At 44.1% G+C, this 72089-nt stretch overlaps 1 protein-coding gene across 1 annotated transcript; it reads left to right on the forward strand.

The window, feature by feature from the left end:
- Positions 1–25152: 25152 nt before the first annotated feature.
- On the forward strand, positions 25153–38350 carry LOC125551525 (villin-2-like). The gene is made up of 24 exons (XM_048714781.1): positions 25153–25414; positions 26115–26222; positions 26320–26419; positions 26517–26585; positions 26683–26919; positions 26998–27175; positions 27260–27392; positions 28069–28228; positions 28305–28458; positions 28540–28640; positions 28735–28893; positions 29202–29270; positions 29348–29416; positions 29682–29819; positions 30575–30703; positions 31871–32018; positions 32148–32158; positions 32249–32389; positions 32470–32595; positions 36902–36958; positions 37070–37168; positions 37257–37455; positions 37545–37729; positions 37835–38350. The coding sequence occupies exons 2-24, from the start codon at positions 26167–26169 to the stop codon at positions 37946–37948; spliced, it is 2832 nt and encodes a 943-aa protein (XP_048570738.1). The 5' UTR covers positions 25153–25414; positions 26115–26166; the 3' UTR covers positions 37949–38350.
- The last annotated feature ends 33739 nt before the right edge of the window (positions 38351–72089 follow it).

A 72089-nucleotide genomic window follows, 5' to 3' on the forward strand; every position in this document is an offset into this window, starting at 1 on the left:
GCTAATTTCTTTATCCTAACAATCTTTCTGAGTTTCTTGATTTGATTGATATTCATGGACAACTCATTCCCCCATATGCAAAAGGGTCGAACAGTGAGTCAAAACCTCTGACAGCAAGACCTACATGTGCAAGACCAAATTGTTAAAAACCAAAATATTAGAATGGTTCCTGCAATTGCACAATAATGTGCTATTAGACAATGGACCATGCACGTGCTAACCTCTATTGTAAACCTCAGTGCTTCGCATTGTTTCCCTGCAAGACATATAAGGTAGTTAGTCATCAGGTTAAGTAAGGGTTAGCATGCTATCAGTAAAATATGTTGATGAAAAATAAGCACATTGTAGATTCACCAGATTAATTCAAGCCACATGGAAAACCCATTTACCCAAACCAAGCATGCTTAAGAACTAGGAAATATAGCACTTGTATATGTTTCTCATGTATTAAGTGCAGCCAAATTCGATTTATTCCTCACATGCACAACAATACAAAATTCTACCCACGACAATTGGACATCGCATTGCAGAATTGAACCAAGCAGCTAACTGAACACCACAACAAATGAACCAAACATTAACTGAGCACCACATTGCACAATATAACATACTCCTAATAGAAGATCAGACAGTTAACTAAACAGTTAACTACAGCCAATTGTAGCAATTGTATTTGTTTCCCATGTATTTACTACAGCCAAATTCAATTTATTCCTCACATGGTATACAATAACAGAATGCACCCATAACTATTGAACATCACATTGCAGAATTGAACCAAACAGTTAACTAAACACCACAACACAAATGAACCAAACATTAACTAGGCACCACATTGCATAATGTATAACCAAACCAAGCATGCTTGACAACTTGGAAATATAGCAATTGCATTCATTTCTCATGTATTTCGTAAAGATAAATTCGATTTATTTCTCACATGGAAGACAATACAAAATTGCAGCCTGAAGAATTGAACATCACATTTGTAGAATTGAACCAAATAGTTAACTGACGATGAAAACTAATTAACAAAACAGTTAATAAGTGAGCACCACACTGCACGACATATATAACATATACACTAGAGCAACAGATTGCATGGTAAAATTAGATAGCACAATTCACTAGAATTTGTGAAGGAAAGGCAGGAGCAGCACACACAACGGGTAAACCGAGCATGCTTAACCGGCGTAGCTAGCAAATGGCAAGGTGCTCCTCCAAGATCTAGGGGTCAGCACGAATGGCAGCCATCACGACCTCATCCGCGCGTGCGGCCGCGATTTGCTTCTCCGCTACCAAATGCTCCTTGAGATCCTGGCTATACTACGTGCACCATGGCTTAGGGCGGTGCTTATTTGGTGGAGGGGTCGGTGATTTGGGTGGAAAGTGTCGCGCTCGTGTCGGTGATCGGGGCCTGTGGGATGTGGAAGGAGGAGGAGGATGGGGGTCGGGTGTGGATTACCTGCCTGGATAGACGAGGCCGAGCAGCGTGAAGGAGGGTCGCCGACGAGGAGGCGGCGCTGCAAGCAAGGAGTGAAGGTTTCAACTTGGAAAGGTAGGCAGAAAGAGGGGAAATGTGGCTTTTGGTAAGGGGTAGGGGTGGGAAGGTAGATATTTCCGCGTAAGCCGAAAATTTGGAATTGCTTCAGCCAAAAAACTGGCGTGCAAAGTGTCATCAGACACGGTCCCTTATTCAGAACTATGTACGATATGTGGACATCACAAACGATTCAGATAGCTTCACCCGTGTGTGGTGAATTTGGACGTCAAAAGTTTTGGTTCGAATTTCCATGGTTACAGTGGTCATCCACGTCATTGCATAATTTGGGTACACAAAGGAGACTACAGCACACCTACACTTCTTAATCGAGCAATTTCAGCAATTAAACAGAGCTAGCTAACCTAAACATTACTCTAACAAATTAAAGACTGGCGCTCTTAATTAAACAAAACAAAGAGTACTACTACGGCTGGTGCTCGTCGATCTCCGTCGCCGCCTCCATGTCTAGCTCGCGCCCGACGGTCTCCTAGGGAAGGGGCTCCATGGCAACCATCACACCATACTTGGCAAGAATCTCGCCATCCGCGTCCGCCATCTCTTTGGAAAAGGCCGCCGCGAGCTGGGCGTGGGCGGACGCGATCTGGGCTTGGACGGGCTACGTCGTCGCAAGGTATGCGGCAGAGGAACGAATGGCTGCTCGAACGCTCTCGGCGATTGCCAGCTCTTCGGCCGTGGGTTGCCAACCATTGTCGGAGAAGCTTCGTTCGATTTGTGCGGTGACCGCCAGGAGCTGGGCGTGGGCGGCCTCCATCAGGGCTAAGGCCGCCGCTGCGGAACGGACAGCTGCTATGCCGCTCTCGCCAGTTGCTATCCCCGAGGAAGATGTTGTTGCCGCCACCTGAGAAGCAACAACGGCCATTTGGGCTGCCTTTTCTGCCCGGTCGCAGATTGCGGCCGCGCTCATGCACCTTGTTAGCACGTGGATGGCGGTTGCGGCCACGCTCTCGCCGGAGTGGGCCACCGAAGTTGCCATCACGACGTGGGTCCACGTGCCCATCTTTCACCGGCGATGATTGAACAGTGAAATGATATTTGGGGAGCGAGCTAGTGTGCTTGAGACGCGGGCTGTGGACTGTAGCCGACGCACCTTCTCGCGTAAGCCATAGGCGTACTATACACCGACGGTGCTCCAGGATAATTTGTGCTGCATCTCACACGGTTGCTGATAATAAACTGTGTGCGATCTACTTGATTTTTCATCTTGATTTGAATTACATAATGGGCTCACAGCGGCAATGGACGGTGTTTAAATTGCTAGACCTTTTATCTGGAGTGAACATGCAGCTATATGTGTGTCGGAAAAGAATTGGAATTATCCAGGGTTCGTTTGAACATTTTATACATTAAATTGGTTTTCTAGCCATTTCAGGTGCATAATTCAAATTTGAACTACATGCACATGCTCCAGTGCATATAAATTGGTTGAAAATCAAATATGTGTCCTTGGGTGCATGCTTAGGTCCCATGCAAGAAATGGGAATGAATTTCAAACACCAGGCACCGTTGATTGCTGGCAAAACATTGAGATGCCTGGTTTTTAAATTCTAGTAAATCCAAAACCCGTCTGAAATTCATGAAACTTGGCATGCTATCATGGAGCGGCATCAACATGCCATGGTAAAAAATTTGTCCCATTTGGGGCAGGTTTGGGTATATGCTTCTCACAAACTGGAGCTTCTCACAACAAGCATGATGGTTTTCGGTAGGGAACGTCCCACCTTTGGGGACGAAACGATATCCATTGCCTCTTATTGCTTTCAAAAAATTTCTCATGTCAACATAGAACAACATGAGTGTTGTGTGAATTTTTGTGATTTTTCGGGGTTCGTTTGGACATTTTTATGCATTAACTGAGTTTTCAATGCATTTATGTGCATAATTCAAATTTGAACTACATGCACATGCTCCAGTGCATATAAATTGGTTGAAAAATCAAATATGTGTCCTTGGGTGCATGCTTAGGTCCCATGCAAGAAATGAGAATGAATTTCAAACACCAGGGCAAGGCATTTTGAAAAATTAGTTGCCACTTTAATATCTCAAACGGTTGTATAATTCAAACCGTGTGCGTTCTATTAACCATTCACGTGACGCCACGTGTCTTGGTTTTAATGGCTATAGGAGGTGCCGTGCGGAAAGCTGCTTGACCTCGATTGAATGTGAGGCGTGCGAGCGCCGTCCGGTGTGCAGGCTGACCGAGAGGCGTGCAAGTTGTCCTCGAATGCGCAGGCTCACCGGGAGGCGTGCGAGCTGTATGCTGCACAGGCTCACTAGGAAGCGAGCCCTTTGACTTCCATGGCCGCCCGCCTTGCTCGCATCCTCTCCATCAATGGCGCCCAATCCGTAGTATAATTCGCTTTTTAAACATAAAACAATCATCGCAAACATTTTAGTTAGAACACCCGTATGCAAACCGACAACTTCCCTAGGAAGCAAAGTGAAAATGTGCCGAGCAAGATTTATGCTGCTCTTGATCGCAAACATTTTAGATAGAACACCCATGTGCAAAGTGAGAGCAGCGTAGGATTTGTACATCCCTTCAATGCAAACGGTTATTTTGGATGACCCGTATGCAACCACGTACAAACATTTTGGTAAGATTTGTCAATCCTTGTAACACTGCGATTTGTCAAAATATGAAGCTAAAAATCACTAGCAGTATCTAATTTTTGCAACTAAAATTCAGTAATTAAGCATAGATTTCATTCATAGATTAAGCAGTCGTTCTTAATTTATACAAATAGTTCAACTCGAGAGCTGAACCGACCAAAATTTTCCCCAATTGTTGCCAACCACGTACTGAAATAGCTAGTTCAATTATATATATAGTAGCTAATTTTTAAGTACGTTGTACAGTTCCAGCACATCCATAGTCAGATGAACTGAACAAAATAGCCCCTAAATACTACTACTACTACTACTACTACTACTACTGTCGAGGGACTTTGTACTACTTCCGGCCGCCTCTCCTCTGCCGAGCGTGCTCAGTAAGAGGCAGAGGAGGAGGAGCCTACCGACGAGCTGGGCAACCGCAATACGGTGCGTACCGCTGTTGCAGCTTCAACGACGCTCACCTCGAACGCCCTCTGCTGCTCCAGACGACCCCTCTCAAAGTGGTGGTTCTCCTCGTAGATCTCCCAATTCCTCGCCTCTAAGGCGGTGTGTGCCACGGCCACGGCGGCGATAAGGCTCTTTGCGTGCTCGACGAGGCGCTCCTCCTCCCTCTGCAGGAACTCGGTGTAGCGCGCAAGGTCGCTGACGCACATGCGGGCATCCACCTCCGCCTCCCGCCTTCGGGTGATGGTGGCGGAGCGGGTGATGACCCCGGCGGTCGACGGTGGGCTGGCGGCCACGGCAGCCGACGACGGGGTGGCAGCCACGACCACCACCTCCCGCCTTCGGGCCTCGGTGGCGGAGCGGGTGATGGCCATAGTGGCCGACAGTGGGGTGGCGGCCACGATGGCCACCTCCCGCCTTCGGGCCGCGGTGGCGGAGCGCGCGATGGCCCTGGCTTTCGACGGTGGTGTGGCGGCAACGGCGGCCGGCAACAGCTGCCGACGGGCACCGGCGGCGGAGCGTGTGGTGGGTGTTCCGCGCACACCCAATAGGGACGCCACGCGCACTACACTACGCCAGGGACTGCGCCGCTGCCGCGGTGTAGCCTCCCAGCTGGAGCTGTCCTCTAATGACGGCGGAGTGGCTGAGCGACGACGATGGACCGGTGCCATTGGAGATTGTGGGAGAAGCAGACGAGATAAGCTACAGGAAGGGAGGGGAAAAATGCGATGCAGGACTCGCCGGCCGTGAGGGTTTTTATAGCAGGCCGGTAAGCATTGGGATTTTGGGGGATTTCACCGAGTCGGGCGGGAAGCTTGCGCGGAAACCTGCGAGGTTGCGCGGGAACGGGCTCACCGGCGATTCATTGGCGCCACGGTTTGGCCAAAAGAACGCCCCCGCACGCTGCGCAAGCTTGCGCTGTAAGCCGTATGCGGCAGCGGGGTGACAAGAGTGTGAGAGGAGGACGAAAGGCCACGTACACATACGATTAATAAAAAAACATTTGCAATTTAATTACCTACTATACCACCATCCTGGTTTATAAGTATGATTTAACTAATAGAATACGAATGCATGTCACCAAAGATTATATAGTTGGATTTGTATTTGAACATAGTTTCCGATTATATAATTTTTAAAACATTCATTAACATTTTGTTGGTTAAATTTGAGGGCAAAGTATGGCACAGAATATAAAGGAGACTATAGACTAGATGGAGGTGGTAGCACACGGCCGCTCTCTACGCAGCGACGCAACTGTCGACCGGCTTGTAGGCGACCATGTCATGCCTGCTCAACTGCTCTATGCGTGTGGTTGCTTGCGGTTCAGGCAGCCGTGGCACGCTCTGCTCGCGTCCCGCCACGCGCGCTCTACTCTCGCGTCCCTCCGGGTGCTCTGCCCTCGTCCCTCCACGTGCGCTGCCAGTGTTTGGGGCTGGGCGCGGTGCGGCGATGCAGTTACCCGCTGCAAAAACTGCCATGCGGACGCGCCAAGAATCCACACCGCCCGGCCCCCTTTTATTCCTGTGTCCATTTACCTTCATCTCTCGTCCCACACGACAAAATAAGCACACCCAAGAGGACACATATAGAGAGGACATCCAGCGGTTCCAATGGCGCTCCCCGTGGCTCCAATGGCGCTCCCAGCGGCCGACGATGACAACGGCGGGCAATTCATCACGCATCACGTAGTGTACACCCACATGAGGCTGAAGGCCCTCTCGGTGGTGTACATGAACGATCCGGTCTCGATGGAGAGCTCCATCCAAACTATGGAGCAGTTCCTTGCTGAGGACAAGTACCGAGTGGTCGGCTTCGACCTTGAGTACACCATCGATCGTGCCGGGCACAATCAGAAGGTTGCCGTCGCCCAATTGTGCATGCGACATGATGTCCTTGTCTACCACTACCACCTTGCCACAAGGACTTGCGAGCATTTCTCCAGGTTTATCAACAGCTCCAACTACAGTTTCGCTACGGTGGACACCACCAACGATCTAAAAGCGCTCAAGGTTTCAGACTTGAAATGCCCGAATCTTGTCAACATCCAGCACCACTACAAGGTCTGGGGCAGCGACAAAAACAAATTGAACTCCCTGGTTGACCTCGCCTCGGCCATCATCGACCCCTACTACGCGAAGATGAAAGAAGAGAGCAATAAGGACAAGAACGCCTGGCACAGTGTGTGGCATGAGAGACTGGATGAACAACATGTCAAGTACGCGGCCATGGACGCGTACACAATCTACGAGATGTACATGCAGATCATTGACATGAGGAACTGTCTTCTTCCTAACCCAGACGAGGGATCGAGCCACATAGCAGTGGCGGGACCGTCACAAGAAGTAGATGACTAGACGATCGTTTCTCCTACTTTAGAATGCATGCAATTGTTTATTGAGGTGTGTGCGAATGATCTATATAGTCACTTATGTAATTGGATGTTTATTTCAGTTATATATATATATGCATGTTATTCTACTGTAGACAGAGCAATTCACACGGCTTATTAGCAGCAATTGTCTGTGTTATTATTGGTCTTCGCACACATTTCTGATAACGGACCTGTTTGCCGCGTATCACACACACCTTGATCTGGCTGACCGTTTCTTTTGTGTTGCCTAATCACAAACAGTTCATCCGAGTGAACCGTATGCTCTATATCGCACACGCCTTCATCGGGCTGCTTGTTTTTTTGTTCCGCCTCGTCGCAAACAGTTCATTGAGCTGAATTGTATGCCCTGCATCGCACACGCAACTAAATTCTAAACCGTGTTTGATAGCTCCGCCATCTCAAACATTCTGCACCTTTTGACGGTTCTTTTACACCACCGTTTGCGATTATGTCATCGCACACAGTTTCGTCGAAGGGTCTCTGATCTTAGTGTCGCGTTTGGACCATCCTGCAGTAGTGCATGTCTATGGTCAGGAAACTTAAGCATCTTTGATTAACGAGCTAGTCCAGTAGAGGCATACTAGGGACACTCTGTTTGTCTATGTATTCACACATGTACTAAGTTTCCGGTTAATACAATTCTAGCATGAATAATAAACATTTATCATGATATAAGGAAATATAAATAACAACTTTATTATTGCCTCTAGGGCATATTTCCTTCAGGATGTCCGGTGGTCGGACGTTCAGAAATGGTCAGAAGTCCGTGATTTCAGCTCGGGATCGGGGTGTCGGATTTTCGGTGGAGTTCGGACATCCGGTGGTTCCTGGGGCTCCGGATGTCCGATAAAGTGTCGGTCGTCCGATGGGTCTGGGTCAACGCGAGATGCGAGTTTCGGGATGCGATTTTGGGCAGAAATTGGGGATTTTAGGGTCAAAATTGATGAGATTTCGTGGATGGAAGATGAGGAAACTTGGGGAGATGCTAGATCCACTCGAAACCAAGAAAATCCATGGATGAGAATCAACAAAACATCATCAAACCAACAAATCACAAAAATTGGGGCTATTTTTGGTGGGAATTTTTGAAATTTATGACAAAATCAAGCAAAAGAAGGCTAGAAAACGGTGGGAGGGACTCCAAATACGTGATCAACGTGGCTCATGATACCATATGATATGGGGCTAACCTGGTGTAGGCCGATCTTTCAAGATTGCAGTGGATTCCCTCGAAGAACACGGGGAAGAATGGAGAGAAATCACATGGGGAAACACTCAAGAACAAGTCCAATCACACATCCACTAGACAATCAAACACACAAGATCCACAAGGTACATGAACAACAAAAGGAAAGATAAAAGGTAAAGTTCATCTCCAAGAGGAGGTCTTGATGGTATCCTAGACGGATCTTCCTGTTAGGGGTCTTGAGGATATATCCCGCAGAATCTTCTCACATGGAGGTCTTGAACTCCATGGGAGTGGTGGTCTCTCTCTCTCTCTCAAGAGTAGAGGTAGGTAGGATCAAAGCTCACATACAAATGAGCTATCACTTTGCTAACCCTAGCTAGGAGGAGGTAGGGGGTATTTATAGTCTAAGTGGGTGAAATGGTAAGTGGGAAGGGATACAAGGCCAAAGGCCCGCGGCTACGCACAGGCAGTTACCGGACGACCGGTGGGGGTTGGACGTCCGGTGGCTCGTTGCGGTCCAGACGTCCGGCGTGCATCGAAAGTCCGCTGATTCTTCTTGGGTGTAGCGGCACCGGATTTCCGGAGGTTGTCGGACGTCCGGGCGCTGGGACTTGTCGGACGTCCGGGCGCTGGGACTTGTCAGACGTCCGGTGGGCGTCGGTCGCCCGGCCGCTGTAGCACGCGTCAGCTGTAGTTCTTCTGGCCGTCTGGGATGCGTCAGGTACCGGATGTCTGATGGCGTCCGGACGTCCGGTGGCTGTAGCTTGTAGCAGCTCCGTTTCTTCTGTCTTCTCTTCCATGCTTCCCTCGCGGATGGTGTAGGTGTTCCTTGGCGCTTGCACTCCTCATCGTCATCCGTGAAGCTCCGGTAATACCTATGCATGCACACGAGAGGAATGTCAAGTAGTATACCATCCTCGAAGGGGTCAAATGAACACGTATAAAGGAGATGATTCATCTTTATGTGTGTGAAGTAGATGTCACACGTGTCACTTGCCAAACGGACTCTTGACATGGTGATGTTCGTAGGATGCTCCACATCAGGACACCATGTTGGAGATAGAACTACACACAAGGTATTGCAATTCGGTTTTTATTGGCCTACTCTCTTCAAGGATGCTCGTAAGTTTGTATTATCTTGTGATGAATGCCAGAGAATTGGCAATATTAGTAGACGTCAGGAAATGCCTATGAATTATTCACTTGTTATTGAACCATTTGATGTTTGGGGCTTTGATTATATGGGACCTTTTCCTTCCTCTAATGGGTACACACATATTTTAGTTGTTGTTGATAAAGTTACTAAGTGGGTAGAAGCTATTCCAACTACTAGTGCTGATCATAACAGTTCTATTAAGATGCTTAAAGAAGTTATTTTTCCGAGATTTGGAGTCCCGAGATATTTAATGACTGATGGTGGTTCGCATTTTATTCATGGCGCTTTCCATAAAATGCTTGCTAAATATGATGTTAACCATAGAATTGCATCTCCATATCATCCTCAGTCTAGTGGTCAAGTAGAATTGAGCAATAGAAAGATTAAATTGATTTTGCAAAATATTGTTAATAGATCTAGAAAGAATTGGTCTAAGAAACTTGACGATGCATTATGTGCTTATAGAACTGCTTATAAGAATCCTATGGGTATGTCTCCATATAAAATGGTTTATGGAAAAGCTTGTCACTTACCTCTCGAACTAGAACATAAAGCTTATTGGGCTATTAAAGAGCTCAATTATGATTTCAAACTTGCCGGTGAGAAGAGGTTATTTGACATTAGCTCACTTGATGAATGGAGAACCCAAGCCTATGAAAATGCCAAGTTGTTTAAAGAAAAGGTTAAAAGATGGCATGACAAAAGGATACAAAAGCATGAGTTTAATGTAGGTGATCATGTTTTGCTATACAACTCTCGTTTAAGATTTTTTGCAGGAAAACTTCTCTCTAAATGGGAAGGTCCTTACATTATCGAGGAGGTCTATGATTCCGGTGCCATCAAGATCAACAACGCCGAAGGCACAAATCCGAAGGTGGTAAATGGTCAAAGAATCAAACATTATATCTCAGGTACTCCCATAAATGTTGAGACCAATATAATTAATACCATAACACCAGAGGAGTACATAAGGGATACTTTCCAGAACATTTCATACTCCGAAAAGGAATAGGTATGTGGTACGGTAAGTAAACGACTCCTAAACGTTTCCAATGGCAATTTTCTCTATTTTGGAATATTTAAAAATTAAGAAAATTCAAAGTAGCCCGAAGAGCGCACGAGGCATCCACAAGGGTGGAGAGCGCGCCCTACCCCCTGGGTGTGCCCCCCTGCCTTGTGGCCACCTCATGTACCCTCCGGACTCCGTTTTCTTGCACAATACTTGTTTTGGTCGGTAAAAATTCATTTTATATTCTCCCGAAGGTTTTGACCACTGTACCACGACAATATTTCCTGTTTTCGTTTTGAGCTGTTTTCTGCCAGATTTTTCAAGGCCAGGCATCATGTCTTCCCCCTCCTCCGACAATGGGGACGACTATGCTTGGCTGATGAAGATAGAGATGAAGATAGAGATGAAGAGAGAAGAACTCAGGGAAACTAATGAGGATGATAAGATCAAGAAGGCCGCGGGAGATCAAGCTCCGGCAGCAGAAAAAGAAGACATCCTTCAACCATACTACAATCATCTTACCCCTACTAAAATTGAAGCTTTCAAGATCATTGAAATAGTTCGTGTGCAAAAAATATATATCTCACTCGTGAAAATATTCTATTGCAAGAGCATATCACCGCCCTCCAGAGCATTATTCATAGATTGGAGCATCTCCTACGCTCGAAGTGTGGCATTACTTCATAATCAACTCCATCATCACCACCTTCGAAGAAGGAGCTAAATACATGGGTATGGGCACTCCCCTTGGCAATTGCCAAGCTTGGGGGAGGTGTGCTACCTCTTGAGCACTGCGTTGGTTTTCCCCGAAGAGGAAGGGATGATGCAGCAAAGTAGCGTAAGTATTTCCCTCAGTTTTTGAGAACCAAGGTATCAATCCAGTAGGAGGCTACGCGCCAGTCCCTCGTACCTGCACAAAACAAATAAATCCTCGCAACCAACGCGATAAGGGGTTGTCAATCCCTACACGGCCACTTATGAGAGTGAGATCTGATAGATATGATAAGATAATATTTTTGGTATTTTTATGATAAATATGCAAAGTAAAATAAAAGCAAAGTAAAAGCAAAGGAAATAACTAAGTATTGGGAGATTAATATGATGAAGATAGACCCGGGGGCCATAGGTTTCACTAGTGGCTTCTCTCGAGAGCATAAGTATTCTACGGTGGGTGAACAAATTACTGTTGAGCAATTGACAGAATTGAGCAGAGTTATGAGAATATCTAGGTATGATCATGTATATAGGCATCACGTCCGAGACAAGTAGACCGACTCCTGTCTGCATCTACTACTATTACTCCACTCATCGACCGCTATCCAGCATGCATCTAGACTATTAAGTTAATGAAAACAGAGTAACGCCTTAAGCAAGATGACATGATGTAGAGGGATAAACTCATGCAATATGATGAAAACCCCATCTTGTTATCCTCGATGGCAACAATACAATACGTGCCTTGCTGCCCCTACTGTCACTGGGAAAGGACACCGCAAGATTGAACCCAAAGCTAAGCACTTCTCCCATTGCAAGAAAGATCAATCTAGTAGGCCAAACCAAACTGATAATTCGAAGAGACTTGCAAAGATAACCAATCATACATAAAAGAATTCAGAGAAGATTCAAATATTGTTCATAGATAGACTTGATCATAAACCCACAATTCATCGGTCTCAACAAACACACCGCAAAAAGAAGATTACATCGAATAGATCTACACAAGAGAGGGGGAGAACATTGTATTGAGATCCAAAAAGAGAGAAGAAGCCATCTAGCTACTAACTATGGACCCATAGGTCTGGGTGAACTACTCACACTTCATCGGAGGGGCTATGGTGTTGATGTAGAAGCCCTCCGTGATCGATGCCCCCTCCGACAGAGCTCCGGAACAGGCCCCAAGATGGGATCTCGTGGATACAGAAAGTTACGGCGGTGGAATTAGGGTTTTGGCTCCATATCTGATCGTTTGGGGGTACGTAGGTATATATAGGAGGAAGGAGTACGTCGCTGGAGCAACATGGGGCCCACGAGGGTGGAGAGCGCGCCTGGGGGGGTAGGCATGCCCCCTACCTCGTGGCCTCCTATTTTTTGTCTTGACGTAGGGTCCAAGTCTCCTGGGTCTTGTTCTTTGAGAAAATCACGTTCCCGAAGGTTTCATTCTGTTTGGACTCCGTTTGATATTCCTTTTCTTCGAAACCCTAAAACAGGCAAAAAAACAACAATTCTGGGCTGGGCCTCCGGTTAATAGGTTAGTCCCAAAAATAATATAAAAGTGGATAATAAAGCCCAATAATGTCCAAAACAGTAGATAATATAGCATGGAGCAATCAAAAAATATAGATACGTTGGAGACGTATCAAGGTGCCCCGGTATCATATCACCATGACATCTTTACCTTTATCGTTTTTCTTAGTTCCATCCTTTTGGTTATATCTTGATCTAGTAGAATAAAGTTTTTAGTATGATCTAGCTTTCAGTTTCGTTTTGATCTCTATCTATGTAATCGAGTCTGTGAGTTATATATATATATATATATATATATATATAATAAAAGGTAGTTTTGAGTTGAGGGTTTTGTTGTCTTGCTATGATCTTGAGGGTATAAGAAGAAAAGAAAGGAATAAAAAGATCATATATTGATCTTATGGAGAGTAATGACTTCACATATAAAGAGTATGCTGAATAAAAGTTATTGAGAGTTGACAAACATAGTTTTGGTCATTGTTGCAATTAATAGGAAGTAATAAAGAAAGAGAAGCTTCACATATAAATATACTATCTTGGACATCTTTTGTAATTGTGAGCACTCATTAAAATATGACATGCTAAAAGGTTGACGTTGGACAAGGAAGACAACATAATCAGATATGTTTGCTTATATCTGAATAGAAGTTATATTGTCATGGATCCTCCAACATGTTGAGCTTGCCTTTCCCTCTCATGCTAGCCAAATTCTTTGCACCAAGTAGAGACAGTACTTGTGCTTCCAAACATCCCTTAAACCAGTTTTGCCATGAGAGTCCACCATACCTACCTATGGATTGAGTAAGATCCTTCAAGTAAGTTGTCATCGGTGCAAGCAATAAAATTGCTCTCTAAATATGTATGATATATTAATGTGAAGAAAATAAGCTTTATACGAACTTGTGATATGGAAGAAATAAAAGCCACGGGCTGCATAATAAAGTTCTTTATCACAAGCGGCAATATAAAGTGACGTTCTTTTGCATTAAGATTTTGTGCATCCAACCACAAAAGCGCATGACAACATCTGCTTCCCTCTGTGGAGGGCCTGTCTTTTACTTTTATCTTCTACCCTTATACAAGAGTCATGGTGATCATCACCTTTCATTTTTACATTTTTTCCTTTTGGCAAGCACTATGTGTTGGAGATACACACACACACACACTCGGATGTAGGTTATCATAAAGTATTATTGTTGACATTACCCTTGAGGTAAAAGGTTGGGAGGCGAAACTATAAGCCCCTATCTTTCTCTGTGTCCGATTGAAACTTTGAACCCATAAGTATCGCGTGAGTGTTAGCAATTGTGAAAGACTAAATGATAGTTGAGTACGTGGACTTGCTGAGAAGTTCTTATATCGACTCTTTCTGATGTTATGATAAATTGCAATTGTTTCAATGACAGAGATCATAGTTTGTTAGTTTTCAATGAAGTTTCTGATTCATACTTTACCTTGTGAATGAATTGTTACTTTAGCATAAGAAATTATATGACAATATATGTTGTTTTTCTAAAAGATGATCATGATGCCCTCATATCAGTATTTTATTTATCTACACCTCTATCTCTAAACATGTGGACATATTTTTCGATATCGGCTTTCGCTTGAGGACAACCGAGGTCTAAGCTTGGGGGAGTTGATGCATCCATTTTGCATTATGCTTTTATATTGATATTTATTGCATTATGGGTTGTTATTACACATTATATCACAATACTTATGCCTTTTCTCTGTTATTTTATAAGGTTTGCATGAAGAGGGAGAATGCCGGCAGTTGGAATTCTGGACTGGAAAAGGAGCAAATATTAGAGACCTATTCTGCACAACTCCAAAAGTCCTGAAACTTCACGGAGAATTGTTTTGGAATATATAAAAATATTGGGCGAAGAAAGCACTAGAGGGGGCCACCTTGATGAGGACATCAATACCATTGTTACACCCACAGCCCCTGCTGCTATACATACTGGACCAATTACTAGAGCTCGTGCACGCCAATTAAATTATCAGGTACTTCTGTTTCTTGGTAATGATTCTAATGTTCATGAGAATATGATGCTTCCTAAATTGGATACATTTGTTTTTCTTACAAATGAAGGGCTTGGCATGGATAAGAGGGATGAACACTGGAGCAAGACCAAGCATGGAGATGATGGCATGTGCAAGGGGATCCAGAACGGAGTTACAAGTGATGATTTCAAGACTTTGAAGCCACCATAAAGAGTGCATGAAGCCTTGGACGAAATATACAAGATGCCACTTCATAAATTTCGTCCAGAGGCTATTCTAGGTGCTGCGTCACCTTATTATTGGGCCAGGCCCATGTATTTTCAAAATACTAAGTATAGGCTATTTTTAGAGTCTGTATGTGTGGGGAAACAAGAGTTAGGGTTGGTTTCGGACCCCTCCTCCAACGGCCACGAAATTCCCCCTTTTCCTCCATATATACAACCCTTATGGTGTCGTTTAGAATTTGGGTTTTGTTTAGATAAAAGTTCGCCATAGCTGCAACTTCGCGTACTTCGTTTGTGTTCAACGACCAGACAAAGGCGTCATAGAACCCCACCTTGATCAATAAAGCTTTCCTCTTATATTCGCAATATCTAGATTGCAATCTTAGTTTCTTGCTTGTTCTTCGTTTGCCTGCAGGAAACAGACCTTCGTGGTCAGGTTGATCGTGCTCCGGCGTGGTCAATAACCTCTCGGAGTTGGTTTAGCGATTGCTAAGGCGCGACGTCCTTGCACGTTCGTAGTCGGATCATCAAAGTCGACTTCCTCCAAAACGATAGCCACCATCTCATCAAAATACGAGACACCTTTGCCTCTATCAAGTGGTATCAGATTTCTAGGTTGCTCGGTGAGATTTTACAGTTTTTCGTAGTTTAGATCAAGTCTGTTCTTCATACCTATAGTCCACGAAAAAGCCAAAAAAATTAAGGTTAGTTCATCCTATCCGAACCAATCTGAGCCTTTGCATAATCTTTTCTGTATTTGCTTTGTTGAATTTGCAGTTGCATTGTTGTGTCAAGTTGCCGGTCTTAGCGTCTAATCCTTTAGAGTTTCGAGTTCTGTTCACAGGTTGTCACATCACAGTTGCCATATATCACCACCGCATCATCATCATCGCTGCTGCCATACACCACCACCGCACCAACTTCATCGCCGCTGCCATATACCACCACCACATATTCACCGCCAATCCGAGTCCATATACGCCACCAAATATCAGTCGCCATCACGCCAATCCGAGTCCACCTGCAACATATATCCGCCACCAGTCTGAGTTCCACCAGACTCATCTCCGCCAGCAGTCCGAGATTCCACCAGATTCATCTTCGGCACCAGTCCGAGTCCAGTAATTGTTGCTTTGTTTTGGATTCCAGATCACGCGATACTCCGAGTCGTGACAGAGTAGGACTCCCCAACTTTTGAGCCATCCGCAGAAGAAAAATAGTTCCAAACTAAAAAAAACTAAGTCTGGAAAATTCTGGCTAGGCAGTTTTTAGGACATTTGTAGACTTTTTCGGAAAAAAATTTGTTGCGGAGCAAAAAAAGTGCAAAAAAGTGAAAAAAGGAAAGAAAAAAATCAGAGTGTGCTCCTCCCTTGTTTACGTGCAGCGCCGTGATTTTGTTAGTGTTCTAGGCTCGCGTCTCTAGCATGGTCTAGCCTAGGACCAACACAGTACCATCATTGAGTGTTTATTCAACTTTGCATCTCTGAATTGATTATTGCTGACCCTTTTTGCTACCATATTATAAGCCTTCCTAGCTCCACATACATTATGTCGTGCTTTTGACTCTCCTTGGTAACCGCTCTATCCAAGCTTTGAGAGTTTTGACTACGACGGATGCCGATCACCGCTTGCTGCTGGGTAAGAGCTGGTAAGAATTTGAGATTTGCTTGACGGATTTGTGACACCCACCACCACCTCTTGTTAGTAGTCTGTAGGATCATATTCTTGTGTGTTTCTATTGCTGCTAACCATGGCAGGATCACAAGCCGACGAGACTGACTGGGAGAACATGACGAATAAGGAGTTGCATGATAAATTTCAGCAAATGATGAGTGGACAGGTGCAAGATGTGATAAACATATTTGAAGAGGCCATGGAGAAGATAGATGGCATGGAGAAGACATTCAAAACAAAGCCCGATAACAAGTTTAATGAATTGCTCACACATCTTCCAGCACCACCACCGGCTGCACCTAACGCACCTCTACAACAACAACAACAACAACAACGTCGCCTTCCAAATCAAGTGGGACGAGCACAGCACGTTCCCATTGACCCTGGGCAAAATTCTGGTGCCGCTGTTGATGCTTCTGTAGCTCCTGCTGCTACTGCAGAGGTGGAGGACCATTACGAGGATGAGGTTGATCAAAATCAGAACTACGTGCAACCACCAGCACCACCACCATCAGGTCGTCCTCAGGTATATCATCGCAATAGTAGGGTTGCACTACCATATGAGGTACGAGATCATGACCATCTTCCTAAACTGAAATTGAATATTCCACCATTTGAGGGTAGATATGTTCCTGATATATATCTTACTTGGGAGTTAGAAACTGAACAACGTTTTACATGTTTACAATATCCTGAGGAGAGACGTGTTCTTGCTGCTGTTTGTGCTTTCACTAGCTTCGCATGTGTTTGGTGGTCTGAACATTGTAGATTATATCCTATTCCAACTACTTGGGCTGCTTTGAAAACTGCTATGCGTACTCATTGGGTTCCACCATATTATCAACATGAATTACTTCAAAAATTACAGCGTTTAAGAGAAGGAAAAAATTATGTAGAAGAATATTATCAGGAATTACAAATTGGCATGACTAGATGTGGTATTGTTGAGGAGAATGAAGCTATGCTTGCACGTTTTATGGGTGGATTAAATAGAGAGATTCTGACCATTCTAGAGTATAAGGAGTATACTAATATCACTCGTTTATTTCATCTTGCTTGTAAAGCTGAACGTGAAGTGCAGGATCGACAGGCATTAGCGCGAACTAACTTTTCTGCATGTCGATCATCATCATGGACACCACGTGCATCCTCTACTTCAACTGAACCAGCACCTCCATCAGGTGCCACCTCCAGCCGTGATACAAGAAAGCAGGCACAACCACCACTATCTACCAAGAGCACACCTGTTGGGCCTGCGCAGAGCTCTTCTTCTTCCATGGCATCAACAGGGCACACAAGTGATATTATTTGTCGACGTTGTAAGGGAAGAGGACATTTTGCGAGAGAATGCAAATCTCAGCATGTGATGATTGCTACTGAGGATGGTGGGTATGAGTCCGCTAGTGACTATGACAAGGAAACTTTGGCTCTTATTACACATGAAGAACATGGTGGAGATGATTCTGATCATGAGACGCAATACATGGCTGCTGAAGATGCTGACATGTATGAATGTTTAGTTGCTCAACGTGCTTTGAGTGTGCAGGTTACACAAGCTGAGCAAAATCAGAGGCATAATTTGTTCCATACAAAGGGAGTTGTGAAGGAACATTCTATTCGCGTCATCATAGATGGAGGGAGCTGCAACAACTTGGCTAGAATGGAGATGGTGGAGAAGCTCTCTCTCACCATAAGACCGCATCCACATCCTTACTGCATCTAATGGTTCAACAACAGCGGCAAGGTTAAGGTAACACATACTGTTCGTGTGCATTTTAGTATCTCTACATATGCTGATTATGTTGATTGTGATGTGGTACCCATGCAAGCATGTTCCTTATTTCTTGGTAGACCATGGCAATTTGATAAAAATTCTGTACACCATGGTAGAAATAATCAGTATAATCTTGTTCATAAGGATAGCCATATTACTTTGCTTCCTATGACTCCTAAATCCATTTTGAAAGATGATATTAATAGAGCTAATAAAGCAAAACATGAGAAAAACAAAGAGTGAAAATCAGATTGTGGCAAAAGAATTTGAGCAACAAATGAAACCTAATAAGAAACCATCTAGTGTTGCCTCTGAAATTAAATTGAAAAGTGCATGTTTACTTGCCACAAAATCTGATATTGATGAGCTAGATTTCAGCAAATCTGTTTGCTATGCTTTTGTGTGCAAAGAGGCATTATTTTCATTTGAGGACGTGCCTTCCTCTTTGCCTCCTGCTGTCACTAACATTTTGCAAGAGTTCGCTGACGTCTTTCCACAAGATGTGCCACCGGGATTACCACCTATTCGAGGGATTGAGCATCAAATTGACTTAATTCCCGGTGCATCATTACCCAACCGTGCGCCATACCGTACCAATCCAAAGGAGACGAAGGAGATTATGCGTCAAGTACAGGAGCTGCTCAACAAAGGTTATATACGCGAATCCCTTAGTCCTTGTGCTGTTCCTATTATTTTAGTGCCGAAAAAGGATGGTACGTCGCGTATGTGTGTTGATTTTAGAGGCATTAATAATATTACTATTCGTTATCGTCATCCTATTCCTAGGCTAGACGACATGCTTGATGAATTGAGTGGCTCTACAATATTCTCCAAAGTTGATTTGCGTAGTGGATACCATCAAATTCTTATGAAATTGGGAGATGAATGGAAAACAACATTTAAAACTAAGTTTGGATTATATGAGTGGTTAGTCATGCCTTTTGGGTTAACTAATGCACCTAGTACTTTCATGAGGTTAATGAACGAAGTTTTACGTGCTTTCATTGGACGATTTGTGGTAGTCTATTTTGATGATATACTGATTTATAGTAAATCTTTGGAGGAACATTTGGAACATTTACGTGTTGTTTTTATTGCTCTACGTGATGCACGTTTGTTTGGTAACCTTGGAAAGTGCACCTTTTGCACCGACCGAGTATCTTTTCTTGGCTATGTTGTTACTCCACAGGGAATTGAAGTTGATAAAGCCAAGATTAAAGCTATTGAGAGTTGGCCGCAGCCCAAAACGGTCACACAAGTGAGGAGTTTCCTTGGCCTCGCTGGTTTCTATAGGCGTTTTGTGAGAGATTTCAGCACCATTGCTGCACCTCTCAACGAGCTTACAAAGAAGGATGTGCCTTTCGTTTGGGGTACCACACAGGAAGAAGCCTTCACGGTATTGAAAGATAAGTTGACACATGCTCCTTTACTCCAACTTCCTAATTTTAATAAGACTTTTGAGCTTGAATGTGATGCTAGTGGAATTGGATTAGGAGGTGTGTTATTACAAGATGGCAAACCTGTTGCATACTTTTCTGAAAAATTGAGTGGGCCTAGTCTGAACTGTTCTACTTATGATAAAGAATTATATGCTCTTGCTCGAACCTTAGAAACATGGCAACACTATTTATGGCCCAAGGAATTTGTTATACATTCTGATCATGAATCTTTGAAACACATTAAAAGTCAAGCAAAACTGAACCGTAGACATGCTAAATGGGTTGAATTCATTGAGACTTTCCCTGATGTCATTAAACACAAGAAGGGTAAAGAAAATGTTATTGCTGATGCATTGTCTCGTCGTTATACCATGCTTTCACAACTTGACTTTAAAATATTTGGTTTGGAGACCATCAAAGATCAATATGTGCATGATGCTCAATTTAAAGATGTATTGCATAATTGTAAGGAAGGGAGAACTTGGAACAAGTTCATTCTTAATGATGGATTTGTGTTTCGTGCTAACAAGCTATGCATTCCAGCTAGCTCCGTTCGTCTTTTGTTGTTGCAGGAGGCGCATGGAGGAGGATTAATGGGACACTTTGGCGTCAAGAAGATGGAGGATATACTTGCTACACATTTCTTTTGGCCAAAGATGAGACGGGATGTTGAGCGTTTTGTTGCTCGCTACACTACATGTCAAAAAGCTAAGTCACGACTCAATCCTCATGGTTTATATATGCCTTTTCCTATACCTAGTGTTCCTTGGGAGGATATATCTATGAACTTTGTTTTAGGTTTACCTCGAACAAAGAAGGGTAGGGATAGCATATTTGTTGTCGTGGATAGGTTCTCAAAAATGGCACACTTTATACCATGTCATAAAAGCGATGATGCTGTTAATGTTGCTGATTTGTTCTTTCGTGAAATTATTCGCTTGCATGGTGTGCCAAATACTATTGTTTCAGATCATGATACTAAATTTCTTAGCCACTTTCGGAGATGTTTATGGGCTAAGTTGGGGACTAAACTGCTTTTTAGTACTACTTGTCACCCGACCCCCAAACTAATGGACAAACTGAAGTAGTCAATAGAACATTGTCTACTATGCTTAGGGTTGTTTTGAAGAATAATAAGAAAATGTGGGAAGAATGCTTGACTCATATTGAATTTGCTTATAATCGTTCTTTGCATTCTACTACTAAGATGTGCCCTTTTGAAATTGTGTATGGTTTCCTACCTCGTGCACCTATTGATTTGTTGCCTCTTCCATCTTCGGAGAAGGTTAATTTTGATGCAAAAGAACGTGCTGAATTGATTTTAAAAATGCATGAGTTAACTAAGGAAAACATTGAGCGTATGAATGCTAAATATAAACTTGCTGGAGATAAGGGTAGAAAACATGTTGTGTTTGCACCTGGAGATCCTGTTTGGTTACATTTGCGTAAGGATAGATTTCCTAATTTGTGCAAATCAAAGCTAATGCCACGTGCTGATGGGCCTTTTAAGGTGTTGGAGAAAATAAATGATAATGCATATAAACTTGAGCTGCCTGCAGATTTTGGGGTTAGTCCCACTTTTAACATTGCAGATTTGAAGCCTTATTTGGGTGAGGAAGATGAGCTTCCGTCGAGGAAGACTTCATTTCAAGAAGGGGAGGATGATGAGGATATCAATACCATTGTTACACCCACAGCCCCTGCTGCTATACATACTGGACCAATTACTAGAGCTCGCGCACGTCAATTAAATTATCAGGTACTTTCATTTCTTGGTAATGATTCTAATGTTCATGAGAATATGATGCTGCCTAAATTGGATAGATTTGTTTTGCTTACAAATGAAGGGGCTGGCATGGATAAGAGGGATGAACACTGGAGCAAGACCAAGCATGGAGATGATGGCATGCGCAAGGGGATCCAGAACAGAGTTACAAGTGATGATTTCAAGACTTTGAAGCCACCATAAGGAGTGCATGAAGCCTTGGACGAAATATACAAGATGCCACTTTATAAATTTTGTCCAGAGGCTATTCAAGGTGCTGCATCACCTTATTATTGGGCCAGGCCCATGTATTTTTGAAATACTTAAGAATAGGCTGTTTTTAGAGTCCGTATGTGTGGGGAAACAAGAGTTAGGCTTGGTTTCGGACCCCTCCTCCAAGGGCCACGAAATTCCCCTTTTCCTCCATATATACAACCCTTAGGGCGCCGTTTAGACTTTAGGTTTTGTTTAGATAAAGGTTCGCCATAACTGCAACATCGCAAACTTCATTTGTGTTCAACGACCAGACAAAGGCGTCACCGAACCCCACCTTGATCAATAAAGCTTTCCTCTTATATTCGCAATATCCAGATTGCAATCTCAGTTTCTTGCTTGTTCTTCGTTTGCCTGCAGGAAACAGACCTTCATGGTCAGGTTGATCGTGCTCCGGCGTGGTCAATAACCTCTCGGAGTTGGTTTAGTGATTGCTAAGGCGCGATGTCCTCGCATGTTCGTAGTCGGATCGTCAAAGTCGACTTCCTCCAAAACGATAGCCACCATCTCATCGAAAGACGGGACACCTTTGCCTCTATCACACCTGCCATCCACAAGGGTGGAGGGGCGCCCTACCCCCTGGGCGCGCCCCCTGTCTTGTGGGCCACCTGGCAGGCCCCTGATGCCCATATTCTGCTATATGGTGTGTTTTGACCTGGAAAAAAAATCAGAAGAAAGCTTTCGGGACGAAGCGCCGCCGTCTCGAGGCGGAACTTGGGCAGAATCAATCTAGGGCTCCAGCGGAGCTGTTCTGCCGGGGAAACTTCCCTCCCGGAGGGGGAAATCGAAGCCATCATCATCACCAACGATCCTCTCATCGAGAGGGGGTCAATCTCCATCAACATCTCCACCAGCACCATCTCCTCTCAAACCCTATTTCATCTCTTGTATCTGATCTTTGTTTCAAAACATCAGATTCGTACCTGTGGGTTGCTAGTAGTGTTGATTACTCCTTGTAGTTGATGCCAGTTGGTTTATTTGGTGAAAGATCATATGTTCAGATCCTTAATGATAATTAATACTCCTCTGATTATGAACATGCACATGCTTTGTGAGTAGTTACGTTTGTTTCTGAGAACATGGGAGAAGTTTTGTTATAAGTAATCATGTGAATTTGGTATTGTTCGATATTTTGATGAGATGTATGTTGTCTTTCCTCTAGTTGTGTTATGTGAACGTCGACTACATGATGCTTCACCATGATTTAGGCCTAGGGAAAGGCATTGGGAAGTAATAAGTAGATGATGGGTTGCTAGAGTGTCAGAAGCTTAAACCTAGTTTATGCGTTGCTTCGTAAGGGGCTGATTTGGATACATATGTTTCATGATATGGTTAGATTTATATTAATTCTTCTTTCATAGTTGCGGATTCTTGCGAGAGGGGTTAATCATAAGTAGGAGGCTTGTTCAAGGAAGGGCAGCACCCATGCACTGGTCCACCCATATATCAAATTATCAAAGTAACGAATGCGAATCATATGAGCATGATGAAAACTAACTTGACAACAATTCCCATGTGTCCTCGGGAGCACTTTGCTTTATATAAGAGTTTGTCCAGGCTTGCCATTTGCTAAAAAAGGATTGGTCCACCTTGCTGCACCTTGTTTACTTTTGTTACTTGTTACTCGTTACGAATTATCTTATCACACAACTATCTGTTACCGATAATTTCAGTGCTTGCAAAGAATACCTTGCTGAAAACCGCTTGTCATTTCCTTCTGCTCCTCGCTGGGTTCGACACTCTTACTTATCGAAAGGACTACGATAGATCACCTATACTTGTGGGTCATCAATGACGATATAGTATTATATGAGTTATTTGATTTGGTGACCGAATGTTGTTAGGAGTCCTGGATGAGATCACAGACATAACGAGGAGTCTCGAAATGATCGAGAGGTAAATATTAATATATAGGACGATAGTATTCGGACACCGAAAGTGTTTCAGGGGTTGCCGGGTACTTATCGGGTCACCGAAAGGGGTTTCGGGCAGGGAAAATTTTGTTTTTGCCACTCTAGATTTTGCCAATTTTCCTTATGACACTCTAGATTTTGACATTTCACTTTTGCCACTCTTAGCTTTTGACAATTATCACAATTGACATTTCATGGCAAAAGCAAAATAATTTCATTTCATTTTTGTCACTCTTAGCTTTTGAAATGTATCACAATTGCCACTCTGAAAATTTTGCTTTTGCCATGGAAATAGCAATTGTGATAATTGTCAAAAACTAAGAGTGGCAAAAGTGAAATGTCAAAATCTAAAGTGGTATAAGAAAAATTGGCAAAACCTAGAGTGGCAAAAACAAAATTTTCCCTTTCAGGCACCCCTAGCAAAAAAATATGAGCCTTATGGGCCAAGAGGGGAAACGCACCAGCCCCCTACGGGCCGGCCTATGAGAAGAAGGAAAGAGGGGAAAGGGAAAGAAAAGAGAGAAATAGGATCCCCCTTCCTTCCCTCTCCCCCCTCTTTCCTTCCCCCTCAGTTATATATGGAAAGGGGGGGGGGGCAGGGCAAGGCAAGAGCCCTAGGGCTGCCGCCAGGTCTCTTGGGGCGCCCTAGGGGCTGCCTCCTCCCCTCCTACCTATATATACATGGGAGGGGACGCCACACAAGGACAACAGAACATTGTCTTAGTCGTGTGCGGCGCCCCCCGTTCACCGTTTGCTCCATCGGTCATATTTTTGTAGTGCTTAGGCAAAGCCCTACGGAGAACACATCACCATCACCGTCATCACACCGTCGTGCTGCCGAAACTCATCTATTACCTCGCCGTCTTGCTGGATCAAGAAGACAGAGGATGTCACCGAGCTGAACGTGTGCAGAACGCGAAGGTGTCGTGCGTTCGGTACTAGATCGGTTGGAGCGTGAAGAAAAAGTTCGACTACATCAACCGCGTTGTGAAACGCTTTCGCTTACGGTCTACGAGGGTATGTAGACACACTCTCCCCCTCGTTGCTATGCATCTTCATGGATAGATCATTGATTGTGCGTAATTTTTTTTGTTTTCATGCAACGTTTCCCAACATAAACGTGTTTAAAATATGGTAGCAGATCGACTGGTGTCGTACAATCTCATAGAATACCATACTGTTATATGGTTACATAAAGGACCATAATGTATCAAGGAGTTTCTGTCTCTCGATTGTAACCCTAACATCTTGCAAAAATTTCTTTCAACCCGCAAACAAAATATAAAATAATAAAATAAAGCTCTGAGTGAGAAGAAAAGTGTTTATCATCACACACCGTGTGTGTGTGTGGGTAGCAGCGTTTCAACCGCAGGGCCGCACGGGCGGATCTATTTGCCGGTTTAAGAGTTCCGCATCCATCTCCCTTCCCTCGCTCCTCCGTCTCTGCCGCTGCCGTATAAATAGGCAGGGGGCGTTTTCTTAAAAAAGCCAGGCCCGAAACGCCGCTGCGTTGTATTTCTTAGATCTCCGTTCCATCCCACACACGCCCGCCCACGACACAAGAGAGTGGTGGTGAGGAGGAGGAGGAGGACGGGAGCAAATCATAGCTAGCGCCACCCCGCTTCCTTCCTTTATTTAGCCAGCCTCGCCTCCGCATTTTCCTGCCACCTCCATCCATCCCCCCATCTATCCATCCCTCGCGCCCCGTCCCACCGGGATCGTTCCAAGGTATGCATCTCTCGTCGATTCTCGGGCTGCCAAGGTTTAGTTTCCTTGTGATTTGATCCCACTAGTGTGTGTGGCTCCGGCCGGCGTGTCGTATTTCGGGTGGGATTAAAGGTCCCCACTACGTTTCGAGGTTGGGATTGTGGTTTGTTTCATCCACCGATCGTCAGGAATAGGGGTTAAATGCAATTGGTTAAATGTGAGCGGTCGGCCAACGTCTGATATAGGTCAGTTGTCGTCAATGATCCGGTTGGCCGAGCTCATCGGACATTGATCACTGCGTCTCCGATCGCCTACATATTTCAATGCGATTCCCACACATGGTCGTTGGTTCTGCGCATGCATGCCTAGGTTCAGGTCTTCTCATCAGACTTGCAGTTTTTGGTCCGAGCAAGAAATACTGCAGTCCATGCCTCGTGATTTGTCACGGCTGCTCTTCTCTTATTTACTACTCCCTCCGTTCCGAATTACTTGTCGCGGGTATGGATGTATCTAGATGTATTTTAGTTCTAGATAAATCCATTTCTGCGACGAGTAATTTGGAACGGAGTGAGTACATTATTGATTCCTTTCTCCCAGCTGCTAATATCGTTCGTATCTTATTAATTTTATTCAAATCCATGTCTATCTAGGATATAGAGTAACTATAGTTCTCCTTTTTCTATATGAGCTAACTATAGTGTTTCTCTGGTTCCTTTCTCAGTATACAAGTTCCAGGTGTTGTGTGGTGGAGTCCCCTTTAAGGTTGCTTCTAAATGTCAAGTGCAAAACAGGTGCTTGATCCTGCATTTCAAGGAGCTGGCCAAAAACCGTATCCTTTTCATTTCTTCAAATAGGCCCTGTTGCTTTGCTTTCGCCCAATACTTCCCTTGTCTCTTTATGTTGCATGCCCCTTCACAACACTACAGTGGGACAGAAATATGGCGGATTGAAGATTTTAAGCCAGTTCCTTTGCCAAAGTCAGATTATGGTAAATTCTACTGTGGAGATTCATATATTGTTCTGCAGGTGATTGTTTCTTCTTTCAGAGGAATCTTTCTGAATTCCTATTTCTTCTCACCAAGAATACCCTTTTTAATACTACTGGTTTTCATATTTCTGCTAGACGACTTGTAACAGGGGCGGTGCTTACCTCTCTGACATTCACTTCTGGATTGGGAAAGATTCTAGTCAGGTACATCTTCTATAATACCAAAACCTTTTCTGTACCGAGCACAATGGCATTTCCCTCTAGCTCAGTCCTCATCCTCACTTGATATCTTGTCATACAGGATGAAGCTGGCACTTCAGCAATCAAGACAGTTGAACTTGATTCCATGCTTGGGGGTCGTGCAGTCCAGCACAGGGAACCCCAAGGCTATGAATCTGATAAGTTCCTATCATACTTCAAGCCATGCATTATACCCATGGAGGGAGGTTTTGCTTCTGGGTTTAGAAAGCCAGAGGAGGACAAATTTGAAACACGGCTGTATATTTGCAAAGGAAAGAGAGCTATCAGAGTTAAAGAGGTGTAATACATTTCCTTTCTTCCGGTGCTTCCAGAAATACATATCAAGAACTAATCATACAGTGTCTTGTTTATTCAGGTTCCATTTGCTCGTTCCTCACTAAACCACGATGATGTCTTTATCTTAGATACTGAAAAGAAAATATATCAATTCAATGGTGCTAACTCCAATATTCAAGAAAGAGCCAAAGCACTGGAAGTGATCCAACATTTAAAGGACAAGTACCATGAAGGAGTTTGTGATGTTGCAATTGTTGGTGAGATGGCCAACATTTTAACTAAATACTTGTGACATAGTGAAGCAAGTAAACGTATTTACTTATAGTTGCTTTTTATAATAGATGATGGAAAATTGCAAGCAGAATCAGATTCCGGTGAATTCTGGGTGGTTTTTGGTGGTTTTGCACCAATAGGGAAGAAAGCTATAAGTGATGATGATGTTATTCTTGAAACTACACCAACAAAGCTTTACAGGTACCTCTACAAGGATAATTTTTTTTTTGAAATAATTGTAAAAGGATTGCAACATCAAACTAACCAACAATTAGGTACTCATCAATTTTGAACTTATGCATTGTTATAGTGAATTACATATTTGTACCTACAAAAGGCAGTTACACCTATTGGAGAGTCAGAAGTGAGGGCTGTGAGATGTGAGTCAGTAGGTTGAGAAGTTGGAGACTTCGTACCTCTCTTCGTAAAACAGAAACTTCACATATAGAAGTTTATGGTTAAAGAGCGTAGCCATTGAAATAGCTCGACTCTATGCTGAAACTAAAATCCTTTGGACGGTGTTCGGATATCTTTCATTACCATTTCTTAGATTAGCCTGCTCTTTATATAGGTTTCTGCAGTTTCCTGTTAGTCAAGTAATATCTACTGAATGGGCAGCAGACTTCTAGTTGACCTGTAAAGTTTATCACTCCCTCCATCCCATTATATAAGATGTTATTACAACCAATATGCGAGGGAGTACTATATATGGAGTATATCGGTTGTAATAGCATCTTATATTATGGGATGGAGGGAGTACTATATATGTAGGTCTGCTTGCCCCATTGTACGCTAGATTTATTTTACAAGTTTTCAGTCTCAACTTTGTATTCATTCCTTGAACTGTCTTCACACATGTCAACTGTTATGTTTGCAGTGTCAATAATGGTAAACTGACGTTAGAAGATACCGTTTTGACAAAATCAATTCTTGAGAACACTAAATGCTTTTTACTTGACTGCGGGTCCGAGTTATATGTATGGGTTGGTCGAGTAACACAAGTGGATGATAGGAAAGCTGCAAGTGTGGCGGTTGAGGTAAACGCACAGGACATCATTTTGAGCTTGTTATCTTGTTCAAATAAGTCATCCTATCTATATATTTGATTTGCAGGAATTCATTGTTAAGCAAAATAGGCCAAAGACAACAAGAGTAACTCAAGTAATTCAAGGTTATGAGGACCATACGTTCAAGTCCAAATTTGATTCGTGGCCTGTAACTAACACGGCAGGAGCCAGCGGGGAGGATGGCCGAGGAAAAGTTGCAGGTAGTTTATTTTTTATTGTACATTGGGATATTAAAAAGTTCCTCTTTTGATTGGTGTTGATAATACTTCGTTCTCCTCTAGCGCTGTTGAAGAAAAAAGGTGATGTCAAGGGAGCCTCAAAAAACAGCCCTGCAGTAAATGAGGAAATTCCTCCTTTGCTAGAAGGCGGTGGAAAGCTTGAGGTTTTGCTTATCATGCATCATAATTTACATGTTATTTTAATAACCACAACTGGAAACAGGAAAGTGCCATAAAAACATTATGCACATATTTCAGGTATGGTGTGTTGATGGCAGTGCTAAGACTGCTCTTCCGAAGGAAGATCTTGGAAAATTTCATAGCGGGGATTGTTATATTGTTCTCTACACATATCATTCGGGTGACAAAAGAGAAGAATTCTATCTAACTTACTGGATTGGGAAGAATAGTATACTGGTAATTGGGTTTTCACCGTTCTCAAATGTTTTATACACAGCACCTTACTATTGGTTATATTTGCTTTCTCGTCTTTTTTTCGAGATTGCCCCATATTTTTGTGCCTTTTCTTACTTTGCGTGTGATCACCACATCATTGTGATGATAAATTTGATTGATTGTATTGCACGTTTTCTTCTTGACCTTTCTGTTATTTTTAATGAATTCTTATTCTTCTCAGCACAATTAGTTATTTCTATGCTAGGTTTGTTATTAATCCCCACCCCACCACAAAACTGTGAACTTACTCTGTGATTTATTTCTAACAGGAAGATCAGCATACGGCTCTTCAAATAACTAATACAATTTGGAATTCAATGAAAGGAAGACCTATTCTGGTACTGTATTTATGTCGTGACAATTTGCACAAAATATCCAGAAAGGAGTTTGACATGTCTTGTATTTGGTATTGCAGGGTCGTATTTATGAAGGGAAGGAGCCTCCACAGTTTATTGCTCTTTTCCAGCCCATGGTTATTCTTAAGGTATGGTCTCTACTTCCTACCTTACTCAAGTAATGTATACTGATTGGGTTCATAATAAGTGCTATCCTGTGAGGAGCAAACTATGGACTGATAGTTCTAAAAAAAACTATGGATTGATCTGTATAGCTGAAGATATTTACATTGTCAAGTACTCCCTCTGTAAACTTTTGTAAGGCTTTTTAGATCACTAAAGTATGATCTAAAAAGTCCTATAAAAGTTTACAGAGGAAGTATCAACTAAGTTTATATTACTAAAATCATGCAGGGTGGAATCAGCTGTGGGTACAAGAATTCTGTACAAGAGAAGGGCTTGCCAGATGAAACATATCCTGGCACTGGTGTCGCTCTTGTTAGAATTAATGGAACATCAATTCATAACAATAAAACACTTCAAGTCGATGAGGTATGGTCTACCTCTACCTGTGCTTATTTGATTCAAAATGATAATATTTCTTGGAATTATGAAACTGTATTTAATGCTTATTTTTATGTTGTTAAGATGACATATCATAATAATGACTAAGAATTTAGTTAGCTTCTGAGATTCTTTTTGCTCAAATGTAGTTTCATGATTTGGCATAAATGATTCATAATAGAGTACCGTAATGGTGAACAGTGAAAAATTCATAGTATTGTGGTTTACCCGTGCTGTTAGGAAGCAATGCTGTGAAGTAAATATAGTAGGTTAACCTGTGATTGCGCATCCATCATTTGTGCATCTGCGCGTTAAAATTTTGGTGAGTTTTTGTACACAATCATCGTGACTTACATGCCATTTTATAGTTAATGTGATTGCTTATGAAAAAATGGATTTTATTTCGTAATCATTTGAAATGGGTACTAGGGAAAACCAGTGGAAAAACCAGAGATGGGAGTGGGAAAAAAATCAAAATTGGGAGGAGGGAGGGCTGACCATACGTGGGGGTTTGGACGAAGGAAAGAAGAGCAAACGTCAACCTTATGTTCTTTCTAAATAGTGGAGATAGAGATTGGACTGATTTTCCGATAATAAAACTCTGTCGCCCACATTCTTGTTCTTCAGAATGACCTTTTAGCTTACTTTGCTCATTAAAAACTTTACATATTTACCACTAACCTTAGGTAGTACGAATCAAACGTTTGCTACCTTTAATTAACTTGTCAGTAACAATTTTATAGGTGTCAACATCCTTGAGTTCCACGAATTGTTTTGTCTTGCAATCTGGAAATTCAATGTTTATATGGATTGGCAACACAAGTTCTTATGAACAACAACAGTGGGCTGCAAAAATTGCTGAGTTCTTGAAGGTATGAAAAAAGATACCACCTTGTTATTTCCCTTCTGTCTTTTCTAGTTAGTGCAATTTCGTGTTTACAAAAAAAAAGATAAGCTGTGCTCCTATTGAGAACTTGATAAATCTGTGAAAGTGAAGCTCATGTTACATTTTCTCATTCTCATAAAATATCTTTCTAGGCCTTAGATCAAATGAGATGACATCTGTTGAGTTGTATCTAGTTGTGTTTGTGTGTGGCCATGAGTCCCATATACTCTTTTAAGGGCGGTATGTACGTGACTTGTACTATGATCCTTATGATATAAATGAGACATGTTCACCTGGAATGAAAAACTTCTGCAGAACTTACGGTGAACCTGGAGAGGAAAAAAATCATCCCGAATTTTTATTTGGACTAATCTACTAGAAGAATTAATTTCAAGATAAAATTTAACAGTGTATCAATACCAGTCTTATTTTGACCAAGTTTATCTAAAGGTAGTTCATGTTAACAACTTTACCATATTCGAGTTGTAAGTGGCCAAATATGAGCAAATTTGTATAGAAATACCAAAGTGCTCTTAGCTACATTTTTCTTCATTTTATTTTAAGTGCCTTTTCATGCAATTTTCTGATATTAAAACCAAACCACTATGCATAACAGATGCACCAGTTGCACATGTGACACTGAAGTTACAAACAACTGGAAAGGCTACACAAAATCTGTCTGTTTGATTGAAGGGTACTTGTTTCTACCTAATAAATTGCATGAAAGCAATGCAATATTTGAATTAAGATGGTTGTTTACAGTTTCTGTCGTAAATTTTGTACTCCCTCCGATCCATATTACTTGTCGCTCAAACGGATGTATCTAGAAATATTTCAGTACTAGATACATCCATCGGAGTGAGTAGCACTTAAAAAAACACTGACCTTCATGAGTAAAACATTAGAGAATATGAAATAATATGAACATGATTGCTGTCACAGATAAGGCCTGTTTGGAACGCGGGCATTTTGTAGGAAACAGTTGCATCCTACAGAAGGAAACAGGGCAAATCCCTGCTTCCAAACGAGGCTGACTTGGTTGTCAAGCCCCTCGAATATCCTGTTCTTACTACAGAACGTTTGATATTTCCATCAATTTCCAGCTACTTATTGCTAACTATAATTATGCGATGTGATGTGTTCCAAACCACAGCCTGGCGTTGCTGTCAAACATTGCAAGGAGGGAACTGAAAGCTCTTCTTTCTGGTCTGCTCTTGGTGGAAAACAGGATTACTCAAATAAAAATGCCACACAGGATGTTGTTAGAGAACCCCATCTCTACACATTCTCATTTAGGAATGGTCAGTTCTATCCTGAACTTAAATCCATATTTTTTTTTATTGCTACTACTTTGGGAGTTTATGTTCTTTAAGTACCCTAATCATCTTCTGTTGTGTTGTTTTCATTGTTCATGTCGCGCCACTTATCAGGCAAGCTGGAGGTTTGTCATCTTATTCTATGAAGCCTAAATTTCGTATGCTCCAGCACTTCTTCAGGATTGCAAATTTTGAAAAAGCTTCTGTATCTGTAGGTAACTGAAGTTTACAATTTTTCACAAGATGATCTGTTGACCGAAGATGTGATGGTACTTGACACACATGCCGAAGTCTTTGTCTGGATGGGTCAGTGTGTGGACACAAAAGAGAAACAAATGGCATTTGAAATTGGCGAGGTATAATATGAAGTATTATATTTGTTGTTTTCATCTGTATTAGTACCGTTCAACGTAGATAAATAACCACTTCTCCGCAGAAATACATAGAACATGCGGTGACCTTCGAAGGTCTTGCTCCTGACGTGCCTCTCTATAAAGTCAGTGAAGGGAATGAACCTTGCTTCTTTAGGACATACTTCTCCTGGGATAACACAAGATCTCTGGTATGCCATTCTTATTTACCAATTGCATCTTACTTTTTTTTTTCTCTCACTTCTAACTCTGTTCTATTTATCACCATTTATATGGGGTAGCAGATATTTTGAACGGTTTACTTGAGGGGCATTGCTGGCTTCGTATATGAAAATCTTTCCTGTCTTTTAGTTTCTTTCGCCCCGCTTTATATACATAGCAACGATCAACAACAACCCGGTACAACGCATGCCACCACAACACACGCACGCACCCAAGGCAGGATACATAGCTGCTGATCGCAGCAACACCACCCCTAGCACTACAAGAGCAACCGGGGGCTCAACCGGGAACACGCCACCGCAAAGAAATGAAGCCGCATACGATGAACCGTGGGCTTCAAGGCGGCACCTTCAGGAAGGATACGACACCGGAGCGCTGTCACCGCCCGATCTGAGGATCAGAGTTTCCCCTGGAGCAGCATGACGGACAGTGAGAGCCGCGACGACGCCTTCACGAAGGGAACGAGCTTCGCCACTGTCGGTCCTTCCGAAGATAGAACAGGTTTTCAGCCCGGCCAACACTCACCACCACCGAACGCCACACCCCGGCTACCATGCCGCCCACACGGCCATGGCCACCGGGCAGCACCAAGCCACGTGCTCTGCCCAAAAGCACCGCGCTACCACCTCCAAGGCCGCCGCCCTGGCATCCAAGACCTTGACACCACCTCACCCGAGATCCGCAACTACCACAGCGAAAGAGACGAGTGGAAAGGACCCGCCTTTCACACCCCTGGGCAGCCCCCAGCGCTGAGACTCAATAGGCCGGCCAAAGCTGGCCTCCATCGACCCGTCGTGCAGCACTGGGTGCGAGGCGAGCTCGGTCATATGGCACCGTGTGCGAGACGAGGTCGGTCCTGCTGCACCGTGCGCGAGACGAGCTCGGTCTTGCCGCACCGGGCTCAAGACGACTATCGACCGCAGCTGGGAGAAGGACAGCCCTTCGATGAAAGTAGCGTCCGTATGATGAGGAGAGGGGTCGAAGGCCGACACATGCCGCCTACGAGCGAGCCGCCGCCAGAACAAGCCAGCCGCCGCCGCAACCAACCTGCCACCTCACGAGCCGCTGACCGACAGGACGATGCCGGAGAAGACCAGCCGCCGCCGTGGAACGGCCCGGACCACCGCCATGAGCCACCACCATGCCGTGGCAGCCCACATTCACACCTGGACCTTGAGGGCCAGCCCCGAGCCGCCCGCCGGCGGCCATGGTCCAGATCCGAGCTGATCTGGCCGGCCACCACCGCCGCCAGCAGCAGCAGGCGTGCCGCCTTGGTCCACGGCCATCGCCACGACCCCACCAGGTCGCAGCCCACCCCTGCACCGCCTGACGCCCACACGCCTGCCAGACCAGATCTGATCTGGACAGGGCCGCCATCGCCGCCACGCGCGCCGCCGCCGCCGCCAAGTGCGCGCCGGCCCGCCCCCACCCGATCTGGCCCGAGCGAATCCGCCGCAGCCGCCGCACCGCAAATGCCAGCCTAGCCGCCTCCGCGACGCCACCAGGCGCCCTCACCGCTGATCCGGATCAACGCCGCTGGCCCCCTTCCCCGGACGAGCGGCCGACCCACGCCAGCCATGGATCTCGCACGGAGGGGAGACGAAGGCTTTGCCCGGTGGCACTGTTGTGCGGCGGCAGGGGAGGAACAGAGGGAGGAGGTGAGGGGCAGCGGCGATTAGGGTTCCCCCGGGTGCTCGTGGGAGCACGGCGGGAGGGAGAGGGGAGAGAGTCCTGGCGTTCCTTTCTAACCAAAGATTGTGGAATCCCACTATTATGATAGAAGTCAATTCTCTGACCTTAGTCCGAACCTGTTGCTTATCGAGCACCACCGTTCTCTCGCGTTGATGTTCATATTTGGAGTTAAGCTCCCAAGTCTGAAGCCACGGAGGAAAAAAACCCGGAAATGTCTGGCAAACGAGCACTGCACCATGAGATGGTCGATGAACTCCGCAGCCTGATTGCAAAGCAGGCAGCAGGGTGGGTGTTGCATTCCACTTCAGGCGAGCCGATCTGCTGTCTAACGTGGATCTCTAATCACAAGGCATGTGAAGAACTGTTCCTTGGGAGGGGCAGCATTCTTCAATAGCACACTAGCATAGTCCGCTTCCTCTGTACCGAAGAAAAAAGCTTGGTAGGCCGAGCTGGTTGTGTATTTCACGGATGCCATCAGTCTCCAAGTGAAACTGTCCTCCACATCTCTCAGCGGCGGTGTCATCTGGATAAGCCTCCATAGCTCCATGAATTCAACGATCACATCTAAGGTGAGGGTCCCTCTGATATCATTAATCAACTTGCCCTCTGCTAGAGCGTCCGCCACTGATCTCCGTTTACCACCTTAGCCTTCACCAATGGTTATAAATTTGGTGCGATGTCGTGAGCACTGCATCCCTCAGTCTACCTATCATGCCAAAAGCTCACCGTATCATCTCTGCTAATCGTGCACTTGGTCGCCACAAGAAAGAGTTGTGTGGCCTCCTCGGAGATAGAGGGTGATAGCCTGGGCCAAACCCTGATTGGCCCAGTTCTCTGAAGCCAGAGCCAGCGAATCTGCAAAGCCTTATTGAGATAATTAAGTCGATGAATGCCAATGGTTTGCAAATCAGCTCTCAAGCAACCAGGCAATGACCTCCCTTTGCCTCCTTGGTGCCCCTCCAGAAAAAAATATGGCAGAGCTCGGTGATGGTCTTGAAAATCCATGGAGGGAGCTCAAGGGAAAGCATATGGTAAATCGTGATCGCAGTGAGCACAAATTTGGTCCACAGGAGGTGCAGTACCTTATTCAAAGTGAGCGACGTGAAGAATCTAGAAAACTAATCCACAGGAACTTATGAATCTTGGGAAGTAACTGCAGTTGGTGTACACACTTTGTTTTCACTAATTTGGCCCAATATTGGTTAATACAAGCCACTAAGGGACTTGGGAGGTTAGACATAATTCTGCTCAGATATCAAAATCTAAAATAATTGGACGAACTGTAAACATGGATATCTTCGTCCATATAAAGAAATTGTGCAAAGTGGTGACAATATGATAGCTGGTGGAAGAAAACAGAAACGTTTGGGAATACAAATTTGAATTTGATGTAAAATAAGATGATTTTTTTCCGCGGTTGATGAGCTGCTCCCACAGCCATAGTCTCAAAAAAAAAAGTGCCATGAGCATTACATGTATGTAAAGTGTTTTTTTCCTGTAAGTTGTCAGTGCTTGTATTCTTTAATTCAAAACCTTAATATTTATTTTAGAGCAAAGGCTGTTATGGCTGAGCTTTGTATTGAAAACCGTAAAGTCATAAGTTTTTGCTGGGGCTGCAAGCTTGCAGGTAAAGTATATTACTCCGCTATTTGACTATAACTATCCCTAGCCCACCACATACACATCAAAGAAATAATTTAATGTAAGAAAAAGTTTGTAAAAAATTACTATGAACGGCATACGTAAATTGCAGAAGCTTACTACACCCTGGTTATCTCAATGGACATTTATTTGAAATGGAGAATCCCAAGGTTGTGGACAATCTAGTGAAATGAAGGAAATATGAGAAACATTGCCTACTAGCTCTACCAGACCACCTACTCTAGCAGTTACTACATGAGCTTAAAAGAATCAAGCAAAACCATCACCATTACCAAAGATTGCTTGGGAGAATAGTTAACAAGGTTAAGAACCAATTGATAAGTTCCTAAAGAAGTCAAATATGTGTTTTTAACCGACACTACTTGAGATCATCCTACAGCCGGTGTCGTATTTGTTCGGAGCGGCCAAATAGACTATCTCGAGAAGTCGCTTTGGAGGTACCAGAATTATCCAGACTTTATCATGGTTCCATGGAATATCTGCTCCTCTTATCAAGTCCGCTGGCATTCCTGTTCTGGTACTGTCCAAAAAATATATATCTGGGAGCTGGATTATTTAGATTTTAGGGGTTTACGTTCACAACTTTCTAAACTAACCCAATCAATTCTATACCTGTAAGTTTGAGTTAACCCTGAAAATTCAGTAGGAGGATTGTTGAAGTGATTCTATACCTGTAAGTTAAGTTAACCCTGAAAACTCAGTAGGAGGATTGTTGAAGTGATAGAACTACCCTATACCCTTTTCACTGTTCTTTTTCTTTCTTCTATCTCGCCTCCATAATTATATCGCTGTGGTAAATGCCAGCATTGCTATTTCTCCTTGATTTCTTACACTGGCCTGTGTTATCACATTTGGTCGTACCACTTTCCTTTCTCACACTTGTTTTAGGATGTTTTATAATAAACTTCGCCCTTGAAACAGATTCACGGGAATTCATTTCAGAAGAAACTTTCACTTATGTTTGGAATGCGTTCAGAGGCAAGTTACATTTTTTTTCTCTTGAAGTATTTGCTCTATTGTTTATGGAAAAGGTACTTGGAAATGTAAAGCCAATTTCAGTTTTGTAAAGTAGTTAATAATTGCTTGCAGAGCGGGCCTAAGGGCTCAGGTGATGGTGGACCAACTCAAAGGGCATCAGCACTGGCTGCACTTTCATCCGCTTTTAATCCATCTTCCCAGGATAAACAGGTAAGTTAAGCATTTCTTAGCCAACTATTATTAACTAATTAATAAAATGCATATCTGACAAGTCAACTAATGTTGTGATCTTCTTTAGTCTACTGATAGGCCTCAAAGCTCTGGTGATGGTGGACCTACTCAGCGTGCTTCGGCATTGGCTGCATTATCATCTGCACTCAATACGTCAGGGAAACCCAAAAGCCCACAATCACAATCTCGTGCAGGTCAAGGGTCTCAGAGAGCAGCTGCTGTTTCAGCATTGTCTAATGTTTTAGCTGCCGAAAGCCCCCGCATTGGTAAGCGGAGATTTGTGTTTACGTTCTTGTTTCTTCATCTTGATTGATACCAAATACTGTACGTATTAACAACTTGAGCTGATTAACAGATGCAGAGGGTGAAGCAGCGGGGTCCTCAGAATTTGATATGGTGGATGAGGGGGAGCGAACTGAGCCTGACGTATCACGGGAAGAGACTGCCAACGAAAATGGTGGTGAAACAGTCTTCAGCTATGACCGTCTGATATCAAAGTCTACCGACCCTGTCCGTGGAATAGATTACAAGCGCAGAGAGGTTTGTCATTTTCATAGCCTTTTTTTTAATGATAATAAAGTCGGCCATAGAAATCTATAACCTGCCGGATTTCAAAGGCTTATTCCACTATATATGCTTTTGCAGACATATTTGTCGGACAGTGAATTCCAGACTGTATTTGGTATGAGCAAGGAGGAGTTCTACAAGCAGCCAAGGTGGAAGCAAGAACAGCAGAAAAGAAAAGCGGATCTTTTCTGAAGCATAGCCTTCTCCGGCCGGTGCATCCTAGTTTTCTCTTCCATGAACAAGCCCATGCATGCCCAGCAGTCTTTTCATGTTCCAGACGCGAGACTACCTGCTGCTGGTTTATCTGCTGATTTGATTTCCCCAAGTTTTATAGGGTACAGTATTATTTATATTATTCCTACATGATCTGCGTTACGCAAGTCCAAGGGTCGTTCCTACATCAATTACTCTGAGCTTCTCGTGGTTATTCTTCGTCGATGCACATTGTGTACACTATTTCCATGCTCAAATTTGTAACAAGGGCCGCTCTTGGCGTCGTTTCGTTTCTGATGGTCATGCTATGTTGGCACTGAGATGTATGACACAAATTCATATCCAGATTTCTGCTTTTACTTTTGTTTTCTTTTGACAAAATATACTTCTGCCTTTTAGACTTGTATTTTTTGTGTGTCACTACTTGGAAATTGGTCGTTGTCGAGTGTTGTTATCTTTGCCGAGAGTCAAACTGCGGGAGCTCGAAAAAAAACAACGTAAGCCGAGTACGGTTCTTGGTAATGACTTGGCAGAGGCATTCCGTTGCTGAGAGCTAGGTAAAGGGAACTCGGTAAGCAAAATAAACTCGGCTTATACTAACTATGCTGAGTTTCTTGCAGGCCAAACTCGGCAAAGTTTACCACATGAAACATGTGGTAAGCAATCCAAACAATTCAAAAAAAAAAAACTCGGCAAAGTTTGTGCCATGTGGCGACAACATCGGTTGTTGTGTACTCTGTCATGGCAGGCCGAGTTTGTCAAGCTCCCACATTACCGCCGAGTTTGTCAAGCTCCCACATTACCATACTTGGCATAGTTTTTGTAAGATATTTTTTTTCTTTTCACCACGTGGACTGTTTTGCCAAGTTGCCGGCCGTAAGCACTCGTTAGCTGATCTGACCTGAATTATTTCTTATACATACTGATCCCCTGCCGCCTCCTCCTCACTGTCATTGTGCTGCCCACACCTACCCACACCCCGACAGCTTCTCCTCCGGCCGTCTCCCCAGGCCGCTCCTCCCCTCCCGGCGGCGCACTCCACCATTTTGGACTCTAGCCAATGAAACCAAAAGTCTGAAATGATGAAAAGGGCTAGACAATCCACATATACACTTCAACACGTTCTCTCACATGTGACGCGGGAAGTCAACATGTGGCTAGTACATGAAGCTTAACATGGTATCAGGGGCTAAGATATTGAGTTCAAGTTCTGACTTTTGCAATTTATCAAAAAAATCTTGCCCTCGCCCCCTCTGTGCCCATGTATAGTCCTCTGGAGTCATATCTATGAGTCTATTCACGTGTCGTCTTTCCGCGTCACACGTGAGAGGGGGTGTTGAAGTGTATGGATTGTCTAATCTGTTCCATTAGTTCAGACTTTTATTGTGTTAACTAGTGCATGAAACTTAACAATGAATAGTTGTAATCAGACCTTCTTTTGACATATCTATCCTATTCTTATTTGGGTACCATATGCACCTCTACACATATGAATAATGAAATTAATTTATATATGCATGCATGTATATATGGAAATGGATATGGAAATTTCATATGAATATTGTTATGGATAAGTTTTGTGTGTGTGAGAGGAGGGGAGGGGGATAGGATGAGGTTAGGAGAATAGGGTGGGTCTACTGTACAAACATCTTTTCTTTCTTTCCCTAATAATAAAGCGATTATCGCTTTTGCCCGTCAGCTCATTGTCGTCGCGCTTTTGCTAAACCCCCATGTGTTTTTAATACAACCCGCAGTCCTTCTTCTAATAAAAACGGTTCGTTGAAAAAGGTGAGGTGCGGGCGGAGCTGGGCGGAGCAGCAGCAGAAGGGGCGGCGCGGCGGAGCGGGAGAAGCTGGTTGAGCCCTTGTCACCGGACGGCTACAACCGTCTCCTGCTTCCTTTCCAGCCGCAGCGAAGCAGGAGAGGTTGAGGGGCAGGCGGAGTGGGAGAGGTTCAGGCACGACGCGGAGGAGCATGAGAGGTTCAGGGACGGTGCCAGCGGAGCAGGAGAGGTTCATGGGCGGTGCCCTTGTTGCCGGACAGCCATCCTTGCTGCGCTTGATGGAGGACAGAAGGGGGAACATTTTCTGGTGGGTACGCCGGCCGCGGGTGCGCTTCAATGTGACATGTCTGCCGCCGCCAATCCTCTCCGGCCTCCTCCGTCGTATCCTTCTCAATCTCCAACGAGCTGCTCCCGTGTCGTGATTTGGATGGACGATCGGAGTCCGTGTCCTTGTCCAACACCTAGCAATGGAGTGCCCGACCTGGATTTGAGTTGCTTGCTATAAGAAGGAGCGGTCCTCGGATGGAATCTCCATCAGATTGCGTCCTTGGACCATAAGCTCCATCAAAGCCTATCCAAATTGCTTTTTTGACACAACGTACAATGTCGCCGTCGAGTTCGCTGGAGGAAGAAGTGTCGACTTAAGATGTACTAGCCACATGTTGACTTCCATCCATCCATCTGTCCAACCATCCAGACAATCCACATATACACTTCAACATGTGGCTAATCGAAGACCATCTGTCCAACCGTCCAATTTCGCCTGCCTCGGCTACACCAGAGGTATGTATCCCCTTCATATTCACTGGATGGAATCCCCTGTTTGTCCCCTGCCTCTTGTCTTCGATTCTGTTCTGTAGCCTGACTGAAATAAGGGACAATGCTTAAATTATAAAGCATGAGAAAACTGATGGAGCGAGGTTAGTACAACAGCAAAGTTTTGTAAGCTCATGTGAGTCATGTTATTCTCTCTACAATATTGCATGAATGTGTACAATCAAATTTATAGACTGATTTAGTAGTCTTTGTGATTGCTACATGCAAGTCAGTTTATAGTTTCTGAGGGGAACGACCTGATCCATCTTTTCTTGTGATCTGAATTATGATGTAGGATATAGCCACAAGGGTTATTTCTTCTGTTGGCAAGTAATCTTAAGACTTTTTTCCCGGGTGATTCGTAAGATAGATTACCCTACACATTTCACAATTTTAGTATCTCTTATGCACCTAAATCTATAGAGATACTAAGTTTCCATGATTTGAAGCCTTCTGGTGATTCGGGGATTATGGGGTCACTGAGTGCCCTGCTTGTAAGGTTGTCTGATGTAAAGTTTATTTCTCTTTTTTATTTTTTATTCTTTCCCATTTAATTCATGAGCGCTTATTAAATTTTGTAAACATTAAAAAACAAACATTTGTTTAAATTCACTTTTACTCGGATTCATTAATATTAAACACAGATATTTTTAAATTTCAAGACCATTTTTTAAGTTTGAACTTTTAAAAAGTTTGAAAACCTATTTTATTGTGACCATTTTTTAAAAAAAAATCATGATTTTTTTTTCTAAAATTCATGATTTTAAAATTTACCATATTTTTAAAAATCCTTGGACATTTGTTAATTAAGCTAAAATATTTGATTAAAAAAGTTAGCCTATTTTTTGAGCTAGACATGGGGTGAGCGGGAAAACAACTAAGCACACGAGAGGAGCAGGGAGCTAAACTTAGCGAACGAGAGCTTTCGTGGGGCAGCCCATGTGAGCGCTATATCAGCAATTCCACAGTTTGAATGTGAAATAGGAGCTCCCGAAAGGCTCAAACAACCACCACGGGCTGACACCAAAAACGGAACGTATAAAGACACCACAACTATGCACCAAACAACTTTACTCTCCTTTTGGAACAAACAGTGTCTCTAATAGTAACTTGACACGGTATACGAACACTAAACACAGCTAGAACATAAATTAAACACAAGCCAACACAGATAAAATCTAAACAAGACAACTGATTACCATAGTCTACTAGGTACAAAAGAGTTAATCCCACGACTGAAGAACGGAGCGGCGAAGCGCGCGTTAGCCTCTAGTATATCTTTAACCGGAAAAAAATTCAGGTTCCCGCAGGTTTTGACTTGACTAACAAATTTAAGTGAATTTGTTTTTCCTTTTTGTGCTCTTCTTTTTATTACTCAAATAAATCTGTAATTTAGGCAGGCTAACATCAATGGGCTACAGGCCATAACCATGTACACTGGTACTGTAGGCAAACAACTATGGAATGTTAGTGTATTGATAGTGCTAATTATATACTATCGTAAGTGATGCGGAGCATCCCATGATTAGGGCTGCAAACGAGTCGAACTCGAGCGAGTTGGAGTTGGTTCAGCTCAACTCATATGAAAATTTGAGCGAGCTCAAACTAAGTGAAGCTCATGATCGAGCTGTAGAACATGACTCATGCTCAGCTTGTAACGATCTCGAGTCGATCTCGAGCTAATTTCGAGCTAAATGAGATGATAAAAATTATAAATCTATGGATGAAAAACAAAAAATTAAGGTGAATATGCAAGGAACCTTCGCCAAAAATATAGGATATTTAACACATAATCAACCACGTGCCATAATTAGGCCTAAATCTTCTCTGCACTTAATTAAGTTTCCATGTTCGTTGATAAATAAAATGGAGAAAAAATATGAACAACATATATGGTAATAAATTATCTTATTTTCATTTAATATATGGCATGATCATTTAACATAATGATACTCTGTCGAGCTATCGAGCTAAAATCGATCGAGCCAACATTGGCTCAAGATCGGCTCGTTTCTCGGTCGAGCTACATAAAGTGTTCAAACTCAGCTTGTTTATTTTCGAGTCGATCTCGAGTCGAGTCAAAAAACGAGTTGATCTCGAGCGGCTCACGAGCCTCGAGCTTTTCTTGCAGCCCTACCCACGATCATCCCCATGGATGTATCTACATCTCCCACGACACCACTTGGACCCATGACAAGAGCCCGAGCAAAAGCTATCGAAGATAAGGTGAACTCGCTCCTCTCCGAACTACCATTTTCCACTCACGTGACATGGCTGCTACCTGAAACAGAAACATTATGTGTGATCAGGTACTTGGATGAAGGCCACAGAGCAGCTACGTCCAACGGACAAGATGGCGAGGACACCAAGGAACATGGACATGAAGAGGGTCCGCCCAGTCCGAAACGGGCGGTACTGCTGCCCACAACAAGCGGTACTACTGCTAAAGGCCCACAAGCTGTACTACCAACCCACATCCGCTCTACTGCCGCTCAACCCGACAAACTCCTGTGATCGAGCGATACGAGTCTAGTACTACCGCCCAGCCCAAGCGGTACTACCGCTAAAGCGGTACTACCGCCCTAGGGTCCGGTACTACCGCCCTGCCTGTGCGTAGAGAACGGGCCAAGGGCCCATGTATCCCACTTCTCACTTACCCCTTCACGGGCTTAGACTATATATACTCCCCCACCTCTTCCTAGCTAGGGTCAGCGTTGTGTTAGCTCATATGTGAGATAGAGCTTCGCTCATCCATCCAAATCTACTCCATGAGAGAGACCGACACCTCTTCGGAGAAGATCCACTTGGATACAAGACCCCTAACGGGAAGACATCAAGACCTCCTCACGGAGAAGAACCGGCTACCCTATGTATCGTCCTTTGTTGTATTCGGATCGTGTATCTCTTTTGTGTTTCGAGGATCTAGCATACGTGTGATTGTTCTTGTTGGTTTGAGTGATTCTCTCGTGTTTCCTCTCGTGAATCCCCTCGTGATTTATCCTAGTGTTCTTTGTTTTCTTCATGGGATTTGCTCCAATCATGAAAGATCGGCCACCTAAGGTTCTACCCTACATAATCTTGGTATCATGAGCCACGTTGATCGCGATTTCAGAGCCCCCCCTTTGTTTTCTAGCCTAGTTTTGTTGATCTTGTCCCAATTTCAAAAATTCCCCACCAAAAATAGCCCCAATTTTTTGATTTGTTGGTGTGATGAAGTTTTGTTGGATTTGATCCATGGATTTGCTTTGTTACTAGTGGATCTAGCATCTCCCCAATTTTCTCCACTTTCCATCCACGAAATTTCTCAAAATTTGACCCCGAAATCATCCTTTCCCACCCCAAAAACTCCCCCGATCCAGAATTGTGAATTTCCCCGACACAAGCGGTACTACCGCCCACCCCAAGCGGTATTACCGCCCATCCTAGCGGTATGTAATGCCCCGGATGTAACATTCCATAATTGTAACTCCAACTCTTGCCATTTCCGGTTATGTGATATGTTATATCCTCCATGGTTGGGGTTTTGTCTTTCGTTTTGCATTTTGTTCATGTAATGCATTTATTACCATGTCATCATGTGCATATCATTGGCATTCGTGTTCGTCTCATGCATCCGGTCATTTTCCCCGTTGTCTGTTTCGGAATTCGACACTCCCACATGCACCCGTTACACCGCTCAGATCTCGTTTCGTGAGCAGTAGAAAAACGTTCTCGGAATGGTCCGAGGTTTGTCGAGTGGCCTTGGTACATCACCGGTAGGCCGCCTGTCAAATTTCGTTCCATTTGGAGGTCGTTCGATGCCCCAATGGTTAACCGGGTAACCACAAAAACCCCTCTCTCATTGCAGCCCAACACCCCCAAAACAGCCCACTAGTCCATCTAAACCCCCTCCATACTCTCCGTTGTTGGATCATGATCGTGTGGGCGAAAACCGCACCTCATTTGGACTCTCCTAGCTCCCCCTACCTATAAATATGCCCCCTCCTCAAATTGAGGATGAAACCCTAGATGCACCTCCACCCTCCGCGCCGGACACGTCCATGCTACGTCTCCAACGTATCTATAATTTTTGATTGTTCCATGCTATTATATTATCAACCTTGGATGTTTTATATGCATTTATATGCTATTTTATATGATTTTTGGGACTAACCTATTAACCCAACGCCCAGTGCCAGTTTCTGTTTTTTCCTTGTTTTTGAGTATTGCAGAAAAGGAAAACCAAACGGAGTCTGACCTAAAAATTCACGGAGATAATTTTTGGACTAGAAGAAGCCCACGGAGTACCAGAGATGGGCCAGAAGAGCCCAGAGGCACCCACGAGGGTGGGGGCGCGCCCTACCCCCTGGGTGGCGCGCCCCCTACCTCATGGCCGCCTCGGGAACCCCCCTGACTTGTTCCCGACTCCAACACCTCTTATATATACCCAAACTTCCAGAAAGAAACCTAGATTGGGAGTTCCGCCGCCGCAAGCCTCTGTAGCCACCGAAAACCAATCTAGACCCGTTCCGGCACCCTGCCGAAGGGGGGAATCCCTCTCCGGTGGCCATCTTCATCATCCCGGCGCTCTCCATGACGAGGAGGGTGTAGTTCACCCTCGGGGCTAAGGGCATGTACCACTAGCTATGTGTTTGATCTCTCTCGTGTTCTTGATTCAACACGATTTTGATGTATCGCGAGCTTTGATATTATAGTTGGATCTTATGATGTTTCTCCCAATCTACTATTGTGATTAATTGAGTTTTCCCTTTGAAGTTATCTTATCGGATTGAGTCTTTAAGGATTTGGGAACACTTGATGTATGTCTTGCATGTGTTTATCTGTGGTGACAATGGGATATTCATGTGATCCACTTGATGTATGTTTTGGTGATCAACTTGCGAGTTCCGTGACCTCGTGAACTTACGCATAGGGGTTGGCACACGTTTTCGTCTTGACTCTCCAGTAGAAACTTTGGGGCGCTCTTTGAAGTTCTTTGTGTTGGTTGAATAGATGAATCTGATATTGTGTGATGCATATCGTGTAATCATACCCACAGATACTTGAGGTGACATTGAAGTAACTAGGTGACATTAGGGTTTTGATTGATTTGTGTCTTAAGGTGTTATTCTAGTACGAACTCTAGGATAGATTAAACAGAAAGAATAGCTTCGTGTTATTTTACTATGGACTCCTGAATAGATCGATCAGAAAGGATAACTTTGAGGTGGTTTCGTACCCTACAATAATCTCTTCGTTTGTTCTCCGCTATTAGTGACTTTGGAGTGACTCTTTGTTGCATGTTGAGGGATAGTTATATGATCCGATTATGTTATTATTGTTGAGAGAACTTGCACTAGTGAAAGTATGAACCCTAGGCTTGTTTCAACGCATTGCAATACCGTTTTCGCTCACCTTTATCATTAGTTACCTTGCTGTTTTTATATTTTCAGATTACAAAAACCTATATCTACCATCCATATTGCACTTGTATCACCATCTCTTCACCGAACTAGTGCACCTATACAATTTACCATTGTATTGGGTGTGTTGGGGACACAAGAGACTCTTTGTTATTTGGTTGCAGGGTTGTTTGAGAGAGACCATCTTCATCCTACGCCTCCCACAAATTGATAAACCTTAGGTCATCCACTTGAGGGAAATTTGCTATTGTCCTACAAACCTCTGCACTTGGAGGCCCAACAACGTCTACAAGAACAAGGTTGTGTAGTAGACATCAAGCTCTTTTCTGGCGCCATTGCCGGGGAGGTTAGCGCTTGAAGGTATATGTTTAGATCTTGCAATCGAATCTTTTTGTTTCTTGTTTTATCACTAGTTTAGTTTATAAAAGAGAACTACAAAAAAATGGAATTGAGGGTGCCTGATATGCTTCATCTTTTTAATATCTTTGGTGAAAAATAAGGATTCCGATAATTGTGCCAAAGTGTTAGAAGAAGAATGCATTAAAATGTTTGGCACAAAATATTTGAATGATGAGCATGATTGCAATGTTGTTAGTATGAATTCTTTGAATACCCATGATGCTAATGATATGCAAATCCACAAGCTTGGGGATGCTATGTTTGATGAAGATGATATTTTTTGTCCCCCAAGTTTTGATGAGCAAATTTATTATGATGAAAGCATCCCTCCTATCTATGATGATTATTGTGATGACACATATGCTATAAAGAATAATGATATCCATGAAACTTGTCATCATGATTTTAACTTTCAATTGGATTATGCCTCACATGATAGTTATTTTGTTGAGTTTGCTCCCACTACTATTCATGAGAAGAAATTTGCTTATGTGGAGAGTAATAAAAATTCTATGCTTGCAGATCATGAAAAGAATGCTTTATGTGATGGTTATATTGTTGAATTCATTCATGATACTACTGAAAATTATTATGAAGGAGGAACATATTCTTGTAGGAATTACAATAATATCAAGTTTCATCTCTATGTGTTGAAAATCTTGAAGCTATGCTTGTTTTGCTTTCCTATGCTAGTTGATTCTTGTTCTCATAAGTTGTTTGCTCACAAAATCCCTATGCATAGGAAGTGGGTTAGACTTAAATGTGCTAGTCATATTCTTCATGATGCTCTCTTTATGTTTCAATTCTTATCTTTTATGTGAGCATCATTGAAATCATCATGCCTAGCTAGGGGCGTTAAACGATAGCGCTTGTTGGGAGGCAACCCAACTTTATTTTTGTTTTTTACTTTTTGTTCCTGTTTAGTAATAAATAGTTTATCTAGCCTCTGTTATGATTGTGTTTTTTATGTTTTAATTAGTGTTTGTGCCAAGTAAAGCCTTTAGGATCTTCTTGGGTGATTGTTGTTTGAACTTGCTGATAAAAACAAAAAAGTATGCGGTCACGAGAATAATTTTCATTTTTACCAAAGAGCGATAAAATACCAACTCCAAATGCAGTAGATCAATATACAAATTTTCTTGGTCATCCTAATTTATCAGAATTGTTGGAGTTACAGAAGTATTCGAAACCTATAGATTGCTACAGACTATTCTGTTTTTGACAGATTCTGTTTTCATTGTGTTGTTTGCTTATTTTGATGAATCTATGAGTAGTATCGGAGGGTATGAACGATAGAGAAATTAGAATACAGTAGATATTACACCAATATGAATTTAGAATGAGTTCACAACAATACCTAAGTGGTGATTCATTTTCTTATACTAGCGGAGCTTACGAGTTTTCTGTTAAGTTTTGTGTTGTGAAGTTTTCAAGTTTTGGGTAAAGTTTTGATGGACTATGGAAGAAGGAGTGGCAAGAGCCTAAGCTTGGTGATTCCCAAGGCACCCCAAGATAATATTCAAGGACAACCAAGAGCCTAAGCTTAGGGATGCCCCGGATGGCATCCCCTCTTTCGTCTTTGTTCATCGGTAACCTTACTTGGAGCTATATTTTTATTCACCACATGATATGTGTTTTGCTTGCAGCGTCATTTTATTTTATTTTGTCCAGCTTTCTGTTTGAATAAAATACCAAGATCTGAAATTCTTAAATGTTAGAGAGTCTTCACATAGTTGCATAATTATTCGACTACTCATTGATCTTCACTTATATCTTTTGGAGTAGTTTGTCATTTGCTCTAGTGCTTCACTTATATCTTTTTAGGGCATGGCGGTGGTTTTATTTTGAAGAAACAGATGGACTCTCATGATTCACTTATACTATTTTGAGAGTCCTAAACAGCATGGTAATTTGCTTTGGTTATGAAACTAGTCCTAATATGATGGGCATCCAAGATGGGTATAATAAAAACTTTCATATAGAGTGCATTGAATACTATAAGAAGTTTGATACTTGATGATTGTTTTGAGATATGAAGATGGTGATATTAGAGTCATGCTAGTTGAGTAGTTGTGAATTTGAGAGATACTTGTGTTAAAGTTTGTGATTCCCGTAGCATGCACGTATGGGGAACCGTTATGTGATGAAGTCGGAGCATGATTTTTTTATTGTCTTCCTTATGAGTGGCGGTCGGGGATGAGCGATGGTCTTTTCCTACCAATCTATCCCCCTAGGAGCATGCGCGTAGTACTTTGTTTCGATAACTAATAGATTGTTGCAATAAGTATGTGAGTTCTTTATGACTAATGTTGAGTCCATGGATTATACACACTCTCACCCTTCCACCATTGCTATCCTCTCTAGTACCGCTCAACTTTCGCCGGTACCATAAACCCACCATTTATCTTCCTCAAAACAGCCACCATACCTACCTATTATGGAATCTCCATATCCATTTCGAGATATATTGCCATGCGACTTTCCACCGTTCCGTTTATTATGACGCGCTCCATCATTGTCATATTGCTTTGCATGATCATGTAGTTGACATTGTATTTGTGGCAAAGCCACCATTCATAATTATTTCATACATGTCACTCTTGATTCATTGCACATCCCGATACACTACCGGAGGCATTCACATAGAGTCATATTTTTTTCTAAGTATCGAGTTATAATTCTTGAGTTGTAAGTAAATAAAAGTGTGATGGTCATCATTATTAGAGCACTGTCCCATGTGAGGAAAGGATGATGGAGACTATGATTCCCCCACAAGTCGGGATGAGACTCCGGGCGAAAAATAAAAATAAGAGAAAAAAGAGGCCATAAAAAAAGAAAGACCAAAAAACAAAAAACAAAACAAAAACAAAAAAATGAGAGAAAAAGAGAGAAGGGGTAATGCTACTATCCTTTTACCACACTTGTGCTTCAAAGTAGCACCATGATCTTCATGATAGAGAGTCTCCTATGTTGTCACTTTCATATACTAGTGGGAATCTTTCATTATAGAACTTGGCTTGTATATTCCAATGATGGGCTTCCTCAAAATGCCCTAGGCCTTCGTGAGCAAGCAAGTTGGATGCACACCCACTTAGTTTCTTTTTGAGATTTCATACACTTATAGCTCTAGTGCATCCGTTGCATGGAAATCCCTACTCACTCACATTGATATCTATTGATGGACATCTCCATAGCCCATTGATACCCTAGTTGATGTGAGACTATATTCTCCTTTTTATCTTCTCCACAACCACCATTCTATTCCACCTATAGTGCTATGTCCATGGCTCACGCTCATGTATTGTGTGAAAGTTGAAAAGGTTTGAGAACATCAAAAGTATGAAACAATTGCTTGGCTTGTCATCGGGGTTGTGCATGATTTAAATATTTTGTGTGATGAAGATAGAGCATAGCCGGACTATATGATTTTGTAGGGATAGCTTTCTTTGGCCATGTTATTTTGAGAAGACATGATTGCTTTATTAGTATGCTTGAAGTATTATTATTTTTATGTCAATATTAAACTTTTGTCTTGAGTCTTTCAGATCTGAATATTCATGCCACAATAAAGAAAATTACATTGAAAATTATGTTAGGAAGCATTCCACATTAAAAATTACGTTTTTATCATTTACCTACTCGAGGACGAGCAGGAATTAAGCTTGGGGATGCTTCATACGTCTCCAACGTATCTATAATTTTTGATTGTTCCATGCTATTATATTATCAACATTGGATGTTTTGTATGCATTTATATGCTATTTTATAAGATTTTTGGGACTAACCTATTAACCCAGAGCCCAGTGTCAGTTTCTGTTTTTTCCTTGTTTTTGAGTATTGCAGAAAAGGACAACCAAACGGAGTCCAATTGATCCAAACGGAGTCCAACTGATCCGAAAATTCACGGAGATAATTTTTGGACCAGAAGAAGCCAACGGAGTACCGGAGATGGGCCAGAAGAGCCCCGAGGCACCCACGAGGGTGTGGGGTGCGCCCCCTACCTCGTGGCCGCCTCGGGGACCCCCTTGACTTGTTGCCGACTCCAACACCTCTTATATATACCCAAACTTCCAGAAAGAAACCTAGATCGGGAGTTCCGCCGCCGCAAGCCTCCGTAGCCACCGAAAACCAATCTAGACCCGTTCCGGCACCCTGCCGGAGGGGGAATCCCTCTCCGGTGGCCATCTTCATCATCCCGGCGCTCTCCATGACGAGGAGGGAGTAGTTCACCCTCGGGGCTGAGGGTATGTACCACTAGCTATGTGTTTGATCTCTCTCTCTCTCTCTCGTGTTCTTGATTCGGCACGATCTTGAGTATCGCAAGCTTTGCTATGATAGTTGGATCTTATGATGTTTCTCCCCCTCTACTCTCTTGTGATGAATTGAGTTTTCCCTTTGAAGTTATCTTATCGGATTGAGTCTTTAAGGATTTGAGAACACTTGGTGTATGTCTTGCCTGTGCTTATCTGTGGTGACAATGGGATATTCACGTGATCCACTTGATGTATGTTTTGGTGATCAACTTGCGAGTTCCGTGACCTCGTGAACTTATGCATAGGGGTTGGCACACTTTTTCGTCTTGACTCTCCGGTAGAAACTTTGGGGTGCTCTTTGAAGTTCTTTGTGTTGGTTGAATAGATGAATCTGAGATTGTGTGATGCATATCGTATAATCATACCCACAGATACTTGAGGTGACATTGGAGTATCTAGGTGACATTAGGGTTTTGGTTGATTTGTGTCTTAAGGTGTTATTCTAGTAAGAACTCTAGGATAGATTAAACGGAAAGAATAGCTTCATGTTATTTTACTACGGACTCTTGAATAGATCGACCAGAAAGGATAACTTTGAGGTGGTTTCGTACCCTACAATAATCTTTTCGTTTGTTCTTTGCTATTAGTGACTTTGGAGTGACTCTTTGTTGCATGTTGAGGGATAGTTATATGATCCGATTATGTTATTATTGTTGAGGGAATTTGCACTAGTGAAAGTATGAACCCTAGGCCTTGTTTCAACGCATTGCAATACCGTTTTCGCTCACCTTTATCATTAGTTACATTGCTGTTTTTATATTTTTAGATTACAAAAACCTATATCTACCATCCATATTGCACTTGTATCACCATCTCTTCGCCGAACTAGTGCACCTATACAATTTACTATTGTATTGGGTGTGTTGGGGACACAAGAGACTCTTTGTTATTTGGTTGCAGGGTTGTTTGAGAGAGACCATTTTCATCCTACGCCTCCCACAGATTGATAAACCTTAGGTCATCCACTGGAAGGAAATTTGCTACTGTCCTACAAACCTTTGCACTTGGAGGCCCAACAACGTCTACAAGAAGAAGGTTGTGTGGTAGACATCAGTCCGCGGGCACCGGACGCGTCCGCCGCCGCGCCCAGACCAACCACCGCCCGACACGTGTCCACCCGCGGCCTGTGAGCCCACAGCAGGCCCTCCCAGCCCATCACCTGGGTACCGCCGCCTCCCGCTTGCCGCCACCTCGCTCGCGCGCCTCGCCACCACGCCGACCGCCATTGCCCGCCAGAGCTGCCCGCCCGCGCGCCTCGCCGTCCGTCGTCGCCGCGCCTACTCCACCGCCCCGCCGCGCCCCCCTCGTCGCCGGCCAGATCCGGTCGGGCCGGACGAGATCCGCCTCGCCGGCCTCTCCCCCGACCTCCCCGGCCCATCTTCGATGAACTCCGGCGAACCTCGGGTTCCACGCCCGGGTCAAACCCTAGATCCGCGAGGGGTATATTTTTCCAAGTCCCCAATATTTCATCTCATGTGCAACTCTTTGACATGCCATATCTCCTTGTCCGTAGATCCGATTTGCGCATATGATATATCGAAATGTTCGTCTCGTGTTGCTACTCATGTTAGTGTCATTTTCATGCATGTTACTGTCAATATTGATGCCTTAATCTTCACTGCAAAAGTGCTATATGATGTTGGCTGCTGGAATTCATCATAACTTGCTGATTTGTCATTTTCATTGCATTTTGTGTGTGCATCCTTTGAGCATCATGTCTACATGTTTTAGGAGCATCTTCATGCCATATTGACATGGTGCAAGCCTTGTATTTTTGTGAGCTCTATGGTGACTAGCACAAGCATACAAAGTAGGGTATATGATGTTGCTGATTTCAGACACTTAGTATTTTTGCCAAGTCTTTTCCTTGTACATTATGTTGCTATGTTGACTTGTTGCCACAAGTTGATCCATGCATATTTTGATGAAGTTTAGTAAGAGTGTTTTGAAGATATGGTTATGCTCTATCCATTCATGCATCTGGTTGTAATTATGGAGTAGGGTAGCTTGTCAGTACCATGCTCTACTTTTGCTAAATATTGTTGCTGGCAGATTGTTAACATGAAGTTAATTTTTTCCATGTGTTTTGCTAGTGATCCATGCACCCTATGAACTTGATCTTGCCATGTTTAGCTTCAGAAATGTGTCTTCTTACCGTTAGTTACCTTGTGATGCCATGTAATGCTTTGTGGTGAGTGGCTTGAGCTTGCAAAGTTGCTATCATGAATCTGTTTCTGGCATGCTATGTTTTTCTACCAAGTCTGAATCGGTTCATATCACTTGCCATGTTTGCATTGGTGCTACCATATTTTCTATGCATCTTTGGCTCAAGTTCATTAGGAGAGTTTTGTTCTTTTCCTTTAGTACTAGCATACCATGCCATTTTTTGCCATGATATGTTCCTGTAGCATGTGGTTTGCTAGCGCTAAACATTGCTACCTGATGCTGTTTATGCCATGTTTAGTATTTTCACCAAGTCTGTGAAACTATTATCATTTGCATTTTTGCCATGCTGTTTTAGGCTTGTTCTAGTGAGTTCTAGCAGGAGCTCAGTGTTCATGATTTGTAGAGCTTCACCTATACTTTACTGCCATGTGCTTTGTTGCTATGTTGGAGTGCTGTAGCATAGTTTCCTGATGCATCTTAAGTGTTGTGATGCTGTTAAGCACAATTTTGCATCGTTCTTGTTTTTCTCGTCATTTGCAAACCGTGCATACGTTTCTGGTGATCCTTATATCGATTTCGACCAAAATCACTGAATCTTTCCTGTGGCATGCTTGGTTTGCCAAGTTGATGCCATGCTCATCTTTTCCCTTCCGGAGTACCCATAGGCATTGCACATCATATCTTGCATTCCATGCCATGTCTTGCATCATGTTGCTTGTGCATTGCATTGTGTTTGATTGTTGTTCCGTTGCTTGTGTTCTTGCTTTGGGTAGAGCCGGGAGGCGAGTTCGTGAACGAGGAACCTATTGAGTACGTTTACGAGGAGCAAGCTTTCGACAACCCTGAGAACTTTGCAGGCAAGATGATCATTACCCCCGATATCACTTCTACCTTTGCTTGCTAGTTGTTCATTCTATCGCTATGTCATGCTACCTACCACTTGTTTATCATGCCTCCCTTATTTCCATGTCAAGCCTCTAACCCACCTTCCCGGCAAACCGTTGTTTGGCTATGTTATCGCTTTTGCTCAGCCCCTGTTATAGCATTGCTAGTTGCAGGTGCCTTGCAGGTTGTTCCATGTTGGAACATGGATATGTTGGGATATCACAATATCTATTATTTAATTAATGCATCTATATACTTGGCAAAGGGTGGAAGGCTTAGCCTTTTTCTCGGTGTTTTGTTCCACTCTTGCCGCCCTAGTTTCTATCATACCGGTGTTACATTCCTTGATTTTGCGTTCCTTACACGGTTGGGGTTATGGGACCCCCTTGATAGTTCGCTTTGAATAAAACTTCTCCAGCAAGGCCCAACCTTGGTTTTAACATTTTCCTAATAACAACTAAAATTTTCCTAGGGAGTAATTAACCCGAGGATTATCTTAATTCAACCCCCGGGCCAGTGTTCCTCTGAGTGCTAGTCCAACCTGGGCGATGTCCGGTGCGCCCTAGGCAACCAGGGTCTCAGCCAACCCGATGTCTTGCACATTCAGTGTGCCCTAAGAACGAGATACGTGTGACTCCTATCGGGATTTATCGGCACATCGGGCGGTCTTGCTGGTCTTGTTTTACCATTGTCGAAATGTCTTGTAACCGGGATTCCGAGACTGATCGGGTCTTTCCGGGAGAAGGAATATCCTTCGTTGATCATGCGAGCTTGTGATGGGCTAAGTTGGAACACCCCTGCAGGGCATAAACTTCCGAGAGTCGTGCGCGTGGTTATGTGGCAGATGGGAATTTATTAATATCCGATTGTAGAGAACTTGACACTTGACTTAATTAAAATGCATCAACCGCGTGTGTAACCATGATGGTCTCTTTTCGGCAGAGTCCGGGAAGTGAACACGGTTGGGTTATGATTGAACGTAAGTAGTTCAGGATCACTTCTTGATCACTTCTAGCTTTATGACCATTGCATAGTTTCTCATCTTACTTTTGTACTCGTATGTTAGCCACCATATTTGCTTATCGCTTCCTGCAACTCCACCTCATTACCACATCCTACCCATAAGCTTAAATAGTCTTGATCTCGCGGGTTTTGAGATTGCTGAGTCCTCGTGACTCACAAATACTACCAAAACAGTTGTAGGTGCCGATGATACCAGTGCAGGTGATGCCACCGAACTCAAGTGGGAGTTCGACGAGGACCTTGGCTGTTACTACGTGTCTTTTCCGGATGATCAATAGTGGTGCCTAGTTGGGACGATCGGGATTTAGCATTTGGGGTTGTCTTGTTTTCATTTGGGTTCTTGTGTGTACTCTGAATGATGTATGAATTATTTGATCATTGTGTGACATGGCGATTATAAGCCAACTATTTATTTATCCTTGTTCTTGTACATGGGATTGTGTGAAGATGACCCTTCTTGCGACAAAACCAAAATGCAGTTATGCCTCTAAGTCGTGCCTCGACACGTGGAAGATATAGCCGCATCTTGGGCGTTACAAGTTGGTAATCAGAGCCATCCCCGACTTAGGAGCCCCCTGCTTGATCGAATCGCTGACGTTGTTGAGTCTAGAACAAACCTGTTTTGAGTCTTAGGATTATATATATCAGAGAGTAGTATTCTTTTTACTCCTCAGTCCCCTTCGTCGCTCTGGTGAGGTCTCCTGACGTAGATGTTTTGAGTTTCCTCTCCCCAATTTCACTAAAAAAAATTAGGATCACACGGGTATCTTCGGATCGTTCCGATTCTTGTGACGAGAACATTGTTCTTGGTGCCTCCTGACATTTAGGGGTTGTGGCAGTGTCCCGGGGAGTTGAGCTCCAAGGTGTTGTCGTCACAATTTTATCGTTGCAGTTCTGGAATACCTGAGTTCGCCAACATCGAAAATCTATTTTATGCAGTTACTGGTGAGATAACCTCGATGCCACCTAGTACTGGGGAGGGAGTTCGGGAGTATTGCCACAGCTCGTATAATGGATGCTTTTCAAAGGTTGAGGTACACGATTTTCAGAGTTTTCTTGGTTATATGTTAACGGATGGATACAGTTGGAGCGTAGGGCTTGTTAGTTGTGTGATATATATTGTGCCTCCCTGTATCCCCAACACCAGATTGCATAACCAGAAAGTTTCGGGAGTTAATAGGTGGGAATTAAAATAGCTCTAGTTATTCTTCCGGCAGATAATTGGTATGTCATTGGGTGATCCTTACCATTTATTTTTTCCAGTCATACCTTGTTGTTTCATTCATCAACCTTTGTTTAAGTGGCTTCTCACCATAATGGTCGTGTAATGTTAACTTTGGAATTCATTCATTCAATCTCTGTTCGAATGTTAATTGTGAAGACTATATGTCGCAATTTCTATCCATTGATTCAGCTTGTCTCTCTGTTTATCATGGTTCTAACGGATGTCACCCTCTTCAGGATGGCTCCTCCAACGCATCTGAACCCAGACCGCAATGATGGAGATCAGGCGAACCCTCTGCCTCTTCCACCTCCTCCGCCTCTGGAAGCATGGCAAGCTGTCATGGCAGCCACCAACGCCAACACCCGGATGCTTTTGCAACTCTTGCAAGAGCGCAACCAAGGTCAAGGCAACCAAGGGAATTAAGGTCAAGGGCAATTCAACAATCAGCCTCAGTTTGCTACCCTCAACCAGTTTCTTGCAAATCAGCCAAAGTCTTTTAGCAACTGTGCTGAGGCCATGGACGCCGATGATTGGCTCGTGGACATCAGCAAGCATTTTGAATGTAGCAATGTCAGGCTTGAGGACTACGTCAAGTTCGCTTCTTTTCAGGTCAAGGACCAAGCCACTAATTGGTATCAACAATACAAGGATTCCAAAGGAGGTCGAGTGATTACCTGGAATGACTTCTGCCGGGATTTTAAAGCTCATCACATTCCAACAAGTGTTGTCGAGAGCAAGCATGAGGAATTCCGCAATCTCAAGCAAGGAAGCATGGTGTATCAACACAACATCTAGTTTCAGAAACTTGCTCGCTTCGCAAGGTAGGACGTTCCTGATGAAAAGAGCATGATCTATCACTTCAGGGGTGGCCTTAGAGAGGATCTGCAGTTAGCACTCATTCTTATTGAGCCTACTCAGTTCGATCAGTTCTATAACATGGCCCTCAAGCAAGAAGGTGCTCAGCTCAAGTGTGAGGCTTCAAAGAAGAGAATCAGGGATGCATTTCAATCGTCTTCTTCCTCTCAAGTGGCAGCTAAGCAACAGAAGTTATGGCTTCCTCCGCCTCCTCCGTTTCGCCAGCCCTACCAGTATGTAGCGCCCCGAGACCGATGTGCCAGGTGTCGTCCAGTTATTCGCTGTTGTTGCCTTGTCATTGCTTGCGTGTCATGCCTTGCATATCGTGTCATCATGTGCATTTCATTTGCATACATGTTCGTCTCATGCATCCGAGCATTTTCCCCGTTATCCGTTTTGCATTCCGGCGTTCCGTTCTCCTCTGGTGGTCATTTCTACCTTATTCTCATGTGTGGGGATTAAACATTTCTGGATTGGACCGAGACTTGCAAAGCGGCCTTGGTTTACTACCGGTAGACCGCCAGTCAAGTTTCGTACCATTTGGACTTCGTTTGATGCTCCAATGGTTAACCGAGGGACTGAAAAGGCCTTGTGTGTGTTGCAGCCCAACACCCCTCCAAGTTGTCCCAAAACCCACCAAAACCCCTTCCATCCTCTCGGTCGTTCGATCACGATTGCGTGGCCGCAAACCGCACCTCATTTGGACTCTCCTAGCTCCCTCTACCTATAAATATGTGGCCATCCCCGAAATTTTCGCGGATGAAACCCTAACCTTCTTCTCCATCGCGCCGCCAAACACATTCCACCGCGCCCGGACATGTCCGCTCCGTCGTCCGCGCCAATCGCCTCCCGCCACCTGTCCCGCCACCGCCTTCTCCGCCGCCGGCCCGGGCGGCCCGAACCGGGCCCCCGAGGCCCATCGCGCGCCCCGCCGCCTAGAAGCATCGCCGCCCGGATCCAGCTCCGCCCGAGCCGCCTCCGCCGCCGTGGGTCGCCGCCGCCCCGCCGCCCATGGTCGCTGCTCCGGCCACCGCCGCCCTTCGCCGGCGCAGTCGCCGCGCCGTGCGCCGTCGCATCGCCGCCCGGCGTGACCCGCCGGACCTCCTCCGCCTCCGCGCCGCCGCACGCCTCCCCGACCGCCTCCTTCCTCTTCCCGGGGCAAGTCCGGCCAGATCCGGCCGCCGCCCTGTTGACTCCGGCAAGATCTGCCATGCCTCAGTTCGCGTGCACAAACCCTAGATCTCACGAGGGGGTGAGAATTCTACCAAGTCCCTGTAATTTTTTTGCATATTTCATCGCATCGTAACTTGCATCCGTAGCTCCGATTCATGCATATAGCATATCAAAATGTTCGCCTCAGAGAGTACATCATTTCATCTCATTGCATCATTTTCATTTAAGTTCATCTTGATGCCCGAAATGCTGTTAGAAGAGTGCTACTTGAGTTAATCGTCAGATCTGCTGCTCCAATTAGATATTTGTCATTTTTGCCATAATTATTGTGTGCATGATATGCCCCTGAGCTCTACATATGTTTTGTTAAGGGTTTTGCCATCTTTCCAGAGGTGCAACCATGTATTTTTGTGATGTGTGTGGTGACTAGCACAAGCTTGCAAAGTGGTGCACTTGGTAATGCTGATTTCAGGGACTTAGCATTTCCACTAAGTCCTTGGTCTGTTTATTTCATTATGCCATATGTTCATGTTGTTTCCTAGTGATCCGTGCCTCTTTTGAGGATGATCAGTAAGGATGTTTTGTTAATATTGTAGTGCTCTATCCATCCATGTCTTTGTTTGCAATTATGGAGCACCCTAGCTTGAGTCAATCGAGCTCTACTTTTGCTATTTCGTGAATCTTGGCAGATTGTCTACTTGTTAGCGATTTTGCCGATGATGTTGTAGTTGATCCGTGCATGCTATGTTATTGGTCTTGCCATGTCTAGCTTGCATTCTGTGTATTCTTGATGGGTGTATGCTTAGATTATCATGACTTGCTCTGTAGTGAGTGCATCGAGCTCGTAAACATGCCTACTTGATATCTGATTTGCATGCTCCAGTTTTTCACTAAGTCTGAGAGTCTGATTATGTTTTTGCCATGTTCACATGCTTGCAATTGTATTTTCTGATCCCTTTTGGCTCAAGGTCACTAAGGGACTTTTGTTAAGCTCTTTGAGTAGCTCCATGCCATGCTTTACTTTGCCATGTTCAGGTCCTGTAGCATATAGTTTTCATGCTTCAAAGAGTGCTACCTGATCTGAATTCCAGACAAGTGTTAATTTCACCAAGTCTGAAATCTGTTTACCAAATGCATTTTTGCCATGCTTGTTTGAACCTGTTAATGGATGAATTGGCCCTAGCTCAGTGTTCATCTTTTGTTAAGCATCATGAATGGATCCCTGCCATGTATTTTATTGCCATGCTTGAGTGCTGTAGCATGTTCATCTTGTTGCATTTAGATGGCTACTTGCTGTAAATCGCAGAACGTGGTCATATTCGAATAGCTTGCCATTTCCAAACCGTAACTCCGATTCCGGTGATCTTTATATCGTTTTCAAGCGATTTCATCTCACCTTTCCATTGGCACACTTGGATTTCCAGGTTGAGGCCAGGTTCAATCATTCCTTGTCAAATCATGCATATGCATCGCATACCGCATCCCGCATATCATACCATGTTCATGTGTTGGTTGTTTACTATGTTGTGTGCTTCTTTTCGGTGTTTGCTTCTTCAGGTTGGTTCCGGTAATGTCGCGTTTGTGAGGACCCATTCGTCTACGTCCGTTTGTCTTCTTCATGGACTCGTTCTTCTTCCTTGCGGGATTTCAGGCAAGATGATCATACCCTCGAAATCACTTCTATCTTTGCTTGCTAGATGCTCGCTCTTTTGCTATGCCTATGCTGCAATACCTACCACTTGATTATCAAGCCTCCCATATTGTTGAACCAAGCCTCTAACCCACCTTGTCCTAGCAAACCGTTGATTGGCTATGTTACCGTTTTGCTCAGCCCCTCTTATAGCGTTGTTAGTTGCAGGTGAAGATTGAAGTTTGTTCCTTGTTGGAACATGGAGATGTTGTTCCTTGTTGGAACATGTTTACTTGTTGGGATATCACTATATATCTTATTTAATTAATGCATCTATATACTTGGTAAAGGGTGGAAGGCTCGGCCTTATGCCTGGTGTTTTGTTCCACTCTTGCCGCCCTAGTTTCCGTCATATCAGTGTTATGTTCCCGGATTTTGCGTTCCTTACGCGGTTGGGTAATAATGGGAACCCCTTGACAGTTCGCCTTGAATTAAAACTTCTCCAGCAATGCCCAACATTGGTTTTACCATTCTCCACCTAGCCTTTTCTTTCCCTTGGGTCGGCCAGCCCAAGGGTCATCATTATTTTACCCTCCCGGGCCAGCGCTCCTTTGAGTGTTGGTCCAAACTAGAGTCCTGTGCAGCGCCCCCTCGGGGAAACTCGAGGTTTGGTTTTAGTTGTATGGAGAGCTCATCTGAGTGTGCCCTGAGAACGAGATATGTGCAGCTCCTATCTGGATTTGTCGGCACATTCGGGCGGTGTTGCTGGTTTAGTTTTACCCTGTCGAAATGTCTTGTAGAACCGGGATACCGAGTCTGATCGGAATGTCTCGGGAGGAGGTCTATTCCTTCATTGACCGTGAGAGCTTGTGATGGGCTAAGTTGGGACACCCCTGCAGGGTTTTGAACTTTCGAAAGCCGTGCCCGCGGTTATGGGCAGATGGGAATTTGTTAATGTCCAGTTGTAGATAACTTGAACTTTAACTTAATTAAAATGAATCAACTGAGTGTGTTACCGTGATGGCCTCTTCTCGGCGGAGTCCGGGAAGTGGACACGGTGTTGGAGTAATGCTTGCACAGGTTGTCCTCTAGTTTCTCGCTCGCGCTTTGCATCCTCTTCTCGCTCTCTTTTGCGAACAGGACAGCCACCATATTTGCTAGTCGCTTGCTGCAGCTCCACATATTTACCTTGCCTTACCTATAAGCTTAAATAGTCTTGATCGCGAGGGTGCGAGATTGCTGAGTCCCTGTGGCTCACAGATTACTTCCAAACCAGATGCAGGGCCTGATGATTCCGCTCCAGGTGACGCGCTTGAGCTCAAGTGGGAGTTCGACGAGGACTCTCAACGATACTATGTGTCTTTCCCTGATGATCAGTAGTGGTGCCCAGTTGGGGGTGATCGGGACCGTGTCGCATGTTGGGTTATCTTTTATTTTGGCGCCGTAGTCGGGCCATGAGTGTTTGGATGATGTAATGTTATTTATGTACTTGATTGACGTGGCGAGTGTAAGCCAACTATGTTATCTCCCCTTTTATTATCTATATATTACATGGGATGTTGTGAAGATTGCCTAACTTGCGACATATGCCTTCAATGCGATTATGTCTCTAAGTCGTGCCTCGACACATGGGAGCTATAGTCGCATCGAGGGAGTTACACAGTAGAAGAACAAAGGTGGCCATGGATCTTTCCCCCCCCCCCAACCCCTGCTATCAGAACAGGTCTCAGACTCAAGCTTCGAGGACAGGTGCTCCTCCTCCTTATCATCGCACGCTCTCAGAAGTTACTTGCAACAAGTGTCAGCAGAAAGGTCACTATGAAAACAAGTGCTTCAACCAAAGGCGCCTTCTGCGTCCTCCTCCTATGAGGTCTTCAAGTAGTGCAGTGGTCATGCATAATCCCAAGTTTGCAAGGATGAACATGATGAATGCAACTCAAGCAGAGGATTCTTCAGAAGTGATCATGGGTAGTCTCCCACTTAATGATATTCCTGCAAAAGTTTTATTTGATACTGGTGCATCTATTTCATTCATATCAAGGCCTTTTGCATCCATGCACAATTTGCGTATTGTTGATTTGCCTAGGCCGATATCGGTTTCCTCTCCGGGTTTGTTCATGAATACCAAAATGATGGTTCCGGATGTTGGCATCAACATGGGCAATTATAAATTTATGGCTTCTCCAATGGTTCTTGGCAACTCGGATATTGATCTAATTCTCGGCATGGATTTGGCGCTCTAAGCACAAGGCTTACCTTGATTGTGCTGCCAGGGAGATTAAATTGACACACTCTTCTAAGGATGTGATCATATATGCCGCTCGTGACGAAACCATTCGGTTGTTTTCCCTCAATGAGAAGTGCGAGTTAGACGCTATTTCTCAGATTCCAGTTGTTTGTGAGTGCCAAGATGCCTCTCCAGAAGAGCTTCCGGGTATGCCTCCTCACAGGCCAGTTGAGTTCGTTATCGATATTGAGCCCGGTACCAAACCCGTTTGCAAGCGTCCATACAAGCTTGGGCCAAAGGAGATGAAAGAATTGAAGAAACAACTCGATGAACAAGAGCGTCTGGGTTTGATCAGACCGAGTTCATCTCCGTGGGGTTGTGGTGTTCTTTTTGTCCAGAAGAAGGATGGCACGGACCGACTTTGCGTCGATTACCGTCTATTGAACAAGAAGACAATCAAGAATAAGTACCCACTTCCCAACATCAATGAGCTATTCGAGCAACTTAAAGGTGCAAAGGTGTTCTCCAAGCTTGACCTCCGTATGGGTTATCATCAGATTCGTATTCGTGAAGAAGATATCCCCAAGACAACATTCAGAACAAGCTTTGGTTCTTATGAATATACTGTCATGTCTTTCGGCCTTGTCAATGCCCCTACAACATTCTCTCGTATGATGAACTTCATCTTCAACCCCTACACAAATGAATTCATCCTGGTGTATCTCGATGATATCTTGGTGTTCTCCAAGAATAAGAAGGATCATGCCAAACATTTGCAATTGGTGCTCGACAACCTAAGAGAGTATCAATTCTACGCAAAGTTCTCCAAATGTGAGTTTTGGCTTGATGAAGTTATTTACCTTGGTCACATCATCTCCGCTAAGGGCATTGCTGTTAATCCGGAGAAGGTTTCCGCAATTGTGAATTGGGAGCCTCCCCAGAATGTCAAGCAGCTCCGCAGTTTCCTTGGGCTTGCAAGCTATTGCCGAAGATTCATTGACAATTTCTCAAAGATTGCAAAGCCTCTTTCCAACCTCCTCAAGAAGCATGTCAAGTATTCCTAGATGCTTGAGTGTGACGTTACTTTCAACACTCTCAAAGAGAAACTCGTCTCAACTCCTGTCCTAACTCCTAATGAGTCCAAGCCATTCAAAGTTTTCTGTGATGCCTTGTTGGAAGGTCTCGGTGCCTTGCTAATGCTAGAGAATAAAGTTGTGGCCTATACTTCTCGTCAGTTGAGGCCCAACGAAAGGAACTACCCCACTCACGATCTTGAGTTGGCGGCAGTTGTCCATGCATTAATAACATGGAGACATCTCTTGTTGGGAAGGCAAGTGGACATTTTCACCGATCACAAGAGCCTCAAATATATCTTCACTCAACCCAACCTCAACCTCTGACAAACTCGTTGGGTCGAAATGATTGAATAGTACAATCCAAGTATTGAATATACTCCAGGCAAGGCCAATGTGATTGCAGATGATTTGAGCAGGAAGGCTTATTGCAACAACTTCTCAAGCCATTCCAGTCGGATATTTGTGAAGCTTTCCGCAAGCTCAACCTCCAAGTTGTTCCTCAAGTTTTCTTGCCAACCTTCAAGTCACTCCAACTTTGGAAGACCAAATTCGTGAGGCACAACTCCTTGATGCCATGGTGAAGAAGGTGAAACTTGGTGCTGCCAAGGGATTACCCACATACAAGTGTTATCGCATTGATGACAAGGACACCTTATTCTTCGAGGACCGAATTGTGGTTCCTAAAGGTGATCTAAGGAAGGTAATAATGAACAAAGCGCACAATTCTCTTCTTTCCATTCATCCAGGCAGTTCGAAGATGTACCATGACCTCAAGCAATCGTATTGGTGGACTCGAATGAAGCGAGAGATTGCTCAATTCGTGAATGAATGTGATGTCTGTCGAAGGGTGAAACCAGAACATCAAAGACCAGCTGGTCTCCTCCAACCTCTTACTATTCCGGAATGGAAGTTTGATCATATCGAAATGAACTTTGTCACTGGATTTCCCAAGTCCAAGCGTGGGAATGATGCTATATTTGTTGTAAAAGTGGCTCATTTCCTTCCAATCAAAGAATCTATCATGGCAGCTCAGCTGGCAGAGCTATACACCTCCAGAATTGTTGTGTTGCACGATATTCCGCAATTGATCTCTTTAGACTGTGGAAGTATTTTCACTTCCAAGTTCTTGGACTCCTTCCAGAATGCCATGGGCACCAACATTTGCTTCAGCATGACTTTCCATCCTCAAACAAGTGGCCAAGACGAGCAAGTCAATCAAATCCTCGAAGACATGCTCAGAGCTTGTGTCATCTCTTTTGATATGAAGTGGGAAGATTGTCTCCCATATGCCGATTTCTTCTACAACAACAGCTTCCAAGCAAGTTTAGGCAAGGCCCCATTCGAAATTCTATATGGCAGAAAGTGCCGTACTCCTCTCAATTGGTCCGAGACTGATGAACGTCAACTTCTTGGCAATGACTTGATCACAGAAGCTAAAGAAATGTGTAAAGTCATCCGTGAAAATCTCAAAGCCGTGCAATCGCCCCAGAAGAGTTACTATGATAGCAAGCATTGCGACTTGGCTTTCGAGATCGGAGACCATGTCTACCTCCGCGGCTCTCCAATTAAAGGCACTCAACGCTTCGGTATCAAAGGGAAGCTTGCCCCGAGATACGTGGGTCCTTTCAAGATCATTGGCAAAAGAGGCGACCTCGCCTATCAACTCGAGCTTCCGTCCAACTTCACAAATGTGCACGATGTGTTTCACGTGTCACAGCTTCGCAAGTGCTTCAAGATGCCCGATCGCACTATCAACTTCGAAGAGATTGATCTCCAAGAAGACTTTTCTTATCATGAGCATCCCGTTGCCATTCTTGAAGAAACCGAGCGCAAAACTCGCAACAAGTTGATCGAATTCCTGAAAGTTAAGTGGTCTCACCATTCCGACAGAGAAGCCACATGGGAGCGCGAGGATCACCTCCGTTCCGAATATCTGGAGTTCTTTCAGTCCTACATCTCGGGTCGAGATCCTCTTGTAGTGGTGGAGAGTCGTAACGCCCCGGGTGTAACATTCCATAATTGTAAATCCAACTCATGCCATTTCTGGCTATGTGATATGTTATATCCTCCGTGGTTGGGTTTTTGTCTTCTGTTTTGCATTTTGCTTATGTCATGCATTTTATCTCATGTCATCATGTGCATCTCATTGGCATTCGTGTTCGTCTCATGCATCCGGTCATTTTCCCCGTTGTCCGTTTCGGAATCCAACACTCCCACATGCACCCGTTGCACCCCTCAGATCTCGTTTTGTGAGCAAGAGAAAAACGTTCTCGGAATGGGCTGAGGTTTGTCGAGTGGCCTTGGTACATCACCGGTAGGCCTCCTGTCAAATTTCGTTCCATTTGGAGGTTGTTTGATGCCCCAACGGTTAACCGGGTAACCGTACAAAAACCCTCTCTCATTGCATCCCAACACCCCCCCAAAACAGCCCACTAGCCCATCTAAACTCCCTCCATGCTCTCCGTCGTTGGATCACGATCCCGTGGACAAAAACTGCACCTCATTTAGACTCCCCTAACTCCCCTACCTATAAATATGCCTCCCCCTCCTCAAATTGCGGACGAAACCCTAGATCTACCTCCACCCTCTGCGCTAGACACGTCCGCCGGGCGCCGGACGCGTCCGCCGGGCGCCGGACGCGTCCGCCGCCGCACCCGAACCAACCACCGCCCGCCATGTGTCCACCCACCGCTCGCGCGCCGCCGCGGCCCGCGAGCCCGCAGCAAGCCCTCCCGGCCCATCGCCCGCTGGCCGACGCCTCCCGCTGGCCGCCGCCTCACCCGCGCGCCCCGCCGCCTCGTGCCGCCGCCCGCCTCCGCGCCGACCATCGCGCGGACTGCCGCAGCCCGCCGGAGCTGCCCGCCCATGCGCCTCGCCATCCGCCGTTGCCGTGCCTACTCCGCCGCCCTGCCGTGCCCCCTCGTCGCCGGCCAGATCCGGTCGGGCCGGATCCGCCTCGCCGGCCTCTCCCCTAACCTCTCCGGCCCATCTCCGGCGAACTCCGACGAACCTCGGGTTCCGTGCCCGGGTCAAACCCTAGATCTGCGAGGGGTATATTTTTCTAAGTCCCCAATATTTCATCTCATGTGCACCTCTTTGACATGCCGTATCTTCGTGCCCGTAGCTCCGATTTGCGCATATGATATATCAAAATGTTCGTCTCATGTTGCTCTTCCTGTTAGTGTCACATGCATACATGTTACTATCCATATTGATGCCTTAATATTTGTTGCAAAAGTGCTATATGATGTTGGCTGCTGGAATTCATCATAACTTACTGATTTGTCATTTTCATTGCATTTTGTTTGTGCATCCTTTGAGCATCATGTCTCATGTTTTTGGAGAATCTTCATGCTATCTTTACAGTGGTGCAAGCCATGTATTTTTGTGAGCTCTGTGGTGACTAGCACAAGCATACAAAAGTAGGCTATATGATGTTGCTGATTTCAGACACTTAGTATTTTTGCCAAGTCTTTTCTTGGTACATTATGTTGCTATGTTGACTTGTTGCCACAAGTTGATCCATGAAAATTTTGATGAAGTTCAGTAAGAGTGTTTTGAATATATGGTTATGCTCTATCCATTCCTGCCTCTGGTTGTAATTATGGAATAGTGTAGCTTGTCATTACCATGCTCTACTTTTCCTAATTATTGTTGATGGCAGATTGTTAACATGAAGGTCATTTTTGCCATGTGTTTTGCTAGTGATCCATGCACCCTATGAACTTGCTCTTGCCATGTTTAGCTTCCTAAATGTGTTTTCTTACTGTTGGTTACCTTCTGATGCCATGTACTGCTTTTTGGTGAGTGGCTTGAGCTTGGAAAGTTGCTATCATGAATCTGTTTCTACCATGCTATGTTTTCTACCAAGTCTGAAACTGTTCATATCACTTGCCATGTTTGCATTGATGCTACCATCTTTTCTGTGCATCTTTGGCTCAAGTTCATTAAGGGAGTTTTGTTCTTTGCCTTTAGCACTAGCATGCCATGCCTTTGGTTGCCTTGATATGTTCTTGTAGCATGTGGTTTTCTAGCTTTGAACATTGCTACCTGATGCTGTTTATGCCATGTTTAGTATTTTCACGAAGTCTGTGAAACTGTTATCATTTGCATTTTTGCCATGCAGTTTTAGGCTTGTTCCGGTGAGTTCTAGCAGGAGCTCAATGTTCATGATTTGTAGAGCTTCACCTATACTTTACTGCCATGTGCTTTGTTTCTATGTTGGAGTGCTGTAGCATAGTTTCCTGATGCATCTTAAGTGTTATGATGTTGTTAAGCACAGTTTTGCATCGTTCTTGTTTTGCTCGTCATTTGCAAACCGTGCATCCGTTTCCGGTGATCCTTATATTGATTTGGACCGAAATCACTCAATCTTTCCTGTGGCATGCTTGGTTTGCCAAGTTGATGCCATGTTCATCTTTTCCCTTCCGGAGTACCCATATGCATTGCACATCATATCTTGCATTCCAGGCCATGTCTTGCATCTTGTTGCTTGTGCATTGCACCGTGTTTGATTGTTGTTCCGTTGCTTGTGTTCTTGCTTTGGGTAGAGCCGGGAGATGAGTTTGTGAATGAGGAACCTGTTGAGTATGTTTACAAGGAGCAAGCTTTCGACAACCCTGAGAACTTTGCAGGCAAGATGATCGTTACCCCTGATATCACTTCTCTCTTTGCTTGCTAGTTGTCCGTTTTATCGCTATGTCGCGCTACCTACCACTTATTTATCATGCCTCCCTTATTGCCATGTCAAGCCTCTAACCCAACTTCCTAGAAAACTGTTGTTTGGCTATGTTACCACTTTTTCTCAGCCCCTCTTATAGCGTTGCTAGTTGCAGGTGCCTTGCAGGTTGTTGCATGTTGGAACATGAATATGTTGGGATATCACAATATCTCTTATTTAATTAATGCATCTATATACTTGGCAAAGGGTGGAAGGCTTAGCCTTTTTCTTGGTGTTTTGCTCCACTCTTGCCGCCCTAGTATCCGTCATACCGGTGTTATGTTCCTTGATTTTGCGTTCCTTACGCGGTTGGGGTTATGGGACCCCCTTGACAGTTTGCTTTGAATAAAACTTCTCCAGCAAGGCCCAAACTTGGTTTTAACATTTGCCTAATAACAACTAAAATTTGCTTAGGGAGTAATTAACCCGAGGATTATCTTAATTCAACCCCCGGGCCAGTGTTCTTCTGAGTGCTGGTCCAACCTGGGCGATGTCCGGTGCCCCCTGGGAAACCAGGGTCTCAGCCAACCCAACGTCTTGCCCATCCGGTGTGCCCTGAGAACGAGATACGTGCGACTTCTTTTGGGATTTGTCGGCACATCGGGTGGTCTTGCTGGTCTTGTTTTACCATTGTTGAAATGTCTTGTAACCGGGATTCCGAGACTGATCGGGTCTTTCTGGGAGAAGGAATATCCTTCATTGATCGTGAGAGTTTGTGATTGGCTAAGTTGGGACACCCCTGCAGGGTATAAACTTTCGAGAGTCGTGCCCGCGGTTATGTGGCAGATGGGAATTTGTTAATCTCTGGTTGTAGAGAACTTGATTAAAATGCATCAACCGCGTGTGTAACCGTGATGGTCTCTTTTCGGCGGAGTTCGGGAAGTGAACACAGTTGGGTTATGATTGAACGTAAGTAGTTCAGGATCACTTCTTGATCACTTTTAGCTTTACGACCGTTGCCTAGTTTCTCATCTTACTCTTGTACCCATATGTTAGCCACCATATTTGCTTAGCGCTTGCTGCAACTCCACCTGATAACTGTCACAGCCTGATTTTTGGCCCTTTCTTTTTCTTTTGTTTTTCTGAGGTTTTTGCTTGGGTTTTTCTTTTTCCGTGGCTATGTGGTATGGAAACTGAAGAAGATGACCTCTTGTTTCTTTCCAAAGTGTCTTGTCATCTGTAAACTCTTCCCAAGACCTTGCCATTTCCATCTTGGACCAAACCCCAGTATTCATTTCATTGGGAATATTCCATTTCTATTAAAGGAATAACCCAATGTGCCCTAAGTTGTGAAGCAATCCATATTTCTATCACTCCCAAAATTCCCAAATAATTCTCATAAATTGGTTGGGTCATATCTTCCTCAAATATGGCAAAACTTTTCATTGCCATGTTCAAAAATAACCCTCAAATAATTCTTTTCATATTCTGTCCTAAATGGTAGTTTGTGAAGCAAGTCCCATTTAACTTTGCCCAATTGACCCCAAACTTTTCAGACATCTTTTCCTGTCCAACTAATTGCCTCATGCCAAAATTCAACTCCATTTGCCTAGTAAATAATTTCTGAGCAAGTTTTCAAAGTTCCTGTCTGGGGGAATGGTTTGTGAAGGAAGTACAAGCTAGGAATACGCAAATGAGTTGAAATTTTTCAAGGCCCTTCATATGATCAAATCATGATTCTCCACCAAATTTGAGCTCATGTAACTCATCTATGTGAGCCCAGCTCCAAATCTTGTTTTCTGGTCAGATTTTCAGTTTGTGAAGCAACTATATTTTATATTGCTTCATTTAAGCTGAAAATTTTTCAGGGCATTATCCCTTCCATATAAACTCTCTCCACCAAGTTTTGTCCTATTTAATAAATCCATTTTCCCATTGCAATTTGTCCAAAATTCTGGTCAGAATGAAGCATTGGGAAGCAAGTGCTATTTTGGTATTTCCAAATGGCATGAAACTTTTACAGAAGCTTCATATGATCATATAACTCACCTCCTCCAAACTGCAGCTCATGAAAAATCATGTATGTGAGTGCAACTTCAAAATCCCCTAATCTGGCCAGTATGGCACTTTATATAGCAACCCTCATATAAACTCCTCTTCTTAGTCTGATTTTTGGTGATCAACATCACCTTAGTGTTTGATCATCACTAGACAATTTATTTACTGAGTTACCAAGCTGGTGTCCCCACTGCACAACACAAACACTTGACCACTGGTTTGCTTTGGGGCCATTTGCAAATCTCTTCTTTGCCCCTAGACCCAATTATTTCTTCATTTAGACTCCGGGCACTAAGGTCATTCTACTAGACACGGTTGGTCCGGCCAAAACAAGCTATTTGCTCCAGTGCGCGTGGTGATCACGCTTGCGTCATGGCAAACTCGCGCTCTGGCTCGTTCCGGCCACTGTTCCCGTCGTCTCCCTCGTCGTCTCGACCTCCATTCATGTCCTGGAGCTCCCCCATGATGCCCTTCGTCGCCCTGCATCGGTGGCTCATTGTGGTTCGCCATAAATGCGCCGCTAACGCCATGCCCGTGCGATGCCCAACCACTGTCCACCATTAGAGTCCTATTGAAGCTTGTCCGTGAAGCTCTAGAGCCCTCTCCTCGGCTATATATACCTCACCCGAGGTCCTCCGCACCTCACACATCTCTCCCTCGCCTCATTTGGTCACCAGGATCACCCATCTCGCCGGAGTTCGCCTGTGTCCTCCATGGCCGCCTCGGCCTCGGTTTGGTTCCGACCAAACCGAGCCTCCTCTTCTCCTCCTACAACGTCCACCGAGTTCCCCTTGTCCCACTGAGCCGCCCCACCCCCTTGCCCCCTCGCCAGAGTGCCCGCATCGCCGGAGATCATCACCACCGCCCGCCTCTGTCTCCTCTCGGTTCTCCTCCGTCCCCACGTCCTCCACTCCTCCCCGGCGACCCCTCTCTCTTTGAACAGGCCCCCCTTGCCGCCCCGGTTTCGCCCGTGCCCTCAGCTCGGCCAGAGGTGGCCGGAGTTGGCTGGGCCCATCGCCGGAGTCCGCCGCATGCGCCCCTGTCCCCGTGAGCCGCCATCGCCCCTGCCTCTCCCCGGCGCTGCTGCTGCTCCAGGAGGGAGCGATGCACCGCCCTGCGGCTGCTGGTGGCCTCAGCTCGACTGGAGGCCGCCGGAGCTGGCCAGCCCCCTTAGCGCCCTTCCGCTGCTTCCTCTCTTCTGCTCACGGGAGCACAAGAGCGAGAGGAAGGAGACAACCCGATCACCCCCTTGCCAGCTTAGCGTAAGTGGAAACGTAGTTTGCGAAATACGCTTTCCGTCTTCCTAAAGCGTATTTTCTTAGAATACGTTTTCTTCCATTGAAAATGTATTTCCTTCCTCTTTCGCCCGAAAGTAGGTTTTCTATCTTAGAAAGCATACTAAAATCTGTTTCTGTCTTATCCACTCAGGGACTTGTTGGTGATGAAAATATTCACAGATAGGTCCCTGATATTCTACACCTCATAACTCCGCAACTGTAACTCCGTTTGAGGTGATTCCAAAGCCTACTTCTTCGTCTCGTCGAGCCCGTTCTGTTGGTTTCACTTTCATTATGTTTTCGCATACTGAAAATGACCATTTTTCCCTTGCCGTTAACCATCCCCTTTCGAGAGAGAAGTGTTTCCTGCGAATCCTTTTGCGATCTTTCCGCACATCTTCCCTGTGGCTTCTTCATCCCCAGGCAAGCCACAACACCATTTGCATGATAGCCATGCAGTAGAATTGGTTTTCAACTTGAATCTTTAATAACTATATGTTTGTTTTGCTGCTGCTGTCGTTATTTTGGTTATGCTTATGGATCGGTGATTACCGTCATGCTACATCTTCTTGCACTCTGTTATCATGTTCTACTTGCTAGTATTACTTACATATTGGCCATGCTTGATAGTAGTACATGTTGGGTTGGCCATGTCCTTCGGTGCATGACTAACATCGGTTACCGAGTACCGTTAATATGCATTGTTCCTTTGCTGATAGTTGGTTAGGTGTTTACTTGGTAATGTTATTGATGTGTTCTTGTATGGTATTTATTGTTGATGCTAGTGGTCATGTTATGCTATGAGTAGTGTTATACTTGTGATATTCATGCTCGTCATTATGCCATGCTCAGTTGGATATGATTCATTGTTGATATGGTTGTCGCACCCCATGCTTATATCATGCTCATGCATTTTAATTGCATCATGTTATTTTATCATGGCTCAGCATATTGCATTCAAGTTTAACCAGATTAAATTGAATTGTTGGTTGAGTCATTGTGCCACCATATCGAGCTGACCAGTGCAACCACACTTTCCTTTATGGGAAGGTCCTAACTGGGTCTATTGTCATGCCTCTCGCCGATGCCTCCAACGAGGGTTGTTGTTGTTGTTAAGAACATCGAAAGAAAAGAATGAAGAGACTTCACATC

This window comes from Triticum urartu, chromosome 4 (assembly GCF_003073215.2).
Source record: "Triticum urartu cultivar G1812 chromosome 4, Tu2.1, whole genome shotgun sequence".
Classification (NCBI taxonomy): domain Eukaryota; kingdom Viridiplantae; phylum Streptophyta; class Magnoliopsida; order Poales; family Poaceae; genus Triticum; species Triticum urartu.

Bases quoted from the DNA above. Each gene is read 5' to 3' on its own strand.
- LOC125551525 (XM_048714781.1), top strand. From the start codon at position 26,167: ATGTCAAGTGCAAAACAGGTGCTTGATCCTGCATTTCAAGGAGCTGGC. The intron at 29,271-29,347 runs GTACTGTATTTA...TTGGTATTGCAG, and splicing joins TGAAAGGAAGACCTATTCTG to GGTCGTATTTATGAAGGGAA. The intron at 29,417-29,681 runs GTATGGTCTCTA...AAAATCATGCAG, and splicing joins AGCCCATGGTTATTCTTAAG to GGTGGAATCAGCTGTGGGTA.